General features: G+C 37.9%; 9 protein-coding genes and 2 pseudogenes across 11 annotated transcripts; 5 read left to right on the plus strand and 6 right to left on the minus strand.

Moving 5' to 3' along the window:
• The first annotated feature begins 647 nt into the window (after positions 1–647).
• LOC111793826 (S-type anion channel SLAH1 pseudogene) lies at positions 648–1,850 on the plus strand (annotated as a pseudogene).
• Positions 1,851–3,365: 1,515 nt separating this feature from the next.
• LOC111793903 (mitogen-activated protein kinase kinase kinase 18 pseudogene) lies at positions 3,366–4,787 on the minus strand (annotated as a pseudogene).
• A 4,767-nt stretch (positions 4,788–9,554) lies between these two features.
• Positions 9,555–12,198, minus strand: LOC111793788 (putative WRKY transcription factor 31). The gene is made up of 5 exons (XM_023675830.2): positions 11,761–12,198; positions 11,549–11,647; positions 10,961–11,458; positions 10,772–10,885; positions 9,555–10,340 (listed from the first exon to the last, which is right to left on the minus strand). The coding sequence occupies exons 1-5, from the start codon at positions 12,046–12,048 to the stop codon at positions 9,726–9,728; spliced, it is 1,614 nt and encodes a 537-aa protein (XP_023531598.2). The 5' UTR covers positions 12,049–12,198; the 3' UTR covers positions 9,555–9,725.
• A 1,524-nt stretch (positions 12,199–13,722) lies between these two features.
• Positions 13,723–16,858, minus strand: LOC111792345 (alpha/beta-Hydrolases superfamily protein). Its single transcript, XM_023673742.2, has 5 exons — positions 16,787–16,858; positions 15,560–15,702; positions 15,312–15,441; positions 15,047–15,238; positions 13,723–14,190 (listed from the first exon to the last, which is right to left on the minus strand). The coding sequence occupies exons 1-5, from the start codon at positions 16,841–16,843 to the stop codon at positions 13,981–13,983; spliced, it is 732 nt and encodes a 243-aa protein (XP_023529510.2). The 5' UTR covers positions 16,844–16,858; the 3' UTR covers positions 13,723–13,980.
• Positions 16,859–16,899: 41 nt separating this feature from the next.
• LOC111792344 (Tetratricopeptide repeat (TPR)-like superfamily protein) lies at positions 16,900–18,741 on the plus strand. The gene has a single exon (XM_023673741.2). The coding sequence runs from the start codon at positions 17,154–17,156 to the stop codon at positions 18,579–18,581; it is 1,428 nt and encodes a 475-aa protein (XP_023529509.2). The 5' UTR covers positions 16,900–17,153; the 3' UTR covers positions 18,582–18,741.
• A 135-nt stretch (positions 18,742–18,876) lies between these two features.
• LOC111792346 (uncharacterized) lies at positions 18,877–21,585 on the plus strand. Of its 2 annotated transcripts, XM_023673744.2 has the most exons (4): positions 18,877–19,141; positions 19,549–19,781; positions 20,039–20,062; positions 20,941–21,585. In XM_023673744.2, the coding sequence occupies exons 2-4, from the start codon at positions 19,571–19,573 to the stop codon at positions 21,285–21,287; spliced, it is 582 nt and encodes a 193-aa protein (XP_023529512.2). In that variant the 5' UTR covers positions 18,877–19,141; positions 19,549–19,570; the 3' UTR covers positions 21,288–21,585. The 2 variants fall into 2 exon arrangements, with proteins under 2 accessions (XP_023529512.2, XP_023529514.2); XM_023673746.2 differs by lacking the exons at positions 18,877–19,141; positions 20,039–20,062 and having other exon boundaries at positions 19,432–19,781.
• CERK1 (chitin elicitor receptor kinase 1) lies at positions 21,576–26,869 on the minus strand. The gene is made up of 12 exons (XM_023673740.2): positions 25,929–26,869; positions 25,204–25,237; positions 25,105–25,109; positions 24,809–24,964; positions 24,517–24,722; positions 23,585–23,674; positions 23,296–23,389; positions 23,060–23,211; positions 22,888–22,979; positions 22,174–22,318; positions 21,997–22,095; positions 21,576–21,908 (listed from the first exon to the last, which is right to left on the minus strand). The coding sequence occupies exons 1-12, from the start codon at positions 26,539–26,541 to the stop codon at positions 21,744–21,746; spliced, it is 1,851 nt and encodes a 616-aa protein (XP_023529508.2). The 5' UTR covers positions 26,542–26,869; the 3' UTR covers positions 21,576–21,743.
• A 7,762-nt stretch (positions 26,870–34,631) lies between these two features.
• LOC111793948 (uncharacterized) lies at positions 34,632–37,098 on the plus strand. Its single transcript, XM_023676033.2, has 5 exons — positions 34,632–35,073; positions 36,288–36,409; positions 36,484–36,575; positions 36,670–36,756; positions 36,842–37,098. The coding sequence occupies exons 1-5, from the start codon at positions 34,715–34,717 to the stop codon at positions 36,947–36,949; spliced, it is 768 nt and encodes a 255-aa protein (XP_023531801.2). The 5' UTR covers positions 34,632–34,714; the 3' UTR covers positions 36,950–37,098.
• An 803-nt stretch (positions 37,099–37,901) lies between these two features.
• On the plus strand, positions 37,902–39,614 carry LOC111793329 (uncharacterized). The gene is made up of 2 exons (XM_023675168.2): positions 37,902–38,039; positions 38,764–39,614. Exon 2 carries the CDS (start codon positions 38,830–38,832, stop codon positions 39,262–39,264), a length of 435 nt encoding a protein of 144 aa, XP_023530936.2. The 5' UTR covers positions 37,902–38,039; positions 38,764–38,829; the 3' UTR covers positions 39,265–39,614.
• A 1,313-nt stretch (positions 39,615–40,927) lies between these two features.
• Positions 40,928–44,545, minus strand: LOC111793328 (chromatin remodeling protein EBS). 2 transcript variants are annotated; one of them, XM_023675167.2, is made up of 6 exons: positions 44,168–44,545; positions 43,649–43,991; positions 43,462–43,530; positions 43,021–43,159; positions 41,853–41,913; positions 40,928–41,363 (listed from the first exon to the last, which is right to left on the minus strand). In XM_023675167.2, the coding sequence occupies exons 1-5, from the start codon at positions 44,238–44,240 to the stop codon at positions 41,887–41,889; spliced, it is 651 nt and encodes a 216-aa protein (XP_023530935.1). In that variant the 5' UTR covers positions 44,241–44,545; the 3' UTR covers positions 40,928–41,363; positions 41,853–41,886. The 2 variants fall into 2 exon arrangements, with proteins under 2 accessions (XP_023530935.1, XP_086979572.1); XM_087123446.1 differs by lacking the exon at positions 40,928–41,363 and having other exon boundaries at positions 41,510–41,913; positions 44,168–44,543.
• Positions 44,546–46,396: 1,851 nt separating this feature from the next.
• On the minus strand, positions 46,397–49,922 carry LOC111792192 (homeobox protein SHOOT MERISTEMLESS). The gene is made up of 4 exons (XM_023673533.2): positions 49,329–49,922; positions 48,997–49,237; positions 46,853–47,100; positions 46,397–46,768 (listed from the first exon to the last, which is right to left on the minus strand). Exons 1-4 carry the CDS (start codon positions 49,506–49,508, stop codon positions 46,565–46,567), a joined length of 873 nt encoding a protein of 290 aa, XP_023529301.2. The 5' UTR covers positions 49,509–49,922; the 3' UTR covers positions 46,397–46,564.
• Between the last annotated feature and the right edge of the window lie 7,725 nt (positions 49,923–57,647).

The following is a 57,647-nucleotide window of genomic DNA, read 5'->3' on the forward strand; positions in this document are numbered from 1 at the left end:
TTATAATTCTTAGCTAGATAATGATGAATTCTCAAAAAATAGATATAATAAAAAATTGTGAAAGAAAAAAAAAAAGACAAATATTTATGATGTTTTTCTGATGGGGTTCGAAATGTGATAATGCCCATAATGGTTAGCAACGGGAACAAAAATAGGGTCAGGGACGAAGAATGTAATTACTTTCTCTCTAACTGTGATATCTTCCCTTTGTTGGGGAGGAGAACGAAACACCTTTTATAAGGGGTGTGGAAATCTTTCCCTAACAGACGCATTTTAAAGGAGAAGCTCGAAAGAGGACAATAACCTTGATTAACTAATCGGGAGAACCTCTCATTACTCCGTCCCTCATTTTTCGTAGAGATTTCTTACCTTGTTACAGATCTTCACACAGTCCAATCTCGTAGATTAAATAAATATTTAGATTATATTTATAGAGGGAATGATAACAGATCTCAAGACAATTTTTTTAAGCGTAAAATCCTCGGTACAACTAGTTAGAATTGAATCAAACCTAGCTGTAAATGATTCTTAGAGCTCACAAAGTCCAAATTGGCTACCTCAAAACCACAACTCACGCAAACACCTATTTTTAAAATCACTATATAAGAACCATTGACAAAGCTTCAAACTTTGATCAAATCTCTTGAAACCCATCAAGAAAAACATGGAAATGGATGAAAATCAAACCAAAAACCCATCCTTTTTCCTCCAATTCTTAGCCAAATTCCATGCAGGCTACTTCAGAATCAGCATGTCCCTTTGTGGCCAAGCCTTGTTATGGAAGATCCTCAAACAACCAATCCAAAGCCAAAATGCACTTAGAAAGATCCTTCAATTGCTACCCAACTCAGCTTTCTTGGTGTTATGGTCATTAACTCTCTTCATTTTGGTATCCCTTTCTTTAATTTACATTCTAAGATGCTTTTTCCATTTCAAATTAGTGAAATTTGAGTTCTTGCATAGAGTGGGAGTAAATTACCTTTTTGCCCCTTGGATTTCTTGGCTTCTTTTGCTTCAATCCTCACCATTTAAGTCATTTCCTTACGAAATTCTCATGTGGGTGTTTTTAGTTCCAATTGTTATATTGGATGTCAAAATCTATGGCCAATGGTTCATAAAAGGAAAGAGATTTTTATCCACCGTTGCTAATCCAACCAGCCAGCTTTCAGTCATCGGAAACTTGGCCGGAGCTCGGACGTTGGCCGTGATGGGGTGGCGGGAGACATCATTATGCATGTTTTCTCTAGGAATGTCACATTATTTAGTGCTTTTTGTGACACTTTACCAAAGGTTAGCCGGAAGTAATAGCTTGCCAGCCATTTTACGGCCGGTGTTCTTCTTGTTCTTCGCTGTTCCAAGCATGGCGAGCTTGGCTTGGAGCTCAATCACTAAAAGATTCGATACATTTTCAAAGATTTTGTTTTTTGTTTCGGTTTTTTTGTTTGTGTCTCTTGTTTCAAGGCCAATGCTTTTTAGAAAATGTATGAGGAAATTCACTGTGGCGTGGTGGTCTTATTCTTTTCCTCTTTCATTGCTTGCTTTGGCTTGTAATGAATATGCTAAAGAAGTTGGAGTTGAAGCTGCTCATGTTTGTGCTCTTCTTCTCGCTCTTCTCTCCCTTTTCGTGTCTCTCTTTTTGTTGATTCTTACCGTTTTGAGAACGAATTCGATGATTCCAATGAGCTCGCCCGAGATTAGTTCCGATAGTAGCGGTGCTGAGCCATGAGGGTTTCAGGGTTCGTTTAGATTCATAACATATTAGATGTCGTGAATATTTTTAGAACTGGATTGTTATTTCACTCATTTTGTCGATTCGATTGTAAAATAATATAATCTTTATTCACGTATAATCATATATTAATGATATTAAATGTAATATCGAGATCTACGAAGGTCAAATGTGATAAACGTTATAATCCTTCAAAAGAGGATAAAGATGATATGAACGCGTCGGGTTTTAAATAATATAATCCACTCTTGTTGATATGATGTGATGATGTGACATTATCGTTTTGCATACTAAAATGTTGTTGATTTTGGTCAAAGGGAAATGAATTTTATAATTCATGTTTTGGGTTGGATGCAAAGAACATTTAAATAAGAGTTATCGAGAGATGTCGATTTTTTTTTTTTTTTTGGAAAAGTCAATATCGAGTGCTATTATTAATGAAATCTTCGAGTTAAAGTAACTTGGAAGGTGGCTTTTCTATAAATTAAGTTATCGTTTTATTTTTCTAAACGCTAAAAATAGTAAAATCCACGAGCGAGATTAATTCGAAACGATTTCTTAACCTAATACAATTCGTATACGTAATGTAATAAGGATATTGAAATCTGATCAAGTTTTTAACGATCGGATATAGTTAGACAAAACAATTATTCTTAAAAAATAGTCAAACGGCATGTAAGTTGACTCAAACTATAACAACTCAAGTCCATCTCTAACCAAAATTGTTCGTTTTGGTCAGTTACGTTGTCGGCCTCACGGTTTTAAAACACATGGAAAATGTACACTATTATAAAGAATGTTTCGTTTCCCTCTCCAACCGATGTGAGATCTCACAATCCACTTCCTTCGGGGGCCTAGCGTCCTCGATGGTGCACCGCCCAATGTTTGGCTATGATACCATTTGTAACAACTCAAGTCCACCGCTAGTAGATATTGTTCGTTTTGGTACATATCGTCGTTACCTCATAATTTTAAAACGTGTATAGGGAGAAGTTTTCATACAGTGAGATCCCACATCGATTGAAGAAGAGAACCAATCATTCGTTATAAGGATGTGGAAACCTCTCCCTAACATACGTGTTTTAAAGCCGTGAGATTAACAACGATACGTAACGAGTCAAAACAGACAATATATACTAGAAATGAGCTTGAGCTATTACACGAACATTTTACAAATGCCAATGGTTAATTAAAATCATATAAAATTAACTTAAAAAGCGGATAATCCAATCATTCTAGATATAAATGAGAAGGCTCGTTGTCTTGTAGGAAAACATCAGAAAATGTGGATTCCCCTTTGAAACTCATACAAGAATAGTTGGGTTGGGCCGGATCGTACCAGCCCAAACAAAACTACATTATAAAAGCCCATATCAGGCTCATCGGCCCAATCCTAAAGACCTGCCACGTGTTTTTCTCTCCATTTAATCAAAGCTGTCATTTTCCTCTTAGTGGACTAAAACCGTGACACGTTTTAAACATCTCCTTAGTAGACGCGTTATAAAACTGTGAGGCTGACGACGATACATAATGGACTAAAACAAACAATATCTACTCTCCAAATCTTATAATGGTGCGATAATCTCTGCCTTGTACACCATTCAGTGTGTCATCAAGGACGCTAGGCTCTCAAAACAGGTGAATTGTGAGATCATACATTAGTTGGAGAGGAGACTGAGATAATCTCTCCCTTGTACACCCATTTTAAAACCGTGAGGCCGACGACAATACATAATAGGCCAAACCCACTTCATGTTCGATAACTAAAACATGTCCTTTTTAGTTGCTTACCGACCAAAGCAAATTCATTCCCCTTTTATTAGGAGTTATGAAGAGCTTCTAGCACCCAAGTTTCATTCTTTTTATGGTATTAACGATTTAGATTAAATCATTATGTCGTAGGTTAATGTGGGTATTCCTAAAAATCTACCAAACTCAACTAATTAATGAAACAAGATCACTAATTACATCATCACTTACTCTAAACCTAACTGTTCTATCAAACAATTCCAAGCTTTTGGTTTGCCCACTAATGGATTCCGCTTCATCTTCACCGTCCACGCACCTTCCTCTGATCGTCATCCAATTCTCACCGTCCGATTCCCACTTGATTTCCCATCGGAACATCGACAGCCGTCTGATTCTGTCGTCGTCCCATTCCTCTGTTTTCAGCTCACTTTGCGAATTCCAAACGCCTTGATCCAAGATACTTGTCGGAGAATTTGAATCTAATTCCTTGGATTCCTCGAACCACTCAGAATTCGTGTCCTCTAAGAATGGATGTTCAAGAAGCTGGCTCGCGCTCCAGCGTTCTGTTGGGTTTCTTCTCAAGCATTTTCCCAGAAAATCCTTCGCTTTCTCCGATAGAAAGCTTGGTATTTCCGGCGACTCGCCGGAATATCCTATCCGGTACAGTACTGAAACTGGGTCGCCGTCGGTTGGCCACGGTGGAGCACCGTTGACCATTTCGATTAAAGTACACCCAAGTGACCAAATGTCAGAGGAAATCCCCTGTTTTTCCCCACGTGCTACTTCCGGCGCCATGAACATCGGCGTTCCACCGATAGCCGCCGGTTCATTAACCCATTTCGAGCATCCGAAATCCGCAATCTTCAAACCATCTTCCCCGATTAAAATATTCTTAGCTTTAATATCACAATGCACCAAACCCCTTTTGTGCAAATACTCCAATCCTTTCACAATTTCACGCGTGTAGAATCCCGCCGCCGTCTCTTTAATCCAGCCACCGCACCGGTGAATTTCGTCGGCGAGTGTGCCGCCGGTGGCGTACTCCATGAAGAGATTATACATCAGCTTCCCATTCTCTCTGGTTACATCAAATCCTCTGTAGCTCACAATGGAAGAGTGGGACAAAGAAGAAAGAATCCTCTGCTCTGTTTTCAAAAACTCCGATTCGGGAAGCTCGACAGACTTGACAGCAAAAACGTCTCCGGCAGGGGCGGCGGAGGCGAGGTAGACGGTGGCGGAGGAGCCGTGGCCGACGGCGGCGAGTCGGGTCCAGGTCATTGTAGAGACTCTTGGTGAAATTGGGACAAAGGGAGGGTTTTTATAGTTGGAATTGGGAATGCTGACTTGGCAGTCTACGTTTTTGTAGAGAGTTGACTATTTTGGTTTGAAAATTACACGTTTCGATTTTAGAGAATAGTTGTTGGTTCGCACGTGTGAACTCGAGTTCTGATTGGTTCAATGGACTGCACGTACGTTGGGAATTTGGTATATGAAGAATTGAAGTGACTTTAGATGGGAAAGTGGAAGATTTTAACCTAAACCCTAAACTCTATATTAAAAAAAAAAAAGAAGATTTATCGTTAAAATTGTCGAGATCGAACATAGACCTAACAACCTGTGTTTTTTAGTTCGGTACGGAGATATTGTTGGTGACTCGAAAACAATGGATTCAAAGTATTTCTTGAGTGATTTCGTAGGTCTGTCATTCTCAGCTGGTGCGCATTCCTCGACTCAACATCGGCGTAGTCTCGTGCGCAACCTGTTGAGCTTCGAACCCTATTTATTTTTAAACTGTAAATACAGAACGGGTTTAGAACGGGTTTAGAAGAAAGTGTATTTGGTAATATATTTATTAGTTTGAATAATCCAAGGTCAACCATCAATTTGGACATGTTTTTTTTTTTGGCCAACCATTATGGAAGGCTTCAACTATTAGCCCACCCACTCTTCATTGATTTACACAAAATTAATAGATTTATTTCCCCTTTTAGAGTATCAAGATTTCAACTCTAACTAGAAGTTAAATTACATTTTTAGTACAAAATTTTAAATCATGAACCATGTCGGACTTATATGCATGTTCGTGAAAAAAAAAAAAAACACGTAAAGAGAAATATTTTATTTAAAAAACTAATTAAAATATTCTATTTGGGATCTTAAGAAAAATAAAATATAATAGACATTTGAACGATCGTGATACTCTAAAAGCTATGTTGACTTTAGTGCATCAAAGTCAAACCTAGAACCAAACTTATAATATATTAATTTTTTAGACTATCGGTAACCTGATTTGGGATTGTTCGAGCGGTAGGTCATAGTCGAATATGTAGGACGTTTCTCAAATTAATCTTACTTGAAAATATTGGATGTTACAATTGACTCGGTAACGAGCGTAGCTCAAATTGTCAAATATTACTATTGGAAAAAGTTACTTATATTTATTATTTATTTAGTACTTTTTGTCTTGTAATCAATTGACCAAACTTAATTATATAATTGATAAACCTAAGTAAAGCAAACCAAATTAAAATTAAAATTAAAATTAAAAATAAAATTAAAAATAAAATTAAAGGTGGGTATTGAATTAAGAGCAATAATTCACAAAATTTAGTACTTAAATCATTATTACAACTTTGGAAAATCAAAGAAAATTAATTAAGAAGAGAGGGTGGAAGAAAATAAAAGTAATTAATGTGAAAAAAATGATATTATTAGTGACGGCGGCGGTGGCGGCGGTTGTGACGGTGGTGGTGGTGGTTAGCTGCTGCAACTAAAAATTGGAGTAATTTCAAAAGCTAACAAACCCTAAATTTGGATGGTTTTTGATATTAGTTATGTTAGTTGGACCTAAGCAATATAATGCTTCCAATATCTTAATTAATGCGTGACTTTTAAGTATTCTTATTTTATTTTATTTTCCCATTGCTTTGCTTAAATTTTTTTTTTTTAATATTATAATTTTAAAAAGATTAGAAAAGAAACGAGTCAATCAGGCTCGATGACTATAAGAAATAAATGAAATTCGGATTTGACTGAAAAAGAAACAATACTATAGATACTGTAATCGAGAAAGAAGAATCTTTCTAAATCATTTCACGTCAACGGTACCTTTAGGCATCCTAAATATGTAAAACTCGGGTCAACTCAGTCAATGCTTATTCCTGTTCATGCTTGCTATAACAATTCCATACAAAAATTTATCAAGTTTGTCTTTTATTCACTGTTCGAATCTAGTGATTTGAATTGGAACGAGAAAATGTTAGAAATCAGAAAATAAAAAATAAAATTGTCAAAATAAAAGTCTATATGACATGATATCCCGATCAATCGGGACTACCTAACCCGAATAGGTTAGATTATTTTTTTTTCCGGTTTGGGTTGGTTGAATTTTTTAAAAATAAAAAATTCAGTTAAGTTTGCGAGTTGACATTTTTTTAGTCTAGTCAACCAAACTAACTCGAAAATAGGGTTACAACCCAACCATATCTTACTCATGTTAGTAATATAGTTTTTGACGTGTAAATATTTGATATTTAAATTTTATGAGATTTTAGTTATTAATGTAACATCTTTGGCCGCTAAATAAGATTTTTTTAATAATAATAATAATAATAATAAAAATAGAAGATTGGATGATAAATTCTGTTTGAATGGTTCACTGATCCAATCAAAAAAATTAGAATATTAATATTTTATTTTCATAAAAATATTTTTTAAAAAAGGAATAAAATTAATTAAATTTAAAATTTGAAGATATTTTTATTAATTTAATTTTTTTTAATAAAATTATTAGGGAATTAAGAATAAAGGGAGAAGATTGGTTGGGAGTTAATAATTATTTAATTTTATATAAGTTGTTGCCAAACAATTTTATTGGTAGAATCTTTTGGTTTAAGTTGAAATTATGCCACCAAACTCTCACCATTTACATTTATTTATGCCTTTGTCATGCTTACCTCAATCTTAAGAAATAACACAAAACGCTCAGGATTCAGAATTTGGACTCGGACCTATGTGCCCTAGTATTTCCCTACATCTCTTACAACATGGTCACATTTCGGTGAAAACTATCCCCACAAATCAACGTGAGTCCTTCGATTCGGTCTGTGTGTCCTTTAGTTTAGGAGATTTTTGAGTTAAGTAGCCATATTCGAGTAACTTACCGTGAATCTTTGGTAATAGCTCACGGACCCTATAAACAGTCTTAGCTCACTCAAATGTGTAAGTGTTTGCTACACCTCGATGGCTCTAATGCTCATCCAATATCTTAGGAATAGGATCTCCGTCTTTATAGAGAGATGATTCTTCCTTAATACCTTACAGTTTTAGGTCTCAGTGTAACGTGTTAGCATATATCATGTTGTATATAATTACACGTTGGACTCAACCATGAAGACACTTATCGGGTATTTTTAAAAAAGAAAGCTATGAAGCTACAAGGTGGGTTTGTAAAGCCCATATAACTATTTAAGGCCCAATTTTACAAATTCCAAACCCAACAAATGAGTAATTCATATCGATCAAGTTGTAGCGAACACGTTATCTCTAGTGGTACGAAACCTTTTGAAAATCAAAACAAAATCACGAAAGCTCAAGTGGATAATATAATAGCATCTTGAGGTCACTTGTAACAACCCAAACACACTGCTAGTAAATATTGTCTACTTTAACCCATTAAGTATCATTGTTACTGTTAGTAGATATTATCCACTTTAACCCATTAAGTATCATTGTCACTGTTAGTAGATATTATCTGCTTTAACCCATTAAGTATCATTGTCACCGTTAGTAGATATTGTTCGTTTTAACCTATTAAGTATCATTGTCACTGTTAGTAGATATTGTCCGGTTTAACCCATTAAGTATCATTGTCAGCTTCACGGCTTTAAAATCTGTCTATTAGGAGAGGTTTCGACACCTTTATAAAGAATGTTTCGTTTTCCTCTCCAACCGAGGTAGAATCTCACATCACTGGTCCCTAACAGCTCAACCGTTCATCAAATTTTCAAGTTTAAAATAGAGTTTAGGTCGACCCGAAACTAAGAAAGAAAAGAAGTGTAGAAACGGACATTTGTGAGTGTATTATTAGGAGGCTTTAAAAAAGACAGTTGGAAGTTGACAAGAAGAAGGTTGCTTTCTGTAGCCTTCAAATGCTTATCTTTTACACAAGACTTAGTCTTCTTCTTATTAACGAGACGATTTGTTTGACTCCCTTTCATTGCCATTTGCTGCACGTAGTTCCATTCTTTTTATTAATACCTTTTTTTTTTTTCCTTGTTCTTTTGCTTTCTTGGATCTACTCGGACATCATGTCGACTCGTAACGCTTAAACATTGATATCTATTTGATCTCTAGAACTTTAAAGTCTTTAGTCATGAATTGACATAGCGAAATGTTGGTATCATAGTTTCAGATTGATCAAACTTTGAATCAATTTTGGCTGATTGGACCTTGATAGCCCAAGCTCACCGCTATTAGATATTGTCTGTTTTAGCCCGTTATATATCGTCGTCAGCCTTACAGTTTTAAAACATGTCTACTAAGAAATGTTTCGTTCATCTCTCCAACCGATGTGGGATCTCATAATCCACCTCCTTTTGGGCCCAACGTCCTCACTGGCACACCATCCAATGTCTGACTCTGATACCACTATAACAGCTTAAGCCCATGACTAGTAGCCCATTATGTATCGCTCTCAGCCTCACTATATTATTTTCTCTCTTTTCTTCTCTAGCAAGCATTACTTTTGGTGTGATGGTGTTACTTTTGGTGTCGTCGTTTTGAGGTTCCTTTAGACATTGGAACGAGTGAGGAACCAAATCCAAAAATAAGCGTTCATTTCATATCTAACTCGACCATTTCACATCCTAAGAATGGTCGAACCATTCAATCAAGTAGTGAATGTGAACAAAAACCCAAATGAAAGACAACATTAAACAAAATTGGACAAACATGTTAACGACCGCATCAAGATATCGATTAGTCTAAGTCAACTAACGATCATCAATCAATCAAAATCATTTGTTTATACTTTTGAAACCAAAATATATATATATATATCCAAAGCGTGTGGAAAAAAGAATCGAGGGTTTGATATTATTAAAATAATAAAATATTTTTATATAATAAATCATCAAGAACAAATCTATAGTTTAAATTTCTAACTACACCAAAAAAAAAAAAAAGAGTTCTTTTTATGGGTCTGAAAATTGGCAACAACCTTTGAATCATATTGTTGTTCTTGATGTTACTGTTGGGAGTTGCTTGTTGTGTTATTATCAACATTATTATTCCCATTCCCATTCTCCTTTTGATGATGCGATCCGCCAATCAACGACGTCATCGCCGAAGCCAACGCCGCAATGAAATTCGGGTCGGAAGCGATCGCCGCACTCGCCGCGCTCAACGTGTCGGCCAATGGATTTTGCGACGGAGGAGGAGGCGTAGCCGCTTCTATCTCCTTAGACATTTGGAGGCCGGAGAATTTTGATTGATTGTATAGGGCATGTCCAAAAATTTGTGGGAAGCTTTGAGTCGGACCGGCTGCGAACGGGATCGGGAAGTGACCCGGTGCGGGTCGTTGGAATAAAGGGTTCGGGGTTTGTGTTAGGTCTAATGTCACCGTCGGAAATGGGGCCGAGGCCGAGATTGTAGCCATGCTTGAAGAACATGGCAATAGGGTTCTTGCTAGAAAATTTGGGTTCATTAAACCGTCAGCACTTGACATGGATCCTGATAGAAGCATTCTGGCCGCTGATGATGTTGTTGATGCCATTGCCATGGCGGCCGGCGGCAATGGATGGTTGTGATTGCCTTCGTACGTTGTTATCAAAATTGTCTTGTCTTCTGCACATCTTTGTACCTATATGTATATATATATAGAACAAAACATGTTTATTTCATATGATTAAGATTTGAAACCATAAAATGAACCAAACATGTTCTCGATAACCGTCTGATATTGTTCACTTTGAATATTAGCTCTTGTATACTCATGATCACACGGTCTGATATTGCTCACTTTGAACATTAGCTCTCGTATACTCATGATCACATGGTCTGATATTGCTCACTTTGAACATTAGCTCTCGTGTACTCATGATCACTCGTGAGTCTAGCTAATGTGAAGCTTTGTTTGCACTCGGAACAAATCTCAAGCTAACGATCTATAGTATATCAAAACATATCACTGAGATTTCAAACTGCAGATCTCTTGATTGAAAATATATGTCTTAACTGATTGAGTTATACTGAGTATATAATCTATTGTTGATATAGAAGGGTATGACTTACTTGTTTTCGAACAGGGCAACCAGCGACCATGGTGCATCGATAGTAAGCTCGAGGACAAGGGTTTCCCTTAGCCATTTTTTGTCCGTATTTTCGCCATTGACATCCGTCCGTGATCTAAACAGTTCAACCAAACAAAAGTTTCAATTTTTCGTTTGTTTTATCGAACTAATTAGGTTAAAATTGTCATACCATGGGAGCTTCCGATCTAGCTCGAACGGAGACTCGAGCTTTTCTCATAGTAGCTTCAGTTTGATCCACATCTTTACCCGAGGACGAAGAACTGAATTTAGAAGCCTTGTTTGAACCCAAATTCGAACCTTGATCCGGGCTATGTCGTTTTGACGACGCCACTTCTCCAGTAGTACCCGGGGACCGATCACTCCTCCCTTCCGAGGACGACATCGATGGCTCATCAATGTCCGCATTCGTAGCCAATCCAAGATCCATAAACTGCCTCGGCACCAGCTTATTACCATTATTCGCTCCGCCACCACCGTGTCGGATCGTTTCTTGGTCGCCGGCCTTCTCGTCAGTTGAATCGCCGGCGTCGGCTGCCTTCTGGGTTTGAATTAGCGTTGTGAACTGCATCTGCAGCGATTGGTAATTGTTGGTGACTTGATTTAACGTGTCTTTTAACCGTTGATTCTCTGTGTTCACTCTCTCCAATTCAGCTTGAAGAACTGCTCTCTGATCGATCAATTACCATGATCATCACAAAATTCAATTAAAAAAACGAAGAAATTGAAATTTTGATCTGTTTTTTTTCTCTGAATTCACCTCGTTTTTTGTTTTTGTGTCTTGTGGGTTCGATGAAATTCCATCGTCCACCATGGATTGATCGCTACTGTAATTCGTGGTCAACAGATTCAACCCTGTCTGTAATTTCAAAAGAAAAAAAAAATCATAATTGAAATAAAAATCCCATTTTTTGAAATGGGTAATCGCTAAAATTCGACAAAAATTACCAGAAAATTCAGTGGGTGACCTACATTTACTTGAAATTCGAGCTTGGTGGGACTGAGGTTGTCGGAGGCACGGAGTTTGGAGTCAGCGGCGGAGATAAGAACGCGGGATTTATCATCGGCGGCGAAGAAGTTCATTTCGTCGAAGAGGGCGCGGTGGGAGTGGAAGAAGGGCGGTGGGGGAGGGGGAGAGGGGGGAGGAGAGGGGGGAGGAGAGGGAGGAGATTCGTGGAGGGTGGAGTTGAGGTTGACCGGAAAGTGGAGGGTAGCGGTGGGGGGAGGAGGAGGAGGAGGAGAAGGGGCGGCGGCTTCCATGGCGGAGAGATGGTGGTTGTTTTGAGGGAGAGAATTGAGAATAGATCTGAATCAATGGAGAGTCCACTTCCTTTGGCCATAAATCTCTGAACACTTAAACACACACCTCTTTCAAACCGTTTCAATGGACTCGGCTATAATTTTGGAGGGTAAGACTTGACGAACAAGACCATACACTACTTTAAACTACATTTATCCTCTCTTTTTTTCTAATAATTTCAATTTCTTTCCTTTTTTTTTTTTTTTTTTTTAATTACTTCCTTTATTTATATATATTAAAATTTGACGTAACGATCCATCTTCCTAAAGGTGTGGAAACGAAGCATTTATTATAAAGGTGTGGAAACCTCTTCCTAACATACGCGCTTTAAAATCGTGAGGCCCACGACGATACATAACGGGCCAAAATGGACAATATTTGCTAGTGGTGGGTTTGAGCTATTGGAGCCAAGTTCCGGGTGGTGTGCTAGGACACTAGGCCCAAAGGAGGGTGGATTGTGAGATCCCACATTGGTTGGAAAGACGAATATTCTTTATAAGAGTGTGGAGACCTCTTCTTGACACGTTTTAAAATCGTGAGACGGATGGTGATACGTTCTACTAGCGTTGAGCTTGTATAAGGCATTTCATTGTAATTAGCCATGATGTAAATATAATTTAATTCTCGTTTAATGTGATATCAATTGCTACTTGAATTTATTTTAGGATCATTTGAATAAAACTCTAATTAAAAAAATTCTTCCTATCCCCATACATATTATATTAATAAATATAATTTCATAAAATTCAAATATTAAATATTTACAAGCATGATATATCAATAATATCGTAACAAATGTCAAGTTAATTTTTATAATAATCTTAAAAGAAAATTGAGTTGGTGGGTTCGCCTGACAAAAAAAAAAAAAAAAATCAACCCGTGAATGGATTTTTATTTTTAATTTTTAAAAAATTTAACCCAATTTAAATTCAACTAATTATTTAGTTAGATTTTTTTTTAGGTTGAAAAATAATAATTAAGAAAATAAAATAATAATTTGGTTTACCAAGTCAGAGTGAGAAAGGGGTTCAGATGAGGTGGACAGAAGCAGACAGGGTTGACTTTATTGACTGGCGTTGGTCCCTATGTTTACTAAGTTTTTAATATAATTATTTTTTCTTTATTTTTAAATTTAATATGGCTAGATAATACCTGGGTATAATAAGACTTTTTATTTAATAAATTCACAACATATAGCTAAATAAATCAATTATAAGGGTACGTTTACGAGTGGTTAATGGTAAGCAAAAGTGACCGTGACTTAGCTTTCTATAGATGCTTTCAATGACTCAATTAGGATTTCGGTTTGAAGCTCATATATACTGTGCAACAGGCTCCTAGTACGCTTTCCTACGGAGATATTAGGGGATTGAAGAGAGAGTAGCTTTTAGGAACTACCCTAAAACACGAACAGAAAGCTGCCAATGGTACCTTGACGAAAAACAACCCAATAATTGGCCGAGAGCAAAACCCTTTTTTGGGTATTGATTGACTTTTAATACATAAGTCAGTGACCTCGAAGTGATTTGAAACATTTTCAAACTCACTTCCAAACATGCCGTAAATGAGTTCAGACAAGAATTAAATTGTTACAAATTTTGAAGTAGATAGATTAATGGTTACATGTTAAAGGCTAAGCACTAAATGATAATATGTTAAAGTTTAGAGACAAAATTATTACAAACGAACGGTTCGGGACCCGTAGGAGTTCATAATTCAAACACATACAGAGACCATATTGTTCTATTCATGAACTTTCAACAAGCATACTCCACAAAGCAACACAATACAGAGACCATAGTGCTCAGGAATGCAAACAAGCTTATGTAATGAGCCATGAACTAGGAAGCTAATTAAGATAAAAGGGCGAATTGAACCGAAAACGAACCAGTTTAAGCAGAGAGGTATCGCGACATCCAAGACTGGAAGCGAGACCATGCCAGTTCGACTGCGTTATCGTCCTCGTCGAGCATTCCCATGTTCTTCCTCCTCTTCACACCTTCTTCGGATCGGTTCATGAAAGCATGTCCACTTCCTTTATAGATATGAACCTCATGTGGAACTCCTGATTCTTTTAGCTTTTCCTCCAGTTTCTTGGCAGCCTGAAAAGAACTCGAGCTCATTATACTCCTCTATCTTGTATAATTGTATCACGTAAAACACTGGATCGCTACATATTCTTGTCAGCATATGTTAACCGAAGAGAAAACACGATGTGGATTTGAATAGCGAGATTCGGTAACGAGACCGTAACAACCAACAACACTGTATATCGAGCACTTGCAATGCCTTACTTCAAACACTGATTGTATCAGCTCAAGCCCACCGCTAGCAGAGGTTTCCACACCCTTATAAGGAATGTTTCGTTCCCCTATCCAACCGATGTGGGATCTCACAATTCACCCCCTTGGGGGCCCAGCGTCCTTGCTGGAACACCGCCTGGTGTCTGGCTCTGATACCATTTGTAACAGCCCAAGCCCACCGCTAGCAAATATTGTCCCCTTTAGTCCGTTACGTATTACCGTCAGCCTCATAGTTGGGAGAGGTTTCCACACCCTTATAAGGAATGTTTCGTTCCCCTCTCCAACCGATGTGGGATTTCACAATTCACCCCCCTTGGGGGCCCAGCATCCTCGCTGGAACACCACCCGGTGTTTGGCTCTGATACCAATAGTAACAGTTCAAGCCCACCACTAGCAGATATTGTCCGCTTTGGCCCGTTTACGTATCACCATCATCCTCATGATTTTAAAACGCGTCTACTAGGGAGAGATTTCCACACCCTTGAAAGGATTGATTTGTTCCCCTCTCCGACCGATGTGAGATCTCACATTTGGTAACGAGACTGTAGCAATCAACAACATTATGCGTCGAGCACTTGCAATGCCTTAACATATGATGGAGATACTTCTTAAGAGATGACATGGAAGAAAGAAAATGGAATATTAAAGGTTCTACCGTCAAGTCAGAGAAGCCGACAAAGGAATCGAGCTCGCCGAAGTGAGCTTGAACGGGTGCCTTAGCATGGGCAGGGTCTGCAAGCTCTGGTGAAGGGACTCCATAGAATGAAACAACGGCATCAACCTCAGGGATCAACACAGCACTTGCAATGGAGAGAGCACCCCCCATACAGTATCCAGTTACACCAACCTAGCATGATACAAGTTTATTATGAAGATTTTAGACAACAGTCCATTAGTATCCTAAACAGTACGTAGAATACCTTCTTAGAACCATTAGCCTTGAGCCAGTTGACTGAAGCATGTATATCCTTCACAGCACCTTGCCAATCAAGACCATCCATCAGATGTTGCGCCTCAGCGGCATCTAACCCAACCTTACCTCGATACAAACTGATATGAGAATTACACGAAACGAAATATTCATCAGTAGAATGCAGCAGAACTAAGTAAACGAATTGTATCATCGACATCATCGTCGTTGTCATCGTAAGGAGAAAAGACATCATACTCGGGAATAAGTGCTTTGAAACCAGAACCAAGCTCAGAGATCTTTACAGCATGATTCTTGACTTCATAATCCACTCCCCACCATTCTTGAAGCACAACAATTCCAGGGGCATCATCTCTCCCCACAATATAAGCATCAAATTCCTGCCCAAACAAAACAAAATTCGAAACCGGTGAGATCCCACGTCAGTTGGGGAGGCGAACGAATCATTCTTTAAAAGAGTGGAAACATCTTCCTAGTAGATGCGTTTTGAAAACTTTGAGCGGGAGCTCGAAAGAAAAAGCCCAAAAAGGACAATATGCAAGTGGTAGGTTTGGGCTATTACAAATGGTATCAGAGCCAGACATCAAGCGATATGCCAACGAGGAGGTTGAACCCCGAAGGGGGGTGGACACGAGGTGGTGTGTTAGCAAGGACGTTGGACCCAAAGGTGGGTGGATTGGGGGGGGCATCGATTAGAGAAGGGAACGAGTGTCAGCGGGGAGGCGCAAAGGGGGGTGGATTGTGAGATTCCACATCGATTGGGGAGAAAAACGAAGCATTCTTTAGAAGGGTGTGGAAACCTCTCCCTAACATACGCATTTTAAAAACCTTGAGGGAAAGCCCGAAAGGGAAAGCTCCTCGGGAAAGTCCAAAAAGGACAATATCGACTAGCGGTGAGCTTGGGGTGTTACAAAATTATTTAGTGAAAAGTTTTATGGATTCAAATTTCAATCCGCTAAACTTTTGAGGATGTTGGGGGAGGAGTTCCATATTGGTTGATTAAGGGGAAACATAGGTTTATAGGTAAGGAATACATCACTATTGGTATGAGCCATTTTGGAGAAACCAAAAGCACAACCATTAGAGTTTATGCTCAAAGTAGACAATATCATACCATCGTAGAATTTCATGATTTCTAATGGAAACACCTTTCCATGGAAGGAACAGAGCAAGGCAATGCTCATTTGATTCAAAGAAAGTGCTAATTCATAGTGAACAACACAGACCATAATCTTTATCCAGAAACCCCTAAATCATCTAGAGTTTATCAGGCCATAGGGTTAACTCCCTCTATCCTCAAGAATCAAACCGACCCATTAAACAAAAACAGTGCCACAAATCTATTCCAAAGACCAAACAGCAAATAGAATCATACCCAGATAAAGAAACTAGCAATAGATCAAATCAAACGCGAAAAACAAACCGAGGGAAAAGATCAAAGAGCAAAAAACGAAATGAACTCACAGTGCCCTGCCTCTGAATTTGGATCTTCTTGAAAGTGGAAGAGGCAGAAGCAGCCATGGAGAAACTGAGGAGCTTAGCTTGCGAACAGTGAAGAAGATCGTTGAGCCTTTGAGAAGTGACCCTGAAGAACAGAAAGAGCGTGAAATTGATCGATGGGTTTTTCTTTTTATATGAAGTCAAACGGCTTAGCGGATGAGGCAGAAATGGGAAGTAACGAGTAAAGGTTAAAAGGGTCACTAAACGACGACGTTGTTTCGTTAACGTCCACCCCGGAAGATCATGACAATTGTGAGCGCCTAGCGGTGGCGATGCCACTCTCGACAGCGACATGAGGGTTCTTTGAAGAATCCTCCACTTGTTTAGTGTTATGCCATACTCCTCCGAGTGGCTACTGCAACTTCTTCAACGATTTATCAAGAACTCGACCAAAATCCAACAAATCCACGCCCTTCTAATCACCGATGATCATCTCTTGAACAAACCCCAAGCTCCCTCGAATCCAAAATGGATCAGTAGTCTTCTCTATAACGCTCTGATCAGAGCCTATTTGAGCTTCAATCGGCCTTGCTCCACGCTAATTCTCTACACCCAAATGCTTGCCCACCGCACCAAACCCAACGCTTATACTTTCCCCTCAATCATCAAATCCGCTACCATTTCTTCCCCTTTGCTGGGAAAATTGATCCACGCACATGCTGTCAAGATTGGCGTTCTGAGCGATCCATTTGTGCTGACATCGTTCGTTAGCTTCTACGCGGAGCTTCGGGAATTGGGTAATGCACGTAAGGTGTTCGATGAAATTACTGACCCTTGTATTGTTGCGTTTAACTCTTTGCTTGATGCGTTTGTCAAAAATGGAGACATGGGCTCTGCTGTTTTGAAGTTTAGGTCCATGAAAAAGCGTGATGTGGTTTCTTGGACAAGTATTGTTCATGGGTTCTGGTGGAATGGGCGATTTCTTGAGGCGATTAGGTTCTTTGAGATGATGATGATGAATGGTGAAGTGAAGCCAAGTGAAGCTACGTATGTGAGTGTGCTTTCTTCTTGTGCTAATTTAGCTGCGGAGGGAGTTCTCTGTCGTGGGAAAGAAATTCATGCTTACATTATTAGAAACGAGGGTGAGCTGAGTGTGTTTATAGGGACTGCGTTGGTGGATTTTTATGGGAAAATGGGATTGTTGGGAAGTGCAAGAACAATTTTTAACCAAATGAAGAACAGGGAGCTCTGCGTTTGGAATGCAATGATCTCTTCCTTATCCTCCAATGGCAGAGAAAGAGAAGCATTGGAGCTATTTGCTTCAATGAAGGCTGAAGGAATACGTCCTAACGAGGTTACATTTGTTGCGATTCTTACAGCGTGTGCTCGTGGCAAGCTCGTCGAATCGGGGCTGGAGCTATTCCGATCGATGTCAAACGATTTCTCGATTGTACCGATTGCTGAGCACTATGTCTGTATGGTTGATCTCTTAGGGAAGGCAGGGCTTTTGAGAGAGGCAACTGAATTCATCGAGTCCATGCCATTTCAGCCTGATGCTTCTGTTTTGGGAGCCCTTTTGAATGCTTGCAACATTCATGGAGCCACTGAACTGGGAAATGAAGTAGGAAGAAGATTGCTTGTGATGCAGCCACGACATTGTGGACGGTACGTGACTTTGGCGAGTATTAACGCCGGAGCGGAGAAATGGAGTCGGGCTGCAGTTATAAGACGAGTAATGGCAGATACTGGTATTCAGAAAGCCCCAGCTTATAGTAGAGTAGATCCAATGCAAAATTTGGTGCCAATATCCTCCTCTTGACGTTGAGACTGCAAGGTATTTGTACATTAACTATCTATGCTTTGAGAATCTGAAGCATGAAATAGTAAAATGTACAAAACCAATCCAAGTTCATAGCTTTTACACATGGTTCAATCTGTTTTGCTTCCTTTAATGATGATTTTGGCTGTTCTTCCTTAGACCACCCAACCCCATTTCTACAACCATAATAACATTTAGAATCTCATGATAAGGTCGAGGCCAACTCGAGCCAACCATAGCGAAGGTAATCCAAGTATCTCTACAACCTCATGAAATCATCACATGTAGAAGACAAGTGGTTGGGAGCCAAATCGAAAACGAAAAGCTAAAGCTTGAGAAGTTTGGATTCGATGAAGAGATTCAAACCGTGATAAGGTCGAGGTCAACCCGAGCCTAAAGGTAATCAAGCATCTCCACAACCTCATCAAATCATCACATGTAGAAGACAAGTGGTGGGGAGCCGAATTGAAAACGAAAGCTAAAACTTAAGAAGTTTGACATTGACATAGAGATTCACACCGTGATAAGGTCGAGGCCAACCCGAGCCAACCACAAGAAAGGTAATCAATCATCTCTACAACCTCATGAAATCATCACATATAGAATACTATTGGTGGGGAGCCAAATCGAAAATGAAAAGCTAAAGCTTGAGAAGTTTAGGATAGACAAATGATGAACACAATCCAACTCTTGAATTAAGATTCGAATTTATTTATTTTTTTCGTAATTATATATATATATATATATTTTGTGAATAAATATTAAAAAACACTAATGAGTTAGCGATATTATAAACCATTGTCACGCTGAATTCCAGCTGTTCTAAGATAAAAAAGAGATCTTTTTCAATAAATTTGAGAAGAGGGGGTTAGATTTGGATACCCATTAGAAGTCTGATTCTTTTCTTTGTTTGTATTAAGAGATTCGTTCCAATCACCAGTTTATTTATTCCGCTATTCACTCTCAGTAAATCCTTTCCACTTTCTCCCATGGCAATTCAGGCGCGTTCTTGCAATCCCTCGCTCATCAAGCTTGGATTGGCTTTGATCGCCCTCTCTATCGCCGGCTACATTCTCGGCCCTCCTCTCTACTGGCATGTCAAGGAAGGTTTCGCCGTCGTTAGCCGCTCATCTTCTTCTTCCTCTTGCCCTCCTTGCTTCTGCGACTGCCCTTCTCAGCCCGTCATCTCAATTCCCGAAGGTAACTTCAAAATTTATTCGTTCTAATTCTCAGATCCGATTAGATCTCATCTGGGTTTCATCTGATTTTGGCGGAGATTCGTTAGTTTTGTGATTCGCTTGCTTAGATCTCGTGTTTTGGGGGTTTTCTTGTGGTTCCCTGTTCTTTGATTCTGATTATAATGTCGGTTTTATGTGATTCTAGGGTTTATGAATTTTGAAATGGTTTCTGTTTATGGATTGTGGTCTAATTGTTTATCTGATTATGTTTATCTGCAGAATTGAGGAACTCTACCTTTGCAGGTTAGTTTTACTTTCTTTCTCAAGTGATTATAATGATTCTGCTTCCTCATGACTATTGAAACAATGTAAAAGATCTCAATATATGAACTCTTCTACTGATCATGAACTAGATTGCATTGTTCTAAGAGAGCCATTGGATGATGTTTCCTCCATTTGTAGGTTCTTCAATATTTTCAGTAAAAATGCCTTTCGAGCTAGGCTCGCCTTGAGTTTTTCTTAGGCTGTAACTGTGAGATCCCACATCAGTAAGAGGACGCTGGGTCCTGAAGAGAGGGGATTGTGAGAGCCCACATTGGTTAGAGAGGGAAACGAAACATTCTTTCTAAGGGTGTAGAAACCTCTCACTAGCATACGCGTTTTAAATGCTTGAGAGGAAACTCGGAAGGGAAAACCCAAATAGGACAATATCTGCTAGCGGTGGGCTTGGGCCGTTACGGTAACTCTTGAGTTGAAGGGTGAGGCTGAGTGCATGAAAGGAAGTAGCAACATGAATGGATAAAGGAGCATGAATGATCTATCAATTGCTTTCTAATACGTTTTAAAGTCAAGATTCATAAGTGCCTCTAGAAATAGTGTGCTATGGTAAATGTGAGGCCATAATCATGATGAACTTGAGTAGCTCGTAAGAAGCACGGACACTTTAATTTGGTTAATAATCACGATGAACTTGAGTAGCTCGAAAGTAGCACGGACACTTAAGTTTGGTTAATAACCATGATGAACTTGAGTAGCTTGTAAGAAGCACAGACACTTCAGTTTGGTTAATAATCATGATGAACACGAGTAACGATCCAATATTTAGGTGTGTGGTTTAGATTTTTCTTCTTTCGATTTCCATACTTCTTCCAACAAACTGTAAATACTCGTACATTTTGCAGATTGTGTTAAGCACGATCCAGAAGTGAGTCAAGACACAGAGAAGAACTTCGCAGACCTATTGTTAGAGGAGCTGAAGTTAAAGGAAGCCGAAGCCTCAGAAAGTCATCGTCGTGCTGATATGGCTCTGCTCGAGGCGAAGAAGATGACATCTCAGTATCAAAAAGAAGCAGACAAGTGCAATTCTGGGATGGAAACATGTGAAGAAGCAAGAGAGAAAGCTGAAGCAGTATTAGCTGCTCAGAAGAGACTAACAGCAACATGGGAGCAAAGGGCTCGCCAAAGGGGCTGGAAAGAAGGGGCTGCTAAGTCTCGTATTCAAAAACAAGGAAATATTCAAACTGCATAAAACAGCATCCAAGCAGAGTAACACTTCCTCCTGTCCTCGCCTTTCGTTTTCGTTTCATATATATATAATTTTTTGGTAGCAACTTAAATTTCACTTGACGCCCTCGAATAGATCGGAATGAACTATTTCAGGTATCTTTAGAGAATCGAAATGTCAATTACCATTGTTTAGTTAAGTCTATGAAAATGTGCATTAGTTGAAAGCAACTAATGTATTGATAAAGTTATGTTACTCTCATTTGTTATCTTCTTTGTGGCCTAATGGCCTTGTTCGAAACAAAATCGAAAGTTCAAGAACATATGATACGTTGTTGCACCTTTTCATAGGCAATCCATAATTCTCAACTACATGAATTTACATATATGTTTGTCCAGAAAGAGATCAAATAAGAAAGTTATAAGGTTACACAGGCTTCCATGAGACGTGGGAATCGAGCGAAGATTATGGTGCTCGAGTCTACCTTCCCGACATTAAGTTGACGAGGGCTTGGTTTTCGTAGAACGAGCCAACATCCCAATCTTCTGTTGCGGAAGAAAGTGTCATGAGAGCAACCACAATGGATCTCATGCTTGGGCGTAGCTGTGGATTCTCATGTGTACATGCTCTGGCAAGTTGAGCCATCTGCAACCAAAACAAATCCATATTCTCACAATCACACATCAAGCATCAGTTTACGAGAAGCAATGGCAGAAAGGTGTGTCACATTTACCTTGAAAACCGAATCGAGCGGGTAGTTCTCTTTGAGTCTTGGGTCGACTAGTTTGTGTAGGTTCTCCTTTGCGTCGGGTTGATTCAGTACATCTTCAAACTGCAAAATGCAGGATCATCATAAGTAATGCTTTAAGGGATTTGAGAGTGAGAACGAAAAATTGGTTAGAGTATCCACCAAAGCGACGAGGCCTTTTGACTCGTTAATCGCACTGGCTCTGTTTGTCTTAACCACAGCTTCCTTGGCTGAAATAAGCTCGTAAAGAACGACGCCAAAAGCATATACGTCGATCTTTGGAGAAACATCACCATATTGTGCATATCTGGAGGTGCAGTAGATATCAATCAAAGCGTTATAAGACACAAAACTAGCCAGAATCTATAAGTAGGAGCTGATTGAACCAGCTGAAAATAACTACCGAGTGATGAACACCTAGAAACTCGATTCTAAAACTTCCAACCAATGATCAACGAATAAGATACAATCAATGTGAGATCCCATATTGGTTGGAGAGGGGAACGAAACATTGTGGAAACCTCTCCCTAGTGGACGCGTTTTAAAACCTTGAGGGAAAGCCTGGAAGTGAAAACCCAAAGAGGATAATATTGCTAGCGGTGGGCTTGGACTATTACAAATGGAATCATAGCCAGACACTAAGTAATGTGCCAGTGAGGATGTTGGGTCCCCAAAAGGGGGTGGATTGTGAGATCACACATTCGTTGGAGAGGGTAACGAAACATTCTTTATAAAGATGTGAAAATCTCTCCCTAGTTGACGTGTTTTAAAACCTTGAGAGGAAGCAAAAAAGCCCAAAGAAAACAATATTTGCTAGCAGTGGGTTTGGACTGTTACACTCCAACTAAAAACTGAGGCATAAAAAGGTCATCTTACTCGGGTGGCATATATCCAAATGTGCCCACAAGACGAGTGGGAAGAGACGAATTACCAACTTCAGTCAACTTGGTTAATCCGAAATCCGCAACCTGCATAAAATATGTTTCGAGTAAGAGATGCAAACCCGTGGTGGTTTAAACAGTTCAACATTACATTACTTGAGAGCTACCTTTCCATGAAAGTTCTTGTCAATCAATATATTGGCTGATTTGATATCACGATGAATATAAACGGGCACGGTGTGCTCATGGATATACTCAAGACCTCGAGCTGAATCAAGCGCGACTTGGACCCTAGTATGCCAGGGCAACGGATCCCGACCTGAAAACGTGACCGGTTATATCAAATTCTCCAAAAGCAGCACAATGAAAGTGAAGTTTTCTCTCCATTTTCACATGAACTCACCTGTGCCACGTAAATGTTGGCCTAAATTGCCATTCTCAATGAACTCATAGACTAGGAATAGAGAATTCTCAACACAATATCCTATCAAACGCACCTGCATTTAATCATCATTGGTAAATTTCAGAAACTTGAGATTAAGAATGATCATGTAAACAAGAAAAGGTGGATCGTTTCGTGGACGGCTTCCCTGTTTTACGAGTTCGAGTTTAATATGTGAAACGCATTCTGATAAATTTTGTATCATCGTTCTTACGAAAACATGTAAGTCTAGAAGTAGGCAGTAACGTACCAGGTTCAAGTGGTGAACGCGTGTTAGAACTTTAATTTCGGCGAGGAACTCCCTTGTAGCTTCCATATCCATCTTCTTTATTGCTGCTCTCTGTACAAAAATTGGTGAAGGGATGAAAGTAAGGTTAGGTTTGAAATGAGAATGTAATAGGAAGTCCAACAAGTGAAGGCACCTATATATTCATCTAATGAATAAAACCAGTAAATGCAACAAATGAAGCATATTAGATGTAACGGCGCAAGCCGAAGTCCACCGCTAGCAGATATTGTCCTCTTTGGGCTTCCCTCAAGGTTTCTAAAACGCGTCTGCAAGGGAGAGGTTTCTACACCCTTATAAAGAATGTTTCGTTCTCCTCCCAACCAATGTGGGATCTCACAATCCACCCCCTTCGGGTCCTCGCTGGCACTTGTTCCCTTCTCCAATCGATGTGGGACCCCCCAATCCACCCCCCTTAGGGGCCCAGCGTCCTTGCTGGCACACTGCCTCGTGTCCACCCCCTTGGAGCTCAGCCTCCTCACTAGCACATCGCCCGGTGTTTAGCTCTAATACTATTTGTAACAGCCCAAACCCACCGCTAGCAGATATTGTCCTTTTTGGACTTTCCCTTTCGGGCTTCCCCTCAAGGTTCTCAAAACGCATCTACTACGGAGAGGTTTCCACACCCTTATAAAGAATGTTTCGTTCTCCTCCCCAACCAATGTAAAATCTCACCTTAGACATGCAATTTAGAGTCATAGAACTCAAAGATATAGCATCGAAGATGTTAAAGACGACGGGAGGTAAATAACGTCAGCATCACTCAACAGATTGAGTTATCTTTAAGCTACAAAACCAACTATAAAACTACCAGCACTTCCATAGTAGAATTTGAATGGAAACTTAAACTCATGAGCCATAGCCCCTTTAGGATGAACTGGGATAAACCAACAAACCTCTCCTCTGAGTTCTGCATAGTAAACCGATCCAAAGCCACCTTCACCGATTTTGTTCGCCAAACTAAAGTTATCGGTCGCCTTCGCAAGCTCTTCGTATGAGAATTCCACTGATTTTTCCACAGTAATATTTGTGACTGCAGCTATACCACCACCTCGACCATTCGATTCAGTAGATTTATCCATGGAACTTCCCGTCACGAGACCTAATACAACGGCGGATTTATAAAACGATAGTTATAAATCATCAGTCGTACCATTTTAAAACGACATTTGAAAGTTAAAAGAGTACCATGCCCATCTTGAGAAGATAAATCTTGGGAGGACACCAGCAATGTAGGCCTTTTCGACTTCCTCCTTCGAACGACGATGTAAACGACACCTGCTACGAGTAATACCCCAAGAACTATACCAATAACTAAGCCAGCAATGGCTCCACCTGCAAGTCCTGATCACATACAAACAGAGAACAATAAGATTGAAGGAGCTTCATGTTCCAATTCTAATAACTCAGACATGGCCATCAATGGCTTCTTTCCCTCAATCTCAAGACAATCATTTCAAGCCCATCTAAGAAAGACAAAGCACCTGTGCTGCAGAGAACAAAAGATTAAGAAAAGGGCTGTTGAGAAACCAGAAAAGTTGCACATATCTAACTCAAAAGGAACACAAACATAATGAAACTACCTTATGTTCAGAGGTGGGTAGCTGCGACTTTGATCTGCAAACAAGAAAATACTGTCACACAAGTTATCAAACATAGCCGGGGAGTCTCATATTGACTAATTTAGAGAATGATCATGGGTTTATAAGTAAGGAATACATCTCCATTGGTACGAGACCTTCTAGGAAAACCAAAAGCAAAGCCACGAGAGCTTAGGCTCAAAGTGGACAATATCATATCATTATGGAGAGTCGTGATTCCTAATATGGTATCAGAGTCATACCCTAAACTTAGCCATGTCAACAGGATCCTCAAATGTCGAACAAAGAATTGTGAGCCTCGAAGGTATAGTAAAAAAAATACTCAAGTGTCAAACAAATGGTGTACTTTGTTCGAAGTTCGAAGACTCCCGAGAAGGAGTCGAGCCTCGATTAAGGGGAGGCTGTTCGAGGGTTCCATAGGCCTTGGGGGAGTCTCTATGGTGTACTTTGTTCGAGGGGAGGATTGTTGAGAATTGTTGGGAGGGAGTCCCACGTTGGCTAGTTTAAGGAATGATCAAGAGTTTATAGGTAAGGAATACATCTTCATTGGTACAAGGCCATTTGGGAAAACCGAAAGCAAAGCCACGAGAGCTTAGGCTCAAAGTGGACAATATTATATCATTATGGTGAGTCGTGATTCCTAACACATAAACTACATGTTTCTACCCAGCAAAAGATCATACCGAAAACAAGGGGAAGAAACTCACCTCTGCCTGGAATGAAGATCAAATTTCCTGCGCTGAAATTCACACCCTGATTGTACTGCTGCAGCAAATTCGAGCTGACATTTGTATCTCGTTCCAAATTAGCCCAACTATCATTTGATCCAAGTGGGTAAGTGATGAACAGCCCATAATCCTTGGAAACATCAGGATCCCCACAAGAACAGTTCACCACTACATTCAAAATTCCATCTATAGGAAGCCGACTAACATCAAAATTATTGAATCTCTGTAACATGTCCACCGTAGTCAAGCCCGCGTAGAATTTGGTCGCAATTTGATTGTAGCTATCTCCACTGTTAATCCTGTACTGAAACATATGACCCAGAAAAGCATCGTTAATACAGCCGCAGGAGAATGGAATGTTGATCCTATCGCCGCTAGTAATGGTGTCTTTGTTGGGAACTTTATCTCTGTTGTAGCTCACAATGGTATCAGGGGATTGCACGCCGAACAGATTGGATATCAAACTCAAATTGCTTCCCTGCCATACTAAATATGAACCCAAAGCTACATCGCATGTTCTAGGGCACTTTGAATCAGCACCCAGAAGAACAGATATCAAAACCAATAACAAAAACCCAAATCGGGAGTTCATTTGGATGAAACAAACCCCAAATCAAACCGATTGAAGAAAACCCAGTTGAGAAATTATGATTCTGAGAAGAAACAAGCCGATTTTCGCTTCGAAGAGAGCGCCTCGTTACGCCGTTGACTGAAAGGGTCTTGATATTTCACTGGGTTACGATTGTTTGAACTCTTGAGCTGGTAAAAAACGACGGCTAACATTTTTAACGAAGAATAGAATACAATATGGGTGACCCAATTGGGATGAAGCTTCCTTTGGTGATTAATGAAAGGGTCGTGAAGCTGGCGAAGTGCTGAAATGTTCTTGCGGGCTGTTAGTCAAGATGTTTGGAAGGAATTTGGGTGCAGCTGCTCTGTAGGCTGTTGCTGCAGTTATGGTGGGGGCTACACGCTTGTGAGTGGCAAAATTTGGCTCTTCCTCTTTGTGATTGTAACTTAGAACCGTCTCATCTTCTTCAATTCACCGTGGCTCATCATGAATTCATGATAATTTATGCCCGCTAATGATCAGAGTTTGAATTTTGTCTAGTAATTTAGATTTTATTCAATGGGTCGTGTTTGATCAAATAAAGTTCAAATCTTTTACTCTTTCATTGTATAGATTCCACTGTTCTTAGGGGTTGTAGAGTGGATATTTAAAACTGTGATAGTCAAAACGGATAATATCTGCTAGTTGTGAGCATAGGTTGTTACAAGTATATGAAAGTTAGACATCAGGCAGTCTGTTAGCCATGACGCGGGCCCCCAAGGGGTGAATAGTGAGATCTCACATTGGTTAGAGAAGAAAACGAAACATTCTTTGGGTGTGGAAACCTTTACTTTTTAAACCGTGAGGCTGACGACAATAAGTCAAAGTAGACAATATCTGTTAGCGGTGAGGTTGAGCTAGTACAAAAACATTTAACATTTTTTTTTTTTACAAGAGATGAAATATCCGTTATCGAAAGAGTAACAATCATATTATATTATATTCTTCGTTAAAAATGTAAGTCGTTCGAGAATTCAAACAATATTTAGATGTAACCTCCAACTTTACACGGTTTGAACTCTCTCAACATTCCTAGTAATCCCTAGCTCGTTTTTTGTACTGTTTTTTTTATAGAACAATACATTATTTGAGCTATTTGATGGATTGAAATAACAAGACGATTTATACGTCTTTGCAATATTATAATATGATTAATCTCAAACCCGTTACAGGAAGTGCGACAAATATAACATATACTCGAGTTTTTTTTTTCAATTTTTGTTCATAATTGAGGTTGGGATAGGGAATCAAAATGATGATCTAAAAGGACAAATGGTAGGTTTTATTTGTTTAGAAATGGCTAGTTTTGTGGCTAAACTTATATGGCCATGGAATAATATTTTGTAATTCCTTCCCAATAAATTAATTTAAAATGATATAATCGAATATTCTCTCACACATATTCTATTTATACTAAAAATAATAATAACAAAAAATTATAATATTCTTAACAAATTATGAATTATCGTACCACATTTTAGACCACAATAGTGTTCGGGATAGCTCAAGAATCTTATGTGGTCGGAAACTATTGTAAGCTAAAAGGCGAGGTGGCAAAACGAAGAATTAACTTGACATGCAATAAAGAATCTTACACTGTATCGCTAGAGATGTTTATTTAATTTATAGGGCCGAGTCACTACGAGAACCCACCTCGAACTGGGTGGAGATTTCCCGTTGAAATGGGATGGAAGAGTGGACTGAAAAGAGATTTCTCCCTGTTAGATAAATGGGTCCAAAGACGGGGATTATATTCTCGTCCCCGACCCCATCCCGAAGAGAGACTTTTTAAATTTTATTCCCAACTCCAATCTTTGATAACACGAATGAATCAACACCAATTAGTCAATTCTCCGTAGTAAATTCTCACCCTAATACCTGCAAAAATAAATATAAAATTTCACGAAGATGAAGAATGAAATAGGTGGCCGGGTAGGGACGGGTCCCCATCTCCGCCCTATCCTATGTAATATGCATAACATGCATCTCCGCCCTATCCTATGTAATATGCATAACATGCTTTGATGCTTAAGTTAGTACTTAGACTGAAATAGTATAGAGTTAGTTAAGATAATATTAAATATCTCGATAATAAAATAAGTACCAATCTTTATAAAGTTTCTTGTCGTCTCTTAGCAGATCCATATCGAACACGGTAGCAAGGATTCCACCAAGGGCCATAAGTACTCAACTCGATTAGAACTAAACCCAACAATTTTAGAGAGTTCTTTAGCTTCTGAGCTCTCACGAGGTCAACTCAAGAAAATTTCGTACCACATATTTTGTCACGTGGGTTTGACCTAAGTTTTCATGAAATTTATATAAGATATATATATATATATATATATATATATATATATATATATTCGGTCAAACAGTTAAATGCTCGGATTTTCATCGTTCCATATTTTATCAACTCGTTTATAATTTTAATTATAATAATTTTCTTTTAATTAAACAAAATTTAATTATCTTCTGGATTGAAATGCATTAATTTCAACTTTCATTATGTCGGCAATGTTATTGAAAGGAAAGAACTTTCCACTTTGACCATTTCAAACAAAGAATAAGAAATAAATTGTTGTTTAAAGTGAGGGTATTTTCGTCTTTTCTACGTAGAACGATGATTTGAATATCAATCAAATTAGCGTTTTCATTTATACTCATCGTTATTAGGGTTTCATTGAATAAAACTACAATGTTTCTACTTTTGAGAATCCCGAGCCTCGTTATTTTGAAATTCATGTTCGGGAAGTTGCATGCTTGAACATTCAAATTCAAATCGGGATTGATCACCTCGTTCGTGGGGTATTCAACATGAGTAAAAAATCGATCTTCTTTATCTCTTTTTCTTTGAAAGAAAGACCAATCTGACTCGTGAATTGGACTGACGGTATGAAAAATATTGAACCGTGAATAATCATCCATCACGATTATTGATCATCCACGACCAACTTCTACTTTACTCAACCCTAAAGGTTCATAATGGTCAAAGATCTCAATTTTTTTTTCCAAACCGTTGCCTTTTTCTCAACTTGTTCATTATTACACTTCCTTCTCTCAAACTTCCATTTTCCCGTGTTCGAGTCGAACTTACGTTCTAATAATTCTAAAGTCATCAATTCTTCCTATTCAGATTATACGCTATCGAAATCGAGGTTGATGCTTGTTTACTTACTAGTCTATAACATTATTTTCTTAAATCAATTTTCAAACGTTTTCTAAAACTTTCTCTTTCCCTGTTTTCTAAAATATTTTTTTCAAGAACGGAACCTAGCCCAAGTTTTGACAAACGTTTTAAATGGTTAAGAGAAATTCCAAAACGTCAAAATCTTAATACATTATATTTGCACAAACGTGGCCTCCAAAATCAAAACTAAACTTATATATATATATATTTCAAGGGTTGGGCTGTTCGCCTATTAAAGCGGTACGTGAGCTAGGTTCAGAACATCGTGAGACAGTTCGGTCCATTTCTGATGTGAGTACAAAAAGGATTGAAGGAACCCGTTCATGACTTAACATCGGTGGAATGCTACCTTCAGTTCCCCGTACGTTCGATGGAGCTAGAAAAAATGTGTTTTTATTTAATTTTATTTTGGACAATATATTAAAATATGTAAAAAGAATATTCAACTTTTTGGAGGGATTTTTTAAGTTCAACAAAGGAATCATTTAGGGTACGAAAGTACTCAATAAACCCACTAACCAAAATGGGAACCAAGGTTTCTGAACCACTTCAGTTTTCTTTCCCCCTTTTTTCTAAAACCTTCGTCAACCAATGCCTGCTCTCCACGTGGCATCGCCTTAGTGCTCCTCAAATTACCATTTTACCCTCCATCGGCTCGGTTTTATTTTCTTTCGTTTAGGTTGGACTACCATAAGGTCTAAATCAAAACTAAACAAAAATTATGTACTAAGGCTATATCATACGAAGCTGAACTCGGATGTGAATTTAGGGTTAGATGTGTTACCTTTTTTAGCATAACTCGTGTTCGAGAGAAAATGGGTTTTCCATAATAAGATACGTAAACCATAAGAAATCGGTGGTTCAACCTTCTGAGACGAGTATGTTTTTAATCGAGCACTTGTGCCTAAACAAACATGTAGGGTTCTTGAAAATTTCGTATGGCGCTCGTTTGACAGTGCGTCGGGTACGAGGTACAGATTCAAATCATTACATAATCAATCAGTAGGAACTGAAATACTTGCAATTTCGGAACATTTAATAACGTTTAATGAATGTTAATAATGTAATCAATGGATACAGAATTAGCTCGATGATTCAACGTTACTTTCTTTATTATAAAAAAGTTAACCGACGGTGTTTTAGAATATAAGCATCGGCTTATCGATCATCATGTGTTTGATTAATTTCCCCCTTAATCAAGTGTGTTGGCATATCAAATCTTTGACTTTTTTCCTTTTTTTTTTTTAATGACTAAACTACCTCCCATCCGTCTTGATTCCTCACGTTAAATCAAATGGCAAGACCTCGTAATTGTACTCCTAAAACAAGGGCATTTCCGTCTTCTTACGCTTCCTTCCTTTCGATTTACTTTTTCATGTTAGTCAGTGAGTGTTTAATCCTCTACATGTCGCTTCAGAATTCAATGATGTGACCCCACATCATGTCTCTCAAACCAAACCCCCAATTTCCACGGTCCAGATTAACTCATCCGAATTCCATTCAACGGCTGAGATCAGTCAAAAACAGATTTTAAATGTTTACGTATACACCGGAACAAAACCCTCCCTCACTGGTCTTATATATCACAAATCTGGACGGCTGAAAATTCAAACATTTTTATTTCACCATTTTTCTAACATGACTCATTTCCACCTCCGCCTCCTCCTCGCCATTCTTCTTCTCCTCCTCACTCCGACCACCGCCGCCACCGCCACCACCGCCGCATCCGCCGCCGTCCGGCCAAGGATTTCGTTGAGAAAACAAGTGACTTTCCGGCCATCTTCGCCGTCAACAACCAAACCAATAGACTTCGAAGATCAGAAGCGAAGAGTCCCCACAGGTTCGAATCCTCTACACAACAAACGGTGATGATTCTTTCACAAGCTTCTCAAATTAAAAGTATTAATTTTTTTTTTTTTAATTTTTAAAAATTCTTTTCTTGATAGATATTAATCTATAAAAAAATTTGTAAGAAAACCCATGTAGAAAATTTTTGTATTATTATTATTATTATTATTATTGTATATTAAATAAATAGAGAAATTTTCATTATTATAATTATAACTCTTCCTGCTTTACTTACGTGGAATTATTACTCTTTAACATCATCATCGTGATTGCATGTAGAAAATGTCTTTCTCAAGCTATCTCATCTTTCTTTCTCTTCAAATGGTAAAAAAAAGTAACATAAAGTCGAGCCATGCATGTTCGTTAAACTCTCGAGATGGATCAAACCATCGACTTTTGAATGTAATCATAATAGCTCAAGCCTACGGTTAGTAAACATTGTCTGCTTTGATCCGTTACATATCACCGTCAGTCTCACTGTTATAAAACTCGTCTGTTAGGGAGAGGTTTTCACACCCTTGTAAAAAAATGTTTTGTTGCTCTCTCCAATATGGGATCTCACGGTGTGGAAACCTCACCCTAACAAAAGGGTTTCAAAACCGTGAGGGCAATGACGATATATAATGAGTCAAAGTGGATGATATGTAATGGGCTGTTACAAATAGTATAGAGTCAGATATTGAGTGGTGTGCCAACAAGGACGCTGACCTCCAAGAAGGATGGATGGTAGATCTCATATCGGTTGAACAGGGGAACGAAGTATTCCTTACAAGGGTGTGGAAACCTTTCCCTGACATGTTTTAAAATTGTGAGACTGACAACGATACGTAATAAGCCAAAGCAAACATATATCTACTGGCGGTGAGCTTGGACTGTTACAGTAGTTGTTGTCTTATGCAACGAGTTATGAACCCTAGGGCTTTTTTAGCGATTTCCCAATCCGCCATTAATGTAAGAAAACCTGCAACTTTTAATGCTGAAAGTGAATACCCTTAATTTCCCACAACAACCATGCAATTAAATACCCATCTTCTTCATCCATAATCATAGCCATCGATGGTTCAGAGGGAATAAAATGTATGTTGGGCGTATGAATCTCTAAAAGATCTCAGCTTTTTCATTAAGGTTACCAAAATAGGGCTAAGCTTAAAGCCTTCATATATCAAAGACATCAACTTTGTCATTAAAAGCTACAAAACTAGGCTAAGGTTGAAGCCTTAGGTATGACAATAGAGCTCATTTAATAGATTCGAGAACTTAAACCCGAAACCCGAAACCCTAATTTCTCTCTTGCATCTCGTGGTGCAAAATTAGTCAAGAACGACATGTTTGACGAGTAATCAACTTTACTAATAAAAGGGTCATTTGGTTTCGTCATTTTTGGGTGATTCAGTAGTTGACGTTACGTGAGATCCCACATCAGTTGGAGAGAAGAACGAAGCATTCCTTGTAAGATCCCACGTCAATAGCTGACGAGTAATCAACTTTACTAATAAAGGGTCATTTGGTTTCGTCATTTCTTGGTGATTCAGTAGTTGACGTTATGTGAGATCCCACATCGGTTGGAGGGAAGAACAAAGCATCCCTTATAAGGGTGTGGAAACCTTTCCTTAATAGATGCATCTTAAAATCGTGAAGCTGATGACGATATGTAATGGGCCAAAACGAACAATATATACTTTATCTATAAGATTGAAAGGGATAATCTCGAGTTTAGAGTTGGAATTTAGTGAGTGAAGTGGTGGAAGTGGTGGGAATGGTCCACAACCAGGCTTTTCTCCCCTTCTTTTTGTGTTGAGGATGTGTGTATATGCGCGCATGTAAAACTCAACTCATTTGAGCAAATTATTGTGTGGTTGAATAGAATTTTATCATCTTTTTGTACCCATAAGTCAAATGAGGGAATGCCATTATAAGATCCTTTTTCAATCTTTCACCAAATCCTTTTCGGGTTTTGTTAATAAGTAACTTTCGTTTAACTTTCAGCCTTGCGATCGTATTTTTCACGATCTTGTTCATGAAGTGTTAACATTCGTCAATCGCTGATCAATATCGTTTATAGTTGAGACTAGGACAGTATATCTAATCATTTGTCGACACTATAGTTAAACCTAATAACTAAAAGTTGACATATTTACAACCCAACCCGACTCGAAAAATAGAGAGTTGGGTTGAATTAGATTGTCGGGTTGTTCTTTTTTTTTTTTTTTAATTATTTTTAAAAAATTATACTTATTTACAATACATTTACTTTAATAACTAAAATCTTATAAAACTCAAATATCTAATATTAATGAGTCACAACACATCACTAACATCACTCACAGACTCAAAATATCTTAAAGTAGGGTAAGGTTGAGTTAGGTTGCAACCCTATTTATAAGTTGTCAGATCAAAAAACGGATAATCCACAAACCTATCCGAAACAGAAATCTAACCCAAATCAACCTTGATGGTTTGAATTAGTTAGTCGAGGTTTGTCGGATTCTCGAGTCACATGAACACCCTTATTAAATTTTCACACCTCTCTTACATAGTTCTATTTTTTACGACAAAATAAAAAATAAAAAATAAAAAACCTCCCTTTTCTTTGAATATATAATTTTTTTTATTAAAAAAAACATTATGGTAATCTTCATCTTCAAGCCCAAGAAAAGATGAGATCTTTTTGTGGTGCTTGTCCTCCAAGAAGAACAAATTTGGACTTTTCAACATTTTAATTATTAATTAATTAATTAATTAATTAATAGGTGTTAATATTGACCATTAAGCTTTTTCCTTTTTTCTTTTTTTTTTTTATTGACATTTTAGAGAGAGAAAACGAGTATTAAACAAATATGTCATAATCTTTAAAATAAATATAAATTATTAAATTTAAATTAAAAATTAATAAATACTTTTTTTTTTTAATAAGTATTAAACAAATATGTCATAATAAATACTATTATTTTTAAATATTATCATTTAAAAAGATTTAAAGAAAATACATGAGGACTAAAACGTAAATTTAACAATAAATAAATAAATTAGAATACTATAAATACAGCTGTACTGCCACATCACCCGCCATTACACCAACGGAAATTTGAAAAATTAGCACACGCAAAAGAGGGAACGATGAGTTTTTTGGCCGGAAGATTGGCCGGGAAGGAGGCGGCATACTTCATTCAGGAATCGAAACAAGCGGTCGGCCGCCTTGCTCAGAAGAACGCCGCCCAGAAACCACCGGCACAACCACCGTCTTCGGCCCAGAAACCACCGGACGGTGAATCTCAAGCCGACATTCTTCCAGAGGTTTTGAGGCACTCTCTGCCGTCTAAAATCTTCCGGGAGGAATCGGTGAACTCCAATGGATCCTTCTCTACTTCGAAATGGGTTCTTCCTTCTAACCCTAATTATCGGTCTGTATCTTTGGATGCTCTGAACCCTCTTAGGGCTTTTCTCTCACTTCCCCAGGTTACGTTCGGCCCCAAAAGGTTCGTTTCTGAAGTGGATTAGGGTTTAAGCTTTGATTGAATGAACTGGATTTATTTGCTTCATTTGTTCTGGATATTGAGAAAAAATTTGGTTTCTGGGACTCTGTATAGCCATTTACTTTGAATTGAACATACAGTAGGTGGCGCTGGATTCTTCTGTATCTTTTGTTGTCTGATTCCTGGTTTGTCTAATAGGTAGTGCGTTTTGAGTTGTGGTTATTGAAGCAGGATGTCAATCCTATAATGATTCTGAGGTGGGATCGCACAATCTACTCTCTTCGAGGCTCAACATCCTCGTTGGCACTCGTTCCCTTCTCCAATCGATGTGGGATCCCTCAATCCACCCTCCTTTGGGGCTCAATCTCCTTGCTGACACACCGCCTTGTGTCCACTCCCCCTTCAGGGCTCAACCTCCTCGCTGCAACATCACCCGGTGTCTGGGTTTCTAGCTCTGATACCATTTGTAACAGCACAATCCCACTGCTAGCAAATATTGTCCTCTTTGAGCTTTCCTTTTCGGGTTTCCTTTCATTGTTTTAAAACATGTCTACTAGGGAGAGATTCTCATGCCCTTATAAAGAATGTTTCGTTCTCTTCCTTAACCGATGTGGGATCTCACCATTCACCCCCCTTCGGGACCTAGCGTCCTCGCTGGTACTCGTTCCCTTCTCCAATCGATGTGAGACCCCCCAATCCACCGCCTTTGGGACCCAACTCACTGGCACCCCGACTTATGTCCACTCCCTCTTTGGGGTTCAGCCTCTTCGTTGGCACACCGCCTCATGTCCATCCCTCTTTGGGGCTCAATCTCCTCGCTAGCATATCACTTGGTGTCTAACTCTGATACCATTTGTAATAGCTCAAGCCCACCGCTAGCAAATAGTGTCCTTTTTGAGCTTTCCCTTTTGGGCTTTCTTCCAAAGTTTTAAAACACGTCTGCTAGGAAGACGTTTCCGCACTCTTATAAAGAATGCTTCGTTCTCCTCCCCAACCGATGTGAGATCTCACCGTTCGTAACACTTTCTACGGAGTGTTGTTCCATCCTTATTTGTGGACAAAGTAAAGAAGGCCTCCTCCCATTTGGCTGGTGGCTTTTATGGCTTGAGGAACATAGGAGAGTTTTGGTGGCTGTGGGACACAACTAAGTTCAATACTTCCCTGTGTCCTTATCTAACATAAGTTAGATAACAACAACCTTTTTCTCTTATCTTCAGGTGGGAATTGCCTCAATACGAAAACTCAGTAGTGGCCTCAACAGCTAACGACTTAAGAACCGACAAGCACACCTCTATTAATCCTAAGAAGTTGAAGGCTGCTGCTGAAGGGCTTACAAATGGTAACCCTCCAAATGAAACAACTCTGTTTCTCTATCCCTCATCCTAATCAGTAGAGCTTTGGTTTCCCATGTAGTTGGAAAGGCATTCGGTGTCTCTACTGCGCTTGTCTTTGGTGGCTCCACCTTCATCTTTGGGTTCACCATGTCCAAGCTAGACCTCAACAATGTAAACATGGATTCAACCTCTTATCTCTTCATAATCTTTGTATATGCACATATATTTCCGTTAAACTCGGGTCGTGGAAACTTCGTTTTCGCAGGCCGATGAGATTCAACAAAAAGGAAGAAGCATGATTGAACCAAAGATAGAGATGGTTAGAGAGCAACTAGCTCCCCTCAAAGTCTGGGTATGTCATTATCATTTCTGATCCACACAGCATTCTCCCCTGTTGCGTGTTCGTTATCTAACCAGGGTTGTTTTTCGAGTTTTAGGCTGATGATATGTCGAAGAAATGGCATGTGGAGAGAAATGGAGATATGAAAGAGAAGCCTCTCATAAAGGAACTATCAAAGATTTTGGGTTCTAAGACTCCCAACTGAAAACTGTATAATTTTTCTTGACCTTCTGTTGTTTATCTTGTATGTCTGTAAATGATAAATGTAGAATGCTACTGCTTGCTAGCTAAGTTTATATAGAAGTTCCATCTTGATTTTATGCCTGAGGTTGAAAATATAAGACGTTCCAAGTTCTTGTCTCCAGCTCGATACACCGCCCAAACCCACTCTTAGCGGATATTGTCCTCTTTGTCTTTCTCTTTCGGGCTTCCCCTTAAGATTTTAAAACACTTATTCCTTTCTCACATCACAATCTCTCTTCCGGGGCCTAGTATCCTCGCTAGCACTTATTCCTTTCTCACATCACAATCCACCTCATTTGTAGGTCTCTGGCTCTAATGCCATTTGTCACACCCCAAGCAGACAGCTACCATATATTGTTCTCTTTGTATTTTCCCTTTTGGACTTCCCCTCATGGGTTTACAACACGAGTATCAGGGAGAGGTTTCCACATCCTTGTAAAGAATACTTCGTTCCCCTCTCCACCAAAAGTAATGTAATCGAGCAGAAGGGTTACCTGGGTTCGAGAAGAGGTGACTTGGGCTTTCATATGAGCTTGAATTCTTGGGTTATGGGGGCTCGCCCACTCTTGGTCTATGAAACAACGATCTTCCTTTTGGGGTTCGCAGGCCGAAGATTGTGCGGTCTGAGATGAACAGAGAACATGGCTGTGGAATTGGAAGATGGTCTATTAATTAAACTTTCAATTTTATAATTATAATCTTTTAATTTTGTGTAATTTTAAAAAATATTTAATAAATACAAATTTATTAGACGAGTGATAATTATTTATTATTTATTTTTTATTTTTAAAATTAATTCTATAAACACATTATTTTAAAACTAAAAATAATAGTTTATTTTTAGATTTAGCACTATAGTAATTTTTAGGGAAAAAAAAGGATTTCTAGAAATAATTTTGAAACTGCTAGTCCCGGTTTCCGGTAAAAACGTTCCCGCCACTGACGTGGAAAGGCTGAGCCATTCTGTCGAATTGGATAAACCTTCGCTCGAGGGTTTTAGGGATTGCTTCGACCCTGTAACTTGGATCGTCTTCATTTCTTCAAATTCGCAGGTAATTATCCAAATTTTCTCCATGTTTCTGATTACACTAGTTTGTTATTTTGCCTGCGTTGGTAATCTAGCAATTGATGGAGTTGGAGTTTTGGAGTATGTTCCATTGATGGATTAAGTTTCCCGTTTCTCCGGGTGGAGGATTTTATCCATCTTTGGAATTCTAAGAATCCATGATAGTTCCTTGTGAATTTCTTTTTCTCTTTCTGTTCTGTGCCGATTCAGTTTGATATTGCTTCTTTTATGCATTCTTTAGACTTTCTATGGTTTTGGTTTGGGGAATCGTAGGAGAAGGAAGATAATTTTCTGTGATGGGAAATAGCCATTTCTGCTTACTTGAGCTTGAACTTGTGTGGTTACTTTAGTGGAATCTGATGAACTGAAGAAAAATCCGGTGGGAAATGTTTTTCTTCAATGCACTGATTCGTCCAAAAACTTGCCTCTGTAGAATTGTGACTGCCTTTCTTAAACCTGCTTGTTCGACATTTTTCATTTTACCTATCATTCATGGAAGTTTCTTCGGTCTGGAAAGACACCATAAAGGCTGAATTAGATGTTAGAAATTCTGTATGAATACCCAGAAATAGAACAGAGAAAAATTGACGAAGACTGAGAGAGCCCAAGTGCAAATGAGCTGACAAATTAAGTAAATAGTTAAGGTTTTGGAGTAATTTTGGTAGCATCTATATGTGGAACATTTTAACAGCTCAATTTGATCCTTGCAGATCTTCAGAACAACCACTTGGGCTTCTTTAACTTTTCTTGAAGGTAGTATTTATATAGTGTCAAGCATGGCGAGTATGCTTGCTGCTCCTACAATGGCGACATTCCGTGTGAATATAGGAAGCAAGAACCATACAAAGTTGAATTCTACCATCAAGGGATCTCTCAAAATTAGGGCTATGCGCATAGAGAAACCTCTTGAGGAGTTATACAATGTGAGAGTTGAACGTAAGGTATCAGAGGAACGGCTTTCCCAACTAGGAGTTTCGAGGTGGTCGACATGGAAGACGGGGAAGTGCAAATTGCCATGGGACTGGCAAGCAGATCAACTGGTTTACATTGAGGAAGGTGAAGTGAGAGTAGTTCCTGAGGGGAGCAAGCAGTACATGAGTTTCGTGGCTGGTGACCTCGTTCGTTACCCTAAGTGGTTCGAAGCTGACCTTTTTTTCAATGGACTGTATCAAGAGCGTTACTGTTTCAAAGCATATGGTGATGACTACTAGTCGTTGCATCACCCACGAAAAGTTTCAGTTTCTTGTTTCTAGACTGCCCTCAGTTCTCTTTTTGCTGGAAATATGTTTCATGAACATTTTCTTGCAGTTTGTGCTCATGGCTTGCCCCAAATCAGTAGCTTCTTAGAGGCTCTCTCCTTGTTGTTATGATTCTTGAAATTCTTTGGAAGATTATGCTTGGAAAGGCAGATTTGCATGAACAGCAATGTAACAATGTTGAATTGGCATTTAACTGGATATTTGATTAGAAACTCGGTTGTTGTAACTTCAGAGTCTACAAGTTCCTTCGGGATCTTCATTTTAATTGTTGAGATCAAAAGATGAAGAGATTTTATTTTTCATGAATTATTTCTTAGATGGGGATCAGACAATCGACTTTTGAAATCGTAAATTTAATGTCAATCGAGTATATGTATCAACCAGATTATCACGTTGAGACCTACCAGTGCATGTTAGGTTGTGTCGAGTCAAATCAGCTCTATGTTTGGTCTCTGATCGATACCTATTTAGCTGCTCGATCAAGGGTAGATGCTTATAACTCACAGATCTGTAGATGCTTCTATAGTGTACCTTAAAGAGCTGTTGGATCAGGCGTATTTGCTAGAATAAGGATCAAAGTAGATGATTCAGCTCATTATCTCAACTAGCATGATTTCAATTGCTAAATCTTTTGCAGGCTCTTTTGAATAATGCTACTGTGGAGACGGATGATCCTGATTTGTGTGATCGTGCGTAACGGATGATCCTGATTTGCGTGATCGTGCGTATATCTATTGGCGTCTCCTATCGACTGATCCAGAGGTTGTGTTCCAAAACATGTCTCAAGGTCCTCCAAGCTCACTTCTGCAGGTAGCTGTGAAGAACAATGAGCAGCCAGTGTGGTTACTTCAGTGATAAGTTTTCTATGAACATTTTCTTCGCGAGGATGGGACAATGGAGCGTACGAACTTTCTCGAGGTAAAAAATGATATAGAAACAGTAGAATGCACACTTCAACTGTTCAACCTTCTCTGTGCCATTGTCGACCAACTGGCTGCGACGAACATGTTCTTCATTGCGAAAAGGAAGCATGCAAACCAGGATGTTTTCTACTTCTCTACAAAATTCCTCAGAGGAATCCCTTTGTTGATTGAAATGCGCCATCAAAACTCCAAACATTGATATGGATCCACTCTTCTTTGAAGCCTTAGAGACCCTTCTCAAGGAATGATCCCAAGTGTGTGTTCTTCATGTTCTTCTTTAACATTGTTTTTTTTTTTTTTTTTTTCCTTCAGTATATGCAAATCCATGCTGGGTATCCTCTTAGGTCGAGTAATCGATCATTCTTTGTTAATACATTAACATCAACTTAATAGAAAGATTAATTGTATTAGTATCGATTTTATACTTCCCAAACAATGGCAATTGCTATTTATTTAGAACTCGAGACTTATGGTTAAATTATAAATTCAGCCCATTTTATTCTTATAGTTTGATAGACTAACAGAGGTTAATAATAACGTTTAAAACGATAGACTAGATTAGAATAAAGCTGTAGCTGAACAGAGTAATTCCCAGATTTGTGCTAGTTTCGACCATTTTTCTTAATTCCGATGATAAGGGTCGTCTCGAGTTTACCAGTAGATCAGTAATACAAAGAGAACGTGGGCACAGATAAAAGGCACATGAATGTATATGTAAAATTTACCCATAGAAGAACGAATTAAATTCATGTTCTTACTCGAATATTCACCAAGTTTCTTTGGATGGTGAGAATTGGGGATGAGAGATCATAAATAGAGAATGAGAATGTGCTATCAAAGTTGGTGAGGAATTTCAGAGCTCAATGGCGGCTATATAACGGCTGCATTGCCTGGAAATGGAAGTCAACAACATAATCAAATCTGTCCAGTGCACCATTTTACCTAGAAAATGCTTCATGACCATGGCCAATCTTATCTAGAAGAGGAACATGGTGATCAGATCAGAAGGAAGAAGCAAGCTTTGGTGCATTGTCCAAACACAAATCACAAAGTTAGCAACACTTTATAGCTGCCATGGACGAACCAACCAACCTCCATACTCTTCTGGCTTCAAGATCCAAGCACCACCTGCAATATAAGAAGCATAGCAGCAATCTAACATTCTTTCATGGATGCGGCTGTAAAAAGATGCCACTGCTAGACCGAGCTCGCTCCAAACAACCCATCATTGTCCTTTCTCTTCACCAAAAAGGCGAAACTAGAAAAAATAATAATGAAGGGGAGCTTGGAACAGTTCAATATACTCTGAAGAAAAGCCAGAACTAAGCAAATTACAACAAATCCAGACACTTTCTGTCCTACGTCTTTCTACTTCCGTGCAAATGTTTCTCAAAGTTAAGCACTTAAATAAATTAACCGCAGTTTTTCGCATCGTGCAGCCACGACTACAAACACAGATCACAGTATTGCCCCGCTGGTTTAGCACACGTAAATGTATTTGAACATTGTAGTTTTAAAAGAAAGAACCTCTGGTTTGTGCGAGCACAATATCTTATCTTCACTGTACATTTCCACAACATCGACATTAACAGAAACTAAAGGCGCAGGAAATCGCACCTCCTTGTCACTTCCATGAACCTTCATCAGCCAATCATCTCTTCCGACGCTTTGGTTCCACCTAGCATGAGAATTCAACATGAGAATCCATATTTCTGTTTCATTGCCTAAATCCTTTCACAATAAATAAAAACCAGAGAGCACGAGACAGAAATTCAGTGTGTTACACTGCCTCTGACCCTTTTACACCAAACATTGGGGATTGTCCCAAATCAGTTGTTCACTAATACTACACTATGTTCAACTCAGAGTTGACTCAGAGTTCCAATAGTCGACTCAGAGAAACTTAAAACAAAGTCGTCAAGAGTTGCTTAAGAACTTGAAACAACATGGTAACTTTAGAGCTCCAATAGTTGACTCAGAGTTGCTTAAAAACGACAAACTTTAGAGCTCCAATACAACCAAAGTCGTCAAGAAGAAAATGTAGCTCCAATACAAATGGCAGTCCGGGAGGGAAGAGTATTCCTAGGCAAAACAAAAAGTTCGAATGTGCCTTCTAGTGCACATCAATTATTTAACTTGAATTATGTGTCATTTCATATTTTATTGATTGCAACCTAACCAAATAAACATAAATACAGTACCACCATCCAGTTAGAGACAAAGGAGTACCGACTAAAATGAAGTTATCAGTTAACCCAAACCAAATTGTGTTCAAGACCTATATTATGCAATGAGTTTCACGGAGCAAGTTTCATAGAATGTGTAACGAGCCAAGCGCACCACTAACAGATACTGTCCTCTTTGGGTTTTCCTTTTCGGGCTTCCCTCAAAGTTTTTAAAACGCATCTACTAGGGGTAGGTTTCCACATCCTTACAAGAATGCTTCTCTCCAACCGATGTGGAATCTCACAAAATGCATACAAGAATTACCCTAATAGGACTTCAAACTTCAGCCCAGCACATAACGAGAATTCAGTAGTCTACACAAAAAATCTCCATGATAATAAAATTTAGCAAAAGCATAAATGTTAGATTTCTTTTATTGGCATTTCTTGCCAACATCATCACTTTGCTTATAGGCATACCAGTTATTGAATTTCTAATGGTTTGACCAGAAGAGGCACATAATGTTCTCAAGTAATTCTGCAGCTCCTCTACATTTTAACATAAGTCATATGATTTTAGCAGTATTTCTCTCATGTAAAGATGAATCAACATCCCTTACCTTAGCCTCAGCAGAAGGTGATACTGGAAATGCATTCGAGGACCTTTTCGCATCATTTTCTGAGGAACAATCTGAACACAAAAAGTTATCCAACTTCTTTGCTTCGTCAATGGTCATTCCCATGCATGATGGATGAAACCTGCAAAACATATATGTTAGTTTAGAGAGGACGAAAAAACAAGGCTTTTCATCTCCACATTCTTGTTCACATTTTGGTGCACCACCCTAACAATGGCACAACAAGTTATTGAACAGAGTGCCTATCTTTAAAATTCCAAGAAAAACCGACATATAATAGCCTGCAACGGGCAAACAACACGACACTATCTCCAAACAAAAGCTACATAACGAAGTTATAAAACAAGCAAGCATCAGATTATCCTCTCTAAATTTGCACCCAAGGAAACAAAGCACATAGCTGCAAAAGTAGGTTGAGATTACCAATCTTTGCATCCCTCACACTGAACCATAAGGTCATCTGGGTTGTATGGCATCTCACATTTACAATACCTGCAATTAAAAAAAAGAACCCAAAACACAGATAAACCACAAATTTTCTTAAATAATTACCAACATGAGATTGCTTTAGTAGAAACATGTAAGGAACAAGGTACACCATAGAACTCACACAGCTACACGGTCTGGTGTGAAACCGCCAGTGGCAGCCTTGTACTCGAATCTGCAAAAGTAGTCCTCCGCACCAACATTATCAAGTTTGGTATAATTTTTAAAAGAGTGCACCGTGCATTTTCCCTCTATAGTGTGAGCACTCTGAACATCAAAATGGTCCGAGAGAAAAAGCTCTTTAGCACCATGGAACTGCCTTCGTCCTCCAATTGATTCTTCCGGCCGATAATACCACCGAACCCGAACCTTCACATTGTTGCGATGATCAGCTTCAATTTTCTCAACACGAGCAACGTATGGAGGCTTGTCGGAGTCGGACGGTCGCATTAACACACAATCACCAGCTGCAACAACCACAGAAATGCAATTCCAAAAATCAATGAACACTCACCAGAAGCAACCAAAAGCAATTGCAGAAAATGCAAACCAATTAAGTGTCGCTTTGAACACAAAAACAAAAGAAGAAGACAAAGAACAAGAGGAAGAACAAAAATCATGTTTGTTCCCAAAGAGACAATACGTCGAACAATTTTGTTGGTGCCTTTGATGGTGTATGAATCAAGATCTTTCTTCCCTGGTTTAGTCTTGGCCATGAATTAACCCCGCTAATAATCTAAGATACTGTTCGAGTCGCAACGCTACAGAAGATTAAAAACAAAAAAAAAACAAAAAAAAAAAAAAAAAAAAAAACTACGAGATTGAGAAAGAAAACAGAGCAAAGCAGACTCGGAAGGAGAATGCGAGTTGAAACGAGATTAGATTTCTCTCATGGATTGCGATTATTGAGCGCAAATCGAGAAAATTAAGAACACTGTGGACTGAGTTCCACACCCAGAAACCCTAAACGTAGAAGGTGAAGACTGAAGAGAGAGAAAGAAGGACGAAGAAGGAGAAGAGGGAGAAAATGGGAAATGGGGATTTTGTTGGGATGCGGCATGCATGCATGACATGCCCATATGCATCATAATCCACTTTCATGACTCATCCATGCATCCTCATCAATTTTAATACTATAAATTTTATTTTTATTTTTTTTTTACGATTATTCATCGTTCTAACTAGATATCAATGGCGTGGGACGGGTGGGAGATAAATTCCCCATCTCCGCGCTCGGTACCAACTCATTCCCCGTTACAATAAATCGGGATCGACTTGGAGAATCTTCATTCATAGATCGTGTAACGGCCTTATTTTCTTATTAAATACAACGTTGTCACTGAATGCATGAGATGATTATTCCATGCAAAAAAAAAAATTTAATAAATGATACCGTGAACTTAGACATTCTTATTACAGTATTTAAACAATATGACAGAAAACAAACAGCAATGTCCTAATCTAACCTAAGATCTAAAAATAACATGAATGCATCTATCCTAACTTGTGTCCCGTCCATGCAATGTCGTCATTTGTGCAAGAGTGTCTTACTTTTACCTTAAAAATAAGAGTAGCATGTGGTTTGAGTATTTTAAAAAATACCCAATAAGTGACCCTACTATTGGGGTTGAGAAATGCAATCGTGTTTGGGACCTATCTTTCATAAAACACCATGACATGGCATTGGTATCTACTTCCAGCCCGAGCAGAATTGAATGTGTAGTACTTGTCTACACGCGGCCCATGTACGCGCACATGGGCTCCCATGCGGGCTCGTATACGTACCCCTGAACCTGGCCTTCAATTGACATACACTCACGTTGCAGAACGCCACGGAAGAAAAAGAACATGCATAGTAGGTATGGTGTACATAAATACCGTAATATAATATCATAGTGTATACGTTCGTACTAATCATAGCGGGGAAGTATCTCGATGCACATAAACATATAAGATGCCTAAAACCCTCATAGTTTAAAAAATTGTGGCATGTATCTATGATGCAAGTTATACCTTTGTTCATTTCATACATAATTTAATCATTTCATGTAAATATGATATTCCATAACATAGTATATCATATAATTACAACATAACATAACATATCGAGCTTCATATCATAGCATACTGATCACATCACAACAATAACATAATAAAATAGACATCAAACACTCACGTGCAAAGGCCATTCATAGTACTTCAAATAAATCGTCCAACTAAATTAGGTTTCCGAGCCCTAATAATTTAGGCATGTTGATACAATTATTGCATATTGGGTTATTTCTTAAATTATTCCCGTCTCATGTTGCTCTTATTTTGTAGATAAAAATAAGGCATCTCTACACGGACGATGACGTCGTGATGATGGTCATGGGACAAAAACGAGGAAAGATGCATTTGTGTTGCTAGTAACCCTTAGGATAGATGAGGGCATTATTTTATTTTTGCTATATTGTTTTAAAGATTTCATTATGAACGTTTAAATCCATAGCATGGTTTATAAACTTAAATGACCTAGTCATCTACTCAACCCCGTATAAAAATGAGTGAATTTTATCTCGGGAAATTATGTTTCCAACATCCTATTTTGTCAAATCACTAAAATGGTAGGCTTATTGAATCGACTATAAAAGTCACTCTCACGTATACACATCAAAGAATAAGCTTCACGCCCCAAAAGTTTATATCTCACTAAGAATTAAGATCGAGAGTCTCATATGAAGCGAGAACCAAGTAATATGATCATATCACTGAAAATGCAGCAGAATGTTAAGAGCATACAGATATCGAATCTAAATCTGAAACATAGAGCACTACAGATGATCAAGGAACAAGATTTTCTAGTGTACTTCAAAAATAAAACTTCGAAAAGTTAAACAATGTGAACCGAGCTAAATTAGTACTAAAACAAACGCATACGATACAAGAACCCTAAACCAAGAATCAAGAAGAAAGGGTTTGAGTTCAACATGTAGAACAATTCAAAACATAATGAACATGAGTTAGAACATAAACAAGCCAACATTAAAATGATATGTAATCAGAAGAGAGTGGAAGAACAGTCCATAGAGAATGGATTGCATATAAGATTATCCAAATAGTAGTGTGGATGAGCAGCATCCATCACCACAAACTGCATGTCCTCCGATGGCTTCCAATGGCGCTTCCTTTGGTTAATGAACCAATTATTGATCTGCTTCAAGTCCAGCCCCGTCGACTCGGCCAACGCCACCTTTTGCGACTCCTGCCATTAGTGTAAGCACCAACAATGGTTAGTATCGGACGATCCATAGCAGTCATATCAATTTTACAACGTCTAATGGCATACCGATGGATATGGCCATTTGTAGTGTCTACTCCACCAATCGAGCAGCTGTTGCCGAGCTTCTTTAGGCAACTTCCCATTCTTCTTCTTCTTAAGAAACTCTTGCTTTAGGCTACCGAGGTATCCGCTGTACTTGCGTAGAAGTTGGCCTTTGAGTTCCTTCTCTTCGGCTTGTGGGTCGATGTAGTTTTCGTTCATATCGACAACTTCGATCTCCTTTGAACACTCGTTTTGTCCGACCAGCTCATAACCTAGCACCAACATTCAGGATCTGATAAGCTAGTTATAGATATTGTCTACTTTGAACATGAGCTCTCATGGGTTTGTTTTGGAATTTCCCGAAAGGCCTCGTACCAATGAAAATGTATTCCTTTGCTTATAAACTCATAATCATTCCCTAAATTATTCATCGTAAGACTCACTCCCAACAATCCCGAACCGTCTAGACTTGAAAATTAACGCAAAAATCAAGATTCATATAATATTTCTAACTTAAACTATCATAAAAAGAACCAATAAATTAAACATTGGGCCACATCTTGAGGCCTAACTTTCTCCATGGGATGGAATTAATATTCAAAAGATAGAATCATTTAAAGGAGAAATTCATCTCATTTCTCACTTTATAAAGTTGAAATCAAGCTAAAGACATATCTGACCTAACTTTCAATGGTGATATTACTATGTTACGAACAAGAAGTTGTCAAATTCGATGTATAATTCAAAAAAAGATGTTCCAAACTGTTCATCGTTATCAGTTTAGTTCCTGTGTAACGATATAGTCTCTATTGTAAACTAATTGATAAGACTTTTAACACTTAATTTAGATGGAATTTGTCACGTTAAGGATTAAATTTGTATAAATTCTAAAGTTCTCGAGCTAATTTTTTTTTTTTTACACTAAAATTCAGAAGCTAAATAGTTGAAAATAAAAAAAATACAGGGACTAAAATGTAAGTACTAAATTAGAACTTTCGACAGGATCCTAAAGATTTAAACTTGTAACCCTTATGCTAACATAACCATGGTTAAGACATCTATTCATTTAGGTTCGAATCCCAAAACGCTCTAACCATGGTTAAAAAACGTTTCCTTTACCATTCAAAGTAAGGAGATGAAGCAAACCCAACCTGAAAAGCTTGGATCCTATTCAGACATAAACAGATTTAGCATTAACCTAGAAATGCATGTTTGGTTTTTCAAGTCTTAGAGCAACCTTCTACACTTACACGACCAATTACTTCAAAGGATAACCTTAAAATGGTTGCAATAAAAAAACATCATATTTATACACAAATTAATGTTAACAAAAAAAAAAAACCCAACTGACCAGTACTCATTTCTGAGCTGATTTGATGTGCAATTAACCCATGAACATAAAGGTCAAAACTTCCTCATAAGAATAGTTCAAATCTATTGCTAACCGATATTATCTTCTGTAGACTACCCTTTTCGAGCTTTCACTCAAAAATTTTAAACGCGCCTGGTAGGAAGAGGTTTCTACACTCTTATAATGAGTGTTTCGTTCTCCTCCCCACACTGACACGAGATCTCACATTAATCATAATAATCTAACAAAGGCTCTCATACTTCCCTTCGAAGTTTTAAAAACGCATCTGATAGGAAGAGCTTTACACACCCTTATAAAGAATGTTTCGATCTCCTCTATACTGACGAAAGATCTCACATTGATCATAATAATCTAACAAAAGGTTTCCGGGCTTCCCCTCGAAATTTTCAAAATGCGTTGATAGGAAGAAGTTTCTCTTTGAACTTTCCCTTTCAAGTTTCTGCTCGAGATTTTTAAAACACATCTGATAGGAAGAGATTTCCACACCCTTATAAAGAGTGTTTCGTTCTCGTTCTCCTCCCCACTCACGTGAAATCTCACATTAATCATAATAATCTAACAAAAGGCTTTCCACACCTTACCGTCGAAGTTTTTAAAACGTATCTAATAGAAAAAGGTTTCTCTTTGTACTTTTCCTCCCGGGCTTTCCCTCCAGGTCTACGTTTCCACACCCTTATAAAGCACGTTTCGTTTCATACCCAATTGACGTAAGATCTCGCATTAATCACACAACAATCAAACAAAACAAAGAACATAAATAAAAACATGATTAGAATAGAGAGAGAGAGAGAGTAACCATCCGAAGAAGAAGAGGAAGCAGCTAGGGCTTTAAGCTGAGACTCAATCCTCGAAAAGAACACCATAGCTTCTTTAAAAGGCTTAGTAAGCTCTTGTTCATATTTACTCAACATCTCACAATAAACCTCCATGAACTGATCCAAACCCGGATCATCCCCACGTCCCACCGTCCTACAATTCCCAGCAGCCACCGTACAAGCCTGTTCTAACCTCGCCACCACATCCGGCGGCGCACCCACCTGAAAAAACCCAACAAAAAAAAAAAAAAAAAAAAAAACCCCACATGAAATCATGAACAACAACAAAACACAATCCAAATCACAATACCACCTTCTGACAATTCACATAGGAAGCCAATAGACGAGGAAACAACGGATGAGCCATAAGTTTAGCTCTACAACTTTGACCATGATCATTGTAAGGCAAAAACATCTTCTTGTTGTTGCTATCGCTATCGTTGTTGTTGTCGTTGTTGTTGTTATGATCGAACATGATCAAGCCACGGTCCATGATGGTGTGGCTAACCTTTTCACTCGCTATTTAAGCTTAAGAGACACAGTAAAAGAGGGTGTTTTGGTCGTACTTGGGGTTATTGTCACACGGGCAGATGTCAATTGCTACACAAAAACAGTGGTAGGAACAAACCCTATGAACCCTTTATTGTTGGGTTTCAATGCACCATGGGTGTGAGTTAATTTTGTTTTATTGGTTCTGACTGGGATTTAGAGAGAGGAATTGGGGGAGGAGAAGGGGAAGGAGTGAGTGGAGGGATGGAGAGGGATCAAAATGGATAACCAGAAGTGGTGAGATTGATGGGAATAAAGGTATTTTGTGAGCTATTGGAGGAGACACACCTCTCTGTGCACTTCAACTCTCTCACTTTCCTTTTCTTTCTTTTTCAATCTTTTTGTTCATTGTTTTTTCTTTTTCTTTTTTCGGCTTTCTTTACTCGTGTATTTAACCGTTCTAATTTTTGCCCGAACCAGGAATTATTGAGTCGTGGGTTGAAATAGATGAGATAGAATCAAAGACGGAGATGATCTATGCAGTGTAGATAAACGATTTGATTGACATTCTCAGTGAAAGAGAAATACATGAAAGATCTGAGACTACATTTGAATGAGTGATTTTAGGGATAAGATGACTAAGAAAGTTGTATTTTTCTCAACTATAGAAATTTCTTAGTTAAATATGTTTTCGTTTGAGAAATTTTACGTCGGGTGACCTCTTGGAAGGATTTTGGTATGTGGGGTTGCTCTTAAAAACTGAGGAGTTAGTAATCTAATCATGTTCGGATAAAAACTCTTCAAGTTTGGTACGTGGGGTTACTCTTCGAGTGTATTTTTGATACATTTGTGAATGTGTTAAGGGTAGTTTAGAAATAAAATATTAACCGTGCAAAAAATATATATATATATACTAAAATGTAACGTCTGATGCCCAAAATTTCATTTAGGATTTATAATCTGAATTTGGTACCTGTGTGCTTGTCCAAAATTTGGATTAGGATTTGAATAATGGATTCGACACCTACGTGCCTCAGCATTTCCTTGTATCGCTATGACATGATCACGTTACTTACTCTTAGTTTCTAAACGTGAAAACTATCTCCTCAGACCAACATATTTTGTCTCCACTTGTATGCATCTTAAGAAAAACTTCAAAATGTCACGTGACATAGAATTACTCAAAGTAAAACACGTCTAACTATGAATTTTAGTCTTTCTATTCTCAATATCGGTCTTATTCAGATGTGATCTCAGTTCATTCACGTACTACTCATTTACTCGGGAATTTAAAATGATTCAAAATGTTACACATAGACAAACAATGTGAATCAAAATTAACGTTAAAAAAAGTGAAAGAAACAAGTTAGATTAATGGTTTTTTTTAAGAAAAAAAAAATAAAGATTTGATTGGTAATGAAATAAGAACCATTAATATTATGATTGATGGGAGGTTGTCTCAATCTCATCAACACATCTTTTCAATCCATCACTGACGACACGTTTTCATTATCATATATTCACTGCCTACTCCTTTTCACTCCCATTTCTTTCTTATTTACTACATTTTCTCTTCATTTTCCCTTAAATATCTCATTTTTTCATACTAATTTCTTATATTTTATGCCATATTTCACTTTTAATCCCATTCTTAATGAACTTTGTTCTCAAAATTTGGATTGGGTAATGAATTTTACTGTTGTAAGACGTTTTAGAACGAGGAACATCTATCGAACGTGAGACGTGTCGCCCTCGTGAGGTCGATGATGTGTACCTTTCCACATTCTTCGTGGGTCACAATCCTCATCGTAATCATCTCTTATCTTAATTTTTATTTTATTTTTCTATATTCTTTCTCATCGTTGAATATGGTATGCAGATTCTATACTTATGCCGTGTTTGCCACACAGAATCTGATACTTAAGTTAGGTAGTTTAGAGATTTTAAAATGATAAAGTGTTTACCTTCTCCCGAAGTGTATTTATGTGACATATTTAGGGTTTAGGGTTATTGTTCAGGAGGTTATCCAACATAGAATTACTCTAAGTAAAACACACTTAATCGAACCACCGAAAATAAAAGTGCACCTTATTGGTATATGTAGTAACTTTCAATTCTTTTAAGCCTTTTTTAGTCATCATATTCTCGTGATCGCTCTCATTCAGATGGGGTCTCCATTCATTCATGTACCCCTCTTTTACTTAGGTGTTACGCTTCATGTATGACTACTACTGCATCCAAAAATAAACCAATGCAAAAACTAGTTGGCGTGTAACACCCGAATAAAGTTACTACATATACCAAGAAGGTACGTCTTCCTTTTTTAGGACTCGATCATAAGAACTTCATAGGTCAGCGTGCTTTACTTGGAACAACTCTATATTGGGTGATCTCCTGATAATTTTTCTATGATACATGTGAGCGATGGTAAATAACGTGGCCATGTCGCAGGAGATTGGTGGAGCCATTAGGTGTCAGATCCCGAGCATAAATGGTTACCGTTCAAATAATACAATCAACACGATTAATAAAATTCCTAATTTCTAAGAGATGGTTAAAGTTATTCAATAAATAAGTAAATAACTTTTTTTTACTTGATAGATAAGTAATAAATCACATCATTGCTAGTATTAGTATTCATGTTATCAAATATTTTATTGACTCTTTTTAGATATTTTCAATATTTGTGTGGCTTCTTTTCACTCTCTCTTCCACACCATTAATATATAAAAAAAATCATTTAATTGAATACCGAAAATGTAACAACCTTAAATAGCCCCGACATTCTCCGACATCCTTTGCCACATAGTCAGACTACCTACTCTATCTTCACAAATTAATACGAGTCATTCCAGCATAATTTGAGACTAATCTCTACAGACCAACACGAAACATTTCTTAACCATCCTATCCTCGAGTTACTCTCATTCAAATGTGATCTCAGTTCATTCATATACCCTTTGTTTACTTGAGTGTACGGACGATGATATTGTGTAATAAAAGATTATGTTAATTTAAAGTACTTTAAATATTAGTCGTACTTGAAATGAATATAATTGAGAATATGATATATATTGTGGCCATTTTGAACGCATAAGATTGTAATATTTGTTATGTAAGCTAAACCTAATAAGATTTTGCATATATTCTATCACAAAAAGCAACCCTCTAAAGTCTAAAGCAAACTTGATTTAAAAAAATAAAAAAAAGTTAAGAATATTGATCAATAAAGATATTAAAAAAAAAGTTCAATATCCCTATTGTTGGACTCTCTGTGTCACAATCGACGATGCGATTCTGCTTCGGAGAAAGTCATCGAAGACGCTAATTAGATTAAGCGGGAGAGATTGTCACAACCCCACTTGTAGAAAGTAGATTGTGACCTCGTAAGCAAGACTGATAAGGGGTGACCCTCAAGTGGCGTCCATCCAGCCACACGAGGACCAAGATTGAGAAATGTCATGATGCGATCGAGGAGGATGATGCGATTGTGCTTCCGAGAAAGTTATCGAAGACGCTAATTAGATTAAGCGGGGGAGAGTGTCACAATCTCACTGAGAGAAAGTAGATTGTGACCCCACAAGCAAGACTAACAATGGGCGACTCTCAAGTGGTGTCCATCCGACTACACGAGGACCAAGATTGAGTGGTGTCATGATGGATCGAGGTGGGTGTATCATCCAACATACTAAGAGTGTGCATTGAAGCTAAGTCGAGACATACACAAATTTAGATCCTCCTACTGCATTAAATATGAAATCACAAACGGAGTGAAAAAAAAAAACACAATTTTAATCAAATCAAAATCAAATTAAGTGACCGACTTCAAAACTATTTTAGCCCTAAGAATTAGATCGTGGCAAGTGTTGGATAAAAGTCTCACATCAGCTAATTTAGAGAATTGATCATGTGTTTATAATCAAAGAATACTATCTCCATTGTTACCTAGCCTTTTGGGAAACCCCAGAACAAAATCACTAGAGCTTACACTGACAATATCATAACATTGTAGGGAGTCTTGTTTGTCTAACAGCTAGAAATTGAGAATATTTCCTAGAAAATGGAAACACAAATAAAAAAAAACACAAACATTACAACCTTAAAAACCAAACATTACAACCTTAAAAACATTGATTGGAACTAACATGAAATGAAGAAAAAAAAAAAAAAAAAAAAAAAAAAAAAAAAAAAAAAAAAAAAAAAAAAAAGCTGATGAAAGGTGAATGGGACAGAGAGACCCCTTTCTCATGGCTCTCTGTGTTTATTTTCTTTTCTTCAACTCTCTCTTCACTTGGAAACAAAAAACTTGGTGTACTTCAAAATTTGGCAGTGTTTTTTTGTGCAGACACCTTATTAGGGTTTGTGGGGGACGAAGCTTGATTTTACCACCAAATTTTCTAACTTCGACACGTGTCAATGCTTTGTGGGTAAAACGATGAGAAGAATGTGTCACGTTTCGTAATTTGATATGACGCTAAAAGATATTCATTTTGATAATCTACGTTCGATAGGATATGGTATGGTTCGATTTGAAGGTTAGGTTACTTTAGTTTTTCTTCGTTTTAAGCTCTGTTAACTTGGAACGAGGTAAGGTTGTTCACCGCTAATTGGATGTACGTTCTTGATCAAAGTTTTGATTTTTGAGACCGGGTCACAAGTTATAGGGTTATAGGATGAAACGATCTTAGGTTTACAAGTGTGTCATGGACTCTATACCCTCGTATATATTGTTGCCTCCTACATTAAGGTTTTTCAATAATTGCAAATTATATTTGTTTTAGATAAGCGTTATGAAAACAAAGTTGAAGTTGGTTCTTTACAATATATGTTTTGGAGTTGTTTTGCTTTGATTTTGTGTTTCGAAACGTTTTAAAGGGAACCCAGATTAAATTTTATTAAATCTGGTTTATAAATGTCGATCTTGGTCAACAGACATATAGGTTGAATTGGTCGATTGATTTTCGATAACTGACTTTGTGGGTATATACATTTAACATTGGTACGTGCGTTGTCTGGGTTTCTTATGGAGTATTTTCAATACTTACCCTATATCTCACTCCTTAAGTTAATAGAATGGTTTGTTTCCTTGGGAATCTAGTGTCCTCACTAACACGTTGTTCGGTATTTGGCTCTAAACTATTTGTAACAGTTCAAGTCTACCACTAGTAGATATTGTCCACTTTAGCCCATTACGTATTGCCACCGTCAGTCTCACGATTTTAAAACGCGTCTAATAGGAAGAGATTTACACGCCTTTATAACGAATTATTCGTTCCACCTCTTCAACCAATACGAGATCTTACAAACATGTTTTCATTAATTTGAATTTTTGAATATAGTTAATTTTGAGTTGAATTTTCAATCGAGTTAAATAAAAATAAAAGTCATTGATATAATTTTTAATTTGTTGGGAGATAAACATTACTTGAAATTAATAAACAATAAGGATATGGCCTCTAAAGTCTAAAGGAGAATATTGATGAACAAAAGCTATTTGAAAAAACAAATAAATAATTTCTTTTTCTATAATGATTTACTCTTTGAATACACGTTAAAAAAAGGATAATCAAAGTGATATTCGCATCAAATATGAACAAGCAAGCTGTGATATCGAGTAAACGAGATACATGAATGAACTGGAGAACACATTTAAATGAGAGCGATCGTGAGAATAGAATGACCAAAATAGGCTTATACTGACAATGTGCACTTTCCGTTTTTGTGGCTCAATTATAGAAACACCAAGATTAAACGTGTTCTTGGAGCAATTCTATGTGAGTGACCTGTTGCGAATTTTTCTAAAATGCACGTGAGTAGAGACAAAATATACTTGAAGGACCGGCACAGAAGTTGTGGGGGATAATTTTCACTCTTAGAAGCGAGGAGTAAATAACATGATCATGTTATAAGAGATGCAGTAGAATGTCGGGCACACAGGTACTCGAAATATATTAATTAAATAACAACATAATTTAATAGTGGTGCGTAGGAAGATAAGAAATAAAGATAAAAATATTGTATTCGACGTCTAATCGATAATAATTTTAAGGAGGAAAAGAAAAAGCTGATAAAAGGTGAGTGGAAACAGGGAGTGCAAAGTGACCCTAAACCCTCTCTCTATCTATTTGTGTACCTATGTTTATCTTCTTTTCTTCTACCTTTTTCTGCCCTATTCAACTCTTAAAAATGCATGTGCCTGTCATTTTTGCAGACACTTCAAAGGTTTATTGAGACTTTTGTTCGTGTCGTACGTGTTTCGAGCTTTCATCTAACGTTTTATATTCAAGATTTGGAACAAAATTCGAAACATGAATTTGGTACATAATAGCTTCGTTGTTCGTGTGCGACATGGTTACTACATACTGTTTGGTTCTTAAGAATGAAGACTTTCCCCACAGATCAACACGAGATATTTCAACATGTTTTGTCCTCACTCACATGCATCTTAGGAATATTCCTCGGAGGACATCCAACATAGAATTGCTCCAAGTAAAACACGTTTAACTATGAAGTTCTTATGATTGAGCTGCAGAAAAGAAATGTGCACCTTGTTAGTATAGGTAGTAACTTTCATTTCCTTTTCTAAATCATCTTATTCTTAGAATCTCTCTCGTTTAAATGTCGTATCGGTTCATTCATGTATCTCTCGTTTACTCGAGTGTCACATTTCCGCACAAAATTTTCTACCTCGATTCCCACAAAGATAAATGAAAATTTTTGTAGGGATGAAGAAGGAAAGAGGAGGTAAGACCTATTTCCGCCTCATTCTGTGGACATCTCTAAAGAAATAAGTAAGAAAATGAATCCAAACAAAAAAAAATTATAACCTCGACCATATCAAAAATTGCGACTAAGAATATAAGGAAATTAATGGAGGTTATTAATATCATATCAATTCAAACTTCCGACTCTTCGTTTTATCGATAATTATGTCTTACTTATTTCTTTAGAGATGTCTAGTGCTCTGATACCACTTGTCACAATCACACTTTTGATGGTAGCGGACTTGCGATTGTGAGGCACTCACTTTCCAACAACAAGTAAACTAAGTCAATTCGTTCTTGCATCGCCTACGGCCAAACGACGTATGCTTAAGCCTCTGGCCTCGGGTTTAAGAGAAGGTTTTAGAAAACGAGGGCAGAGAGAGATTTTCAAAAGAGACGTTATATAAGTAAGCAAGATAGAAATAACAATGCTCACAGTATATAACCTTGGGTAGGGAGAAGTTGACAACTAGTCGTGTCCCCCTACAGTATATTCTGAGGCATTTCACCAAATGATCTATACTCAAGTTGATTATTAATTCCGTAGCTAGTTGGAAGTATAAAGTAAAACCCGAGTAATTGGCATTTTTTTTTTTCATTTTGTGAATTAACATTTGTAATATATATGATTGGACAAATTTGGTGTGAGTAGAGTAGGGTTTGATTTTGTGTCACATCCAAATTTTGATGTATATCGCTTGTTAGATACTATTGTACCTTCCAAACCCAAAGCCAAACAAGATCTTGTATTTGAATGCTTTAAGTCATATCCAGCTACCCACCACACCACCTTCTAACTCTTATTTATTTATTACCATTATTCGATTATCGATATGAACATCATTTCATCACCACGCCTACTTTTTACTATATCAAAATAATTATTCGTTTTCGTTCGTGACGTATCAACCTGAAAGTATTAAAACGTGTCTATTAGATAGAGGTTTCCATACCGTTATGAGAAATGATTCGTTCATCTCTCCAACCGACGTGGGACCTCACAATCCACCTCGCTTGAGGTCCAACATTCTCGTTGGCACCATCGGGTGTCTGGCTCTGAAACCATTTATAACAACTCAAGCCCACAGCTAGCAAATATTGTTCACGTTCGCCCGTTAATAATGAATAGATTGTTAGCGTTTCATAATAATACTCTTTTAATAATTAAATTTTAGTAGGTGATCTTCTATTATAAGGCCCAAATGAGAGGCCCATTTTAAAAGTAAGCAATGAATAAATAAATTTTAAAAAATCTAAATGGATAAATAAATTTTCCATATAACCATCATTTGTCTCACAATTTTAAAACGCATCAACGGGTTTCTACACCCTTATACAAAGAATGTTTTGTTCCCCTCTTCAACCGATCACGTGAAATC

Source organism: Cucurbita pepo, chromosome 4, assembly GCF_057944985.1.
Source record: "Cucurbita pepo subsp. pepo isolate OVF chromosome 4, ASM5794498v1, whole genome shotgun sequence".
NCBI classification, from domain to species: domain Eukaryota; kingdom Viridiplantae; phylum Streptophyta; class Magnoliopsida; order Cucurbitales; family Cucurbitaceae; genus Cucurbita; species Cucurbita pepo.

Coding starts and splice junctions, on each gene's coding strand:
- LOC111792192 (XM_023673533.2), bottom strand. CDS start 49,508: ATGGACCGTGGCTTGATCATGTTCGATCATAACAACAACAACGACAAC. Junction 49,238..49,328: donor CCTATGTGAATTGTCAGAAG/GTGGTATTGTGA, acceptor GGGTTTTTTCAG/GTGGGTGCGCCGCCGGATGT. Junction 46,769..46,852: donor ACAAATGGCCATATCCATCG/GTATGCCATTAG, acceptor CACTAATGGCAG/GAGTCGCAAAAGGTGGCGTT.
- LOC111793788 (XM_023675830.2), bottom strand. CDS start 12,048: ATGGAAGCCGCCGCCCCTTCTCCTCCTCCTCCTCCTCCCCCCACCGCT. Junction 11,459..11,548: donor ACACAAAAACAAAAAACGAG/GTGAATTCAGAG, acceptor TTGATCGATCAG/AGAGCAGTTCTTCAAGCTGA. Junction 10,341..10,771: donor GTTGCCCTGTTCGAAAACAA/GTAAGTCATACC, acceptor ATATACATATAG/GTACAAAGATGTGCAGAAGA.
- LOC111792344 (XM_023673741.2), top strand. CDS start 17,154: ATGCCATACTCCTCCGAGTGGCTACTGCAACTTCTTCAACGATTTATC.
- LOC111793329 (XM_023675168.2), top strand. CDS start 38,830: ATGGCGAGTATGCTTGCTGCTCCTACAATGGCGACATTCCGTGTGAAT.
- LOC111792345 (XM_023673742.2), bottom strand. CDS start 16,843: ATGGCTGCTTCTGCCTCTTCCACTTTCAAGAAGATCCAAATTCAGAGG. Junction 15,703..16,786: donor AAATTCAGAGGCAGGGCACT/GTGAGTTCATTT, acceptor TTGTTTGGGCAG/GAATTTGATGCTTATATTGT. Junction 14,191..15,046: donor TCGGCTTCTCTGACTTGACG/GTAGAACCTTTA, acceptor AGTTCTTTTCAG/GCTGCCAAGAAACTGGAGGA.
- LOC111793328 (XM_023675167.2), bottom strand. CDS start 44,240: ATGGCCAAGACTAAACCAGGGAAGAAAGATCTTGATTCATACACCATC. Junction 43,992..44,167: donor CACCAACAAAATTGTTCGAC/GTATTGTCTCTT, acceptor TGGTTGTTGCAG/CTGGTGATTGTGTGTTAATG. Junction 43,160..43,461: donor TGTGAGGGATGCAAAGATTG/GTAATCTCAACC, acceptor TATGTTTTGCAG/GTTTCATCCATCATGCATGG.
- LOC111793948 (XM_023676033.2), top strand. CDS start 34,715: ATGAGTTTTTTGGCCGGAAGATTGGCCGGGAAGGAGGCGGCATACTTC. Junction 35,074..36,287: donor GTTACGTTCGGCCCCAAAAG/GTTCGTTTCTGA, acceptor TCTTATCTTCAG/GTGGGAATTGCCTCAATACG. Junction 36,576..36,669: donor CCAAGCTAGACCTCAACAAT/GTAAACATGGAT, acceptor TCGTTTTCGCAG/GCCGATGAGATTCAACAAAA.
- LOC111792346 (XM_023673744.2), top strand. CDS start 19,571: ATGGCAATTCAGGCGCGTTCTTGCAATCCCTCGCTCATCAAGCTTGGA. Junction 19,782..20,038: donor CGTCATCTCAATTCCCGAAG/GTAACTTCAAAA, acceptor GTTTATCTGCAG/AATTGAGGAACTCTACCTTT. Junction 20,063..20,940: donor GAGGAACTCTACCTTTGCAG/GTTAGTTTTACT, acceptor TACATTTTGCAG/ATTGTGTTAAGCACGATCCA.
- CERK1 (XM_023673740.2), bottom strand. CDS start 26,541: ATGAACTCCCGATTTGGGTTTTTGTTATTGGTTTTGATATCTGTTCTT. Junction 25,238..25,928: donor GATCTTCATTCCAGGCAGAG/GTGAGTTTCTTC, acceptor TCTTGTTTGCAG/ATCAAAGTCGCAGCTACCCA. Junction 22,319..22,887: donor TTTGGATATATGCCACCCGA/GTAAGATGACCT, acceptor CTGCACCTCCAG/ATATGCACAATATGGTGATG.